Genomic DNA, 72,089 nt, shown 5'->3' on the forward strand with positions numbered 1-72,089 from the left:
TAAAAATTATTCTAGTCCACTGTGGCAGGGTGCTACAGCTACCATTTCCGAATTATTTCAGAACAGAAACAGTCGATTTACTGTTGGTTCCTTTTTCCGCTTTATATGGTTTTATGACGAATGGATTACACAACAAGCTCTTTTACACAATCTGATGATTGTGTGTCAGTAGGGTGATAATCTCGGTCATCACTGACTGTCATACCGTTTCTGGACTGTACGGCCTTCGAGCGGGAACTTTTTGATCGGCCCTTATGCCGATTACGTGTAGTAGTATGCCTTTTTTTACGTGCTGTTTTCTAGAATGGCGCTACTCACAATTGTTTGCAACGTTAGTTGTCGATTAAAGCCTGTGGGACCCAACAAATTTGCATATGTTTAATGCTGTTGTCACTAAAACGTAGTGCATTGTTAACGGCAGTTATACAAAGCAGTCCTTTTTACACGGTTTATGTGCCAAGATACTTCGCTGACGAACAAACGGTTTACAGATGCACTACATATTACAATCGCAACAATTAGGCTGTAGCAGAAAATCACCGACACATGCGAGCTGTTGAAACTTGACCACGCTGGATAGGCGCTTTCTTGGCCATTGAACCATAACAATCTCGCATAATACAAAACATGTGTTGTCAGTAATGTGTGATAATGATTTGGACGTGGACACATGTGTGCAGCAACTGTGGTAGATTTTTGACTTGAAGTGGTTCAAATGGCCCAGAGCACTATGGGACTCAACTGCTGAGGTCATTAGTCCCCTATAACTTAGAACTAGTTAAACCTAACTAACCTAAGGACATCACAAACATCCATGCCCGAGGCAGGATTCGAACCTGCGACCGTAGCGGTCTCGCGGTTCCAGACTGCAGCGCCTTTAACCGCACGGCCACTTTGGCCGGCTTTGACTTGAACTTTAAGAAAGTATGTTTCTGTGAGATAGGAGACACACGCTTAATAAATGGTCTAAAGAAGTGTGAGGAAATAAATGATTCAGTAACGCTGAGCGGAGACCTAGACTTTATCTATAAATGTGGCCTTGCTCCTATGTTAAGCTAGGAATCAAATTTAAGTTTTACTTAGGAGCCTCCTTACCGTGTCGAGGGAACTCCTCAACAGGAGCACCTTCAGTACCGCAAAAAGATTCACGAACACTCTTGGTTATATCAATACTGAAGAGCCAATGCTGTTAACCGCAATGACTGCAGTTTATTGACTGTGGAAACGGGGTAATTATAAGGTATTTATTGTTTACCCGAAAAAATGAAGTTCCACAATTTTCCAAGTACATGACTGCAGTGCTGCATCAAAATCCCGGAGCCACAATATCGTTGTACAGCCGAAAGAAAGTGATGCTGTCCATTGACGAAATGGAATATTGTGAAATAAATCGTTTTCTGTTGTTGGAGGGTGACAGCTTTAGAAGTCGTACTGAGTATTTATATCTATACGACGAGAATGCAATATCACAAGACACATATTTCAGATGGAACAGACGCTTACAGTGTAGTCAGCCTGAATGACGAAGGACAGGGAATAGCAAGAGAAATGGAGGCATGTTATTCCAAGCTAATCGTACTGTAATCGAGAAAATACGGGAAAAAGTGAAATTGGGTCATGGTTCAGTTTTCATCATCTTGTACTAGATTTTGAAGGCGACGAATTTAATGGCAGAAAAGAGAGTCAGTATAGGGGTCGGCAGTCAACATGGATCGTTTTTCATTAATGCATGCAGATTACGCATTCCAGCAGACTGCCACCATCTGATCGAAACACAAGTACCTATCTTAGCACTCAACCGTCCCAAGTACAACTGCATCGTGAGAATGCACATGCATTGAGGTGACAAAAGTCATGGTTATAGATTATTCTCGTAGAAGGCACACCAATACCCAGTATACTACCGAAGTCGTCTGAAGAGGTTATGGGTGGCTATCATTACGCAGCGTCGCACTAAGTCCAAGAGGTAGCTCCACAACAACGCATGTTCACGGGACACAGTGAGTAACGCTCCTCCTTTTGCCTCTTTTCCAGATATCCTATGACTTCTTGTTGTTGAGAAGAGCCTGTTGGATAGAGGGCACTTCCAAAATGACAATGAATGTAATTTCAAACTGTGACGTTCCACTAATGATAAAAATGCAGTCTTCCAGAACCTTTGTAAAAATAAAGTTTTAACAAAATGTCAGTTTGGTTTCAAGATAGGTGTTTCAACGGAAAATTCTATATATACTTTCACTAGTGAAATATTAAATGCTCTGGGTAACCGGAAGTCGCCCGTTGGGATTTTTTTGTGATCTCTCAAAGGCTTTCGATCGTGTAAATCATAGAATACTTCTAGATAAGCTCCAATACTGTGGTATGAATGGGACAGGGCTCAAATGGTTTAGATCATACCTAACTGGAAGAGTACAGAAAGTTGAAATAAGCAGTTCACATAATGTGCATAAAGCTGGTGATTTCTCAAACTGGGGAACAATCAAGCATGGGGTGCTGCAAGGTTCGATCCCGGGTCCTCTTCTGTTCTTAATATATATTAATGACTTGCCATTATATATTCACGAAGATGCAAAGCTGTACTTTTTCCTGATGATACAAGTATAGCTATCACACCCAACAGACGAGAATTAACTGGTGAAATGGTAAACTATGTGTATCAGAAAATTATTAAGTGGTCCCTGCAAATGGGCTCTCATTAAACTTTGACAAAACACAGTACATACAGTTCCACACAGTAAATGGAATGACACCATTAATAAATATAGACCGATTAGAAATCGGTAGCTAAGGTAGAATATTCAAAATTTCTTGGTGTATGCATTGATGAGGGGTTGAACTTGAAAAAAAAAACACACTGAAGTTCTGCTGAAACGTTTGAGTTCAGCTACATATGCTATTAGGGTCATTGCAAATTTTGGTGATATACATCTCACCAAATTAGCTTGCCACGCCTATTTTCATTCTCTGCTTTCGTATGGCATCATATTCCGGGGTAACTCATCATTGAGTATAAGTTTTCATTGCACAAAAGCGCGTAATCAGAATAATTGCTGGAGCTCATCCAAGATCATCCTGCAGACATTTAATGAGCTGGAGATCTTCACTGTAGCCTCACAATATATGTATATTCAGTAATGAAATTTGTTATTAACAATCCGAACAAAATTCAAACGTAACAGCAGTGTACATGCTACAACACTAGGAGAAAAATTGATCTTCACTACTCAAGGTTAAATCCAACTTTGGCTCAGAAGGGGGTAAATTATACTGCCGCAAGTCTTTGGTCACTTACCTAATAGCATCAAAAGTCTGACAGATAGCCATATAGCATTTAAAAGGAAATTAAAAGAATTTCCTAATGGCAACTCCTTCTACTCATTAGATGAATTTTTGGATATAGCAAGTGGGTGATTTCCCCAACACCCACAAAAGAAATAATTAAAAATATTAAGTGCCATGTAATATTTTGTGTAATGTAAAATCTTGTATAGACACATTTTATTAACCTGACACGTTCCACATCATTACGAAGTGTCGTATTCTTGATCTATGGAACAAGTACTAATCTAATCTAATCAAGTAAACCGGCAAGCAATTCACCGTTGGGAATAGTATGTCCCACTGGAGGGTGATGTGTAGAGAAAGACTAATATCAGGTTACATGGTAACCGCTTCAGTTTTACGAGGTGATAATTGCTATCTCTGAAATGTGTGGTTTTACTGTTACGCTGTTGTCTCCTGAGCAGAAGCTGCAAATTTGATGATTCTGTATGTGTATCGAACGAACTGTAACTACGTCGTGATGTCGTCGATAGGATCAACTGAGCGAGAGCGCTAATTAGCAGTTCCCGAGCGCCGCGGGTTGCGCGCCTGACAGGCAGCAGGCGTTGCCTAGGCGCGCACCGCGGCCTCCGCACATGATGTGCTCCCGTGGGAAATCTCAGCGCAGCCCCGGCGTTCGATCGTAATTACCCTGCTGCAGGTGCGACGCTAGGCCCTTTCTGCACAATCTCTCACATCTCAGGAGGTTACAGAGGTCGCTACAGGCATTTTAATGGGAGATCTTAAGGGAATTTTAAATTACGCAAAGATTCAACTAGAACCGCCCAGTGCGTTAGCACGCAGCAATTGCGATTCGACGAGGTGAGAAAGAGGTGGCAATAAGAAGACCATCCAGCACCCTCTAACAGTAATGTTGCCATATCGCAGATAAGCCATAGAATCGAGCAATAGTAAGGAAAAACGAGGAGATTCCTGCAGTTGCGATGCTAGTCCCGCATGCAACGTGCAGAGGAACCAACACCTCCCGTATGAGTCTCCGCCCTATTGCTTGGACAGGGTGCCAAGTGGCGTATTGGTATTCCTGTGCAGTTGTACACTTTTATTGTATATAATTGAATTTTTAAAGTTTTACCAGGTGAGCTCAGAACAGAAAAGACTAGCTCTGGTACGGTGTGCCAACCGAAATGTCAACAAGATGTACGGCCGAGGTAACAGGCATCAGGGCATGAAACGAGAATTGTCACATAACCACCGGATGAGAAACGTAGAGAAACGCTGAGACGAAAAGTCGCAGTCCTGTCTAAAGAGTTAGTGTGAAATAGCACTTGAGCGTCTGAGCTCCACAGTGCCACTGGGAATTCGGTCGTTGAATAAGTATTCAATTACCGTATTGAGACAAGAAGCCCTAACGAGACCGATAAACAGGGTCAAATGCGTTGATACTGCCAGGGCCACTGCGTCTCGCCGGCTAGGCCCTTTAAATAACAAGGTTTTTTGGACCATAAGAAACAGCCAATTGTGCTGCCATTCTGTCCGTGATACTACAACGAAAGAGAATTACAGTCTATTGGGATTCAGTGTAGAATCACGGCAGGCTGATCGATGATGGTCTGCTTGCCAAGCTGATACATATCACGGCCACGATATGCCATTGCTGTACACTGGGGCATCGCAGATGAGAGGACTGGTATGCAGGCAGCCCTGCTCTGCAATCTGTCATCTCCACACCGACCAGGCGTGGCGCGTCCTCGCAGGACCGTGGCCGTCTCGTGGACATCTGCTACAGTCTTGGTCGATCTATGGGGGATGACCAGTGCCTAGTCGGACTGTCAACGAGAGCGCCGAGAGGGAGCCACACTGTATTGCAGAACATTTGGGCAAGTGACGCTTTTGGTCGCCCCAGACGGAGCGTCAGTACTTCTTCACTTGAGATGCTTACGCCCAGCCATCGACCGCCGCCCTATAGTATATAACTATGTAATCTCAACATGAAAAATAAATGTTGATGCAGATGTCATTGTGACACTCATGCCTGAGGGGATAAACTGAACCACTCACCACCACTACGTTCCCAGCCTGCTACCCAGATCGCAACAGTTGTGTCAGAGTTGGCTGTAACCTCAGTCCTTCGCTGCAATTGAAGCTACGTCTACAGCATTGAATGCCATCTAGCACTACCAGCACGATGTGTTGTGGTGAGTGAATTCTTTTCTTTGTTGATGATCGTTGGAGTTTATATGTGTACATGTGTGGGTAATGTCAAGTTACAGAGAGATCAGTTGCACCCTTAAGCTCTGATTTGTTAAGCCACAATTGCCTGTGGCCTGTGTCTTTGTCACTGTTTAGAACATGTGTTAGGGAAACTTAACACGAGTTCGTTGTTGATATTGTTATCAATAAAAGAAATAAAGTCTGTAATATAAAGTTTGTAAATTTCGGTCTCTATCACATAAATTGTACAATACGCAATTACTGGTTTCTGGCTGGCCGCTGTGGCCGAGTGGTTCTAGGCGCTTCAGTCTGGAACCGCCCGCCTGCTACGGTCGCCGGTTCGAATCCTGCCCGGGGCAAGCATGTGTGTGATGTCCTTAGGTTAGTTAGGTTTAAGTAGTTTCTAAGTCTAGGGGACTGATGACCTCAGATGTTAAGTCCCATAGTAACTTAGAACCATTTGAACCGTCTGAACTGGTTTCTGCCACTGCCACCTTCAAGTGTGTTAAAACAGAAAAACAGAGGTGTAATAACCATCTGAGTTAGTTGAAGTAGTAACCACAACAGCCCTCATGATACATCAGTAGAATAAAAATACTAACGTGTGTAACAGCCATGCATACCAGCTTTACATAAAAATTTCTGATGTAATTATCAGCATCGACACAAGTATCCATATATCTAGGTAGAGAGTGAGTGCAGATAATGGCCTGGGTGCCTCCGGTATTGATATGGACAACTCAGGACAGTAGAGGAGACTAATGTAGTAGGTCCACCCAAAAAGTGCATCTGACAATAAATCGTGAACTGACATATGTTTCAATAAAATCCACACTTAAAATGCATATAAAATGAGTAAAGAGAATAATAGGAAGCTCTTAGCCGGACAAAGTAAACAATAAATAATTGGGTAAAAATTGGAATATAGAATTGGAAAGTAACATCACATCGAAACCTTTCATCATGAATCACATGTATGCAAGCTGGAGTCAAACGAAAATCGAACACCCACCACATCACGCCCATGGAATGGTTCTATTCAAAAGTAGTCACCACAGTTGATAAGGCATTTACCCCACTGGGAGACAAGACGATTAATTCCTGTCTCGCAGAACGCAGTATGCAATTAATACATCCACATCAGGACCCAATACCACAATTCTTCGTTCGACTGAAATCGACATCCATACATGTATCTCTTCTGGTCGCCAAAGGTGTGAAACCTACGCGTTGAAAGATCAGGGTTGTAAGGAAGATACTGAAGTGCTTCCCAACCAAAGTGCTGTCGCGTAGTCTTCGCCCGGTTAACAGTGTGGAAGCGGTCGGTGTCGTGCAACAGGATGGTTGTGTCCGACGGCATTCCTGGGCTTTTTTACATTATGGCTCGTCGCGGTTTCTTCATAGGGCTACGCATTGATTTTGGATCCACTCGACGAGCAGAGGGGCCCTGAATTCGAAGAAGAAGGTTATCCTGATCCTACATCTTACGTAGTGCCAGCATTTCACTCCGAGGGCAAACGGCAAAGTCAACAGTGGAGAAATTCCATATCTCTCACGCCGAAAAGATCCAAAGTTGTTCACACAATTTCTGGTAAAGTTGAAGCTTGAAAGTAACTGGTGTAGGCATGCGTATTCAATTACAGAGACGTTCAAACAGGCAGAATACAGCGCTGCGGTTGGCAACGCCTATATAAGACCAGAAGTGTCTGGCGCAGTTGTTAGATCTGTTACTGCAGCGAAAATGGCAGATTATCAAGATTTTTAAGTGAGTATCGACGTAGTGTTATAGTCGGTGTACTGGCTATGGGACACAGAATCTCCGAGGTGCCCATTTCACAAGTGTACCGTGAATATCAGGAATCCAGTAAAACATCAAATCTCCGACATCACTGCGGCCGGAAAGAGATCCTGCAAGAATTCCACCAACGACGACTGAAGAGAATCTTTCCACGTGACAGAAGTGCAACCTTACTCAAATTGCTGCAAATTTCAATGCTAGTGGATCAACAAGTGACAGAATGCGAACAACTCAACGAAACATCATCGATTTGCGCTTTCGGCGCCAAAGGTGAACTCGTGTAACCTTTACGCCTCGCCCGAGCCCTTCAACACCGACATTGGACTGTTGATGACTGGAAACATGTTGCCCGGTCGGACGAGTCTTGTTTCAAATTGTATTCAGGGGGTGGACGTGCGGAAGTATGGAGACAACATGATGAATCCATTAACTTTGCATATCAGCAGGAGACTATTCAAACTGGTGGAGGCTCTGTAATTGTGTGGGACCTGTGCATTTGTAGTGATATGGGACCCCTGACATGTCTACTTACGACTCTGATAGGTGACACATACGTAGGCATGATGTCTGATTACCTGCATGTAGTCATGTCCATTGTGTATTTCAACGGACATGGGCAATTCCAGCAGGACAATGCGACACCCCACACGTTCAGAATTGCAGGAGAGTGGCTCCACGAACACTCTTATGAGTTTATACCCTTCCGCTGGCCACCGGACTCCCCAGACCTGAACATTATTGAGCATATCTGGGTTCCCTTGCATCGTGCTGTCAGAAGATATTTTCACTCTCTCGTAATCTTACGGATTTATGGACAGCCTTGCAACATTCATTGTATCAGTTCTCTACAGCACTACTTCAGACATTAGTCGAGTCCGTGCCACGTCGTTTTGCGATACTTCTACGGGGGGCCTATATGGTATTAGACATGTGTACCAGTTTCCTGGGCTCTTCAGTGTATTTTCCTGTTTCGGAGGTTAGAAAGAATCTACCGCCAACTCGCCACGGGTTGGTGGCGCACACTACCGGACACCAAGTTGCTGCTACGCGATGCTCCTCAAACTGGTGGGTTTCAGAATACATCGGAATAAGCATCGAGGTTAAACTTGTTCTGTTCATTCAGCAGTAATCTCATTTACCGATTCCTGTGAACGTTTATTTCCGTATCCCAGATTCAATTACTGTCCTTTTTGGGCCTTAGGCAAATATTCCATATTATCCTCTATAATTACTGCTACATTTTTCCTTTACCCAGACGTGTATCTAATGTGCTCTTATTTTTGCTATATGTTCCCTAAGACGAGTCTTGGTTTTCCTTCTCTTATGACCAGTGTAAAACTTATCACTGTTTTTGATGTTGACCTTGTCGATACCAGATTATATCTATTTCTTGGTGTTGTTGCCAACTTCGTGGCGTAGCCGAGAACCAACTGTATCTTTTGTTTGAAATCCTATTTCTACTTTCAATTTTCTGAAGGCTTGTGCAGTGCTGTTGGTGAATGCACCATTGTATGACATACTAACAAACCTCTTGCCCTTTGGATCTATTGGATCCTTCATGTCGCGTACTTTTGACATTTGCTTGTTCTAAAATTTATTACATCGCGGTCCTTATATCCTTTTGCCTGACCACTCGTTTAGTCATATATATATTTTCCCCTGCATCTATGTTGGTAACTGGTAGTTTCAGCATTCTGTTGATCATGGCTGTAAAGTATGCGCATTTATGGTATTTGGGGTGACAGAATTTGCATTTATAATCGTCATGGTAACCTAAATGCATTAACCTTATGTCTTCTATCTTGTTTTAGTTAGTTTAACATCCAAAAACTGGAACTAGAGGAGGAAGGAGGTATGACGTTTGAATCACAGATAATGTGAAGGAACTACTGTGCCGTCAATAACACCTAGTAAAACTGTCATTAGCTCCTTGACAATTTGTATTTTGGCGTTTTCCTGCACGAAATAACTGGAGTTATTTTTTATACGTGTACTGTCTGCTCTTTAGGGAATGACTGAAAGATTAACACCATTTGTTTTTGCTGCGGCTGCCATATACATACGACTATAAAGCTACCGAAATTCCGATATCGCAATCAGACATTGAAATAAATGCAATGGTGATAAGCGAAAGTTTGTTGTGGACTAGGACACCATCCCGGATTTCCAACTTTACACGAGTGGTCACGTTAACTGAACACGTCCGAAAGAACAGACACCACCATGGCGTAAATTGCAAGCCAAAATTTCTTGTGTGGTACTACCTCTTTGTAATACACATACCCATCAATTCTGCCTGCTTTTTTTCTGAAAATACATGTATTTACTTGATTAAAAGCTGACTCAGTTCATTTTGCTACATATTGGCGTTAACCAGGTATGGTTTCCGAGGTGTATCACACATACTGTGCCTAAGTAATAATATTCCCATTCAGATACGTTACCGCTAATCATATGTTTCGCAAAATACATTTCACTTTGATAGCACGGCAATATTTACCATCTGTTACCTTTGTTCTCGTCATTTTTAGTACAATTCGCTTTCCTTTATTCTCTTCAGTGAATTCTCCACTCGCGACGTCTATTTTAGCTTCCCTCTAGCACAAGAAGTCACACCCGAAGATGCAGGTCAACGTCAATCCCTTTACTGCAGAAAATGCATATAAATGCTTCTTTTCCTATAAGTATCTCCACCTGCATCTGGTGTTTTATTATATGCGACTGAGTGACGGAGTGTCAATATCGCGCATCACCTTAAACAATTCAGCACTGGAAATGTCGGTAAATTTTGGGTCTGACTTATCCTTTTGAAGAAATCATAGTTCAACAGATGTTTTTGAGCCTGTAACTACTCGATAGCATGCCCCCCCCCCCCCACCCCACACCATTGCCTTGTCCACAGCTTTTACTACCTCAGAATCAGATTTCTTCCATTTCTGAAGTTAACTAAGAAGCTTCTGCTACATTCCACTGCCTTCGTTATATCACAACATATTCATTATCTCAAATGGCTCTGAGCACTATGGGACTTAACATCTATAGTCATCAGTCCCCTAGAACTTAGAACTACTTAAACCTAACTAACCTAAGGACGTCACACAACACCCAGTCATCACGAGGCAGAAAAAATCCCTGACCCCGCCGGGAAACGAACCCGGGAACCCGGGCGCGGGAAGCGAGAACGCTACCGCACGACCACGAGCTGCGGACTCACTTTCTCAGAGCAGCTATTAAGGGTGCTCTCACTCCATAAAACGACCGGAAAGTGAGAGCATATTGTTACCGATTTCAATTTGTTGAATGCTAAGGACTGGGCTACTATGGCCTGCCATCTCCACTATTCTTACGCATTGATTCTGGCTTAGCCACCGTTGTGCATTCTGATTCGCAGTCTGTGATTGATAGCTATTGTCACTTATACTCATGTTATTACGGTTGTCGGTGGCTCTTGGTGCTGGTCCCACAATGCCATCTATTCCTATGATATCTTCAGTATGATTTACTGTCATACCCAGAACTGAATGAATCTACATTTCCTATTAAGCGTAAGATAATGATTCCCATTCGGTGATGTCCCGTTGTTCGGATTGTGCTCATTTCTTCTGTCAATGGCGTTACCATTACTATTGGGTTGATTATTTCTGTTCTCTTGGTTATACGGAGACGAATGACTTATTCTGTGAAATTCTGTTTTACATCATCATGTATTAGATCTAAGGAATGTAACACACATAAAAAAAATACTTTAAATCATGCTCACGTAACACGTTAGTCTCTCTTTGATATTATTAGACAATCATGTCTTCAACAGCCTAATCACATCTATATTGGTGATTGGCTCATCCCAATGCGTAACTTTGTTAATACATCTTCAAAATGTCAGAGAAAACTCCCTTTTGTTAGGGTTATGCGCTTCTTGACTGTGTAATTCTTTTTTCAGATGCTCTTACAAACAGACGACCACTATTTTGACAAAAATGGTATCTCGAATTCTTCAAATGTATATCAACGCCTGCCGGTCGGAGTGGCCGTGCGGTTCTAGGCGCTACAGTCTGGAACCGAGCGACCACTACGGTCACAGGTTCGAATCTTGCCTCGGGCATGGATGTTTGTGATGTTCTTAGGTTAGTTAGGTTTAATTAGTTCTAAGTTCTAGGCGACTGATGACCTTAGAAGTTAAGTCGCATAGTGCTCAGAGCCATTTGAACCATTTTGAACAGCAACGGCAGCGATCTTTTTTGCCCGTAAAACTGCATCTCCTTAGACATGTGATTGTTTCTTGACTGTATAATTCTCCCGGAATGAGATTTTCACTATGCAGTGGAGTGTGCGCTGTGTTCTTTTCTCAGACGCTATAGCGTCCAGACGCCCACTGTTTTGACAAAACTGTCCTCTTGAAGTGTTCACGTGTATAACAACTGTCGGCCATCTACAGTATATTGCCAATAAAGCTGCATCACCTTGGACATGTCATATGATTAACTGTATTTTCTGTCTTTCAGGCCAAGCTGTCCTGAAGATATTCTTAAATCCCACAATCAGTGCTACAATATGGACTGTAGGTTTATTTGCAGTAAATATTTGGAATGGACTATCCTTGATGAGGCTTCTTTCACCATGATACCTGATACTGAAGGAATTGCCACCATAACGTCAGCTGTTTGGTCAACTAGTGGGCTGCAGAGGTCTGTGTTACACCCATCTGTCGGTTCATATGGGTCAGGAAAGCTGCATGCGTTTCCACACGTATTCATTCTTAGCACATTACTGTCTGTTAGCTTGTTACTTGTCCCCTCTTCTTGTTGCTGTGAAATCCGCTTCGTGACATTGTGTTGCCTGCACGTTTTTCAGATTTCAACTTATCCCATATTTTTCCTAATTCTGGTTCAAGAGCGTCCGCATTTTCACAATAACCAAAAGCGACTTCTGTACTGGCAGGCTGGATCGCAGTTTTAAGTTCAGAATCAACGCGTTCCGATTTCTCGACATCTTTTGTTTCTACCTTCTATCTGCAACATAGCGCGTGTCAACGTTTTCTTTATGTTCTACCTCTGATTGTTGCAAACGATTTGTTAATGCCAGCACGTCATATTTCGTACTTCATTTGCTTAATTACCGACCACATTTTTTTTACGTCTTCATATGCTTTTTCATTTCTACTACTTCGTCTTGAATCTTTCCTAAATCCCATTTCATTTGAATAACTGATACTTAATCACATTATCTCTCATGTTCTGCTTCCTGTCTTTCAAGTTCTCTATTTTATTCTTCTAGTTTCCTCACAAATTGTGCAAAAGGGTCTGGTGCTGCTGAAATGTAGAGAGAGCATCTGCTCTATCTAGCTGTAAATCAACATTCATTGAAACCTCTTCCATTTTTGCATAACATTTACTGAAATTGTCTCCATATCTCTCGTGCGATCAACTCTCAGCTGTTACACTGTCATTTTCATCACTGCCTAAGTGATGAAACTCGGATATGAAATAGCTTCAAAATCTTGAGAATCCATCTTTCTCCCTGGCTTGCCATTACTGAGTGTAAATCACTGTACCTTACCCTATGCACTTCTACAAAGAGTAAAATCACTCTAGTAAAGAGACAGTTAATATTCGCAATATGGAACGTACAGTTAATAGTTGGAAAAAAAGTATCAGCTTGTTTGTCTGAAGCATGTACTAAAAGATCTTACATTCGCTTGTTCACTACACTACACACCATGAGTAATCTGCTGTGTCATCTTTCATGAAATCACACGCGAGTACGTGCATATAGTCCTTACTCATTCCGTATATCCTGTTTATTATTCCTGTTTTATTATAAATTTTTCCAATATTCCGTTTATTTCTTCTCCGTATTGTAATTTACTACTTGCTTTTCTTCTTAGGTGTTTTTGGTTTCAACAAATTTCGTTGGTTACGTGGAAAAGAATGTAAGACAAAATTAGTACAGGTACCTGAAATGGATATATATGTACTTCCTCATGTATCAGCTGTATTGGGTACATTTTATATATTTACTCGGATCCCACGTTGTTGGGTGCCATTTATAGAATCCCTCCCGATGTTTAGCCTTTATTTCGTGAATGGATTTAATTTACCTTAAAATATCAGTACTGAATCGGGAGAGAGCTGTAAGTAGGAACTGGAAAACTATTCTTCCCTTTAGCTACAATATCTCTGAATTTCATTTAATCACTTCTCTCATTAATTATTGGAAGCAAATATTATGATGATTGGAAATTTCTATCGTTGATTTTTCTGTAGCTAGTTCTATATAGGCCAAAGATGTTGCTTTACTGATATTTTAAAATATTGCAAATTGGAATTGCTACTTTCATTCACAGGGAGTGACCGTTTATTTATGTTGTTGTTGTTGTGGTCTTCAGTCCTGAGACTGGTTTGATGCTGCTCTCCAAGCTGCTCTATCCTGTGCAAGCTTATTTATCTCCCAGTACCTACTGCAACCTACATCCTTTTGAATCTGCTTAGTGTATTCTCCCTCTACGATTTTTACCCTCCTCGCTGCCCTCCAATACTAAATTGGTGATACCGTGATGCCTCAGGACATGTCCTACCAACCAATCCCTCCTTCTAGTCACGTTGTGCCACATACTTCTCTTCTCCCCAATCCTATTCAATACCTCCTCATTAGTTATGTGATCTACCCATCTAATCTTCAGCATTCTTCTGTAGCACCGCATTTCGAAAACTTCTATTCTCTTCTTGTCTAAACTATTTATCGTCCATGTTTCACTTACATACATGGCTACACTCCATACGAACACTTTTAGAAATGAGTTCCTGACGCTTAAATATATACTCGATGTTAACAAATTTCTCTTCTCCAGAAACGCTTTCCTTGCCATTGCCAGTCTACATGTTATATTCTCTCTGCTTCGACCATCATCAGCTATTTTGATCCCCAAATAGCAGAATTCCTTTACTACTTTAAGTGTCTCATTTCCTAATCTAATTCCCTCAGCATCACTCGACTTAATTCGACTACATTCCACTATCCTCGTTGTGCTTTTGTTGATGTTCATCTTATATCCTTCTTTCAAGACACTATCCATTCCGTTCAACTGCTCTTCCAAGTCCTTTGCTGACTCTGACATATGTTTAAGGAAATTTGGGCAGATTTGACCGCTCGGTTAGAGGCGCCATGTCAAGGATTGCACGGCCCCTCCTGCCAGAGGTTCGAGTCCTCCCTTTTGGCATGGGTGTGTGTGTTGCTCTTAGCATAAATTAGTTTAAGTAGTAAGTAAGTCTAAGGACCAATGACCTCAGCAGTTTGGTCCCGTAGGAATTCACACACACTTGAACATTTTGAAGGAAATTTTAATTGGCTGCGTAACAGCGGTGTGTAAGCATTTTTTCGCTCTGAATGCTCGACAACAACGATGCTATTATTAGCAGGTGCTATTGTGCTGAAAAGCTGAAAAGACTTGCATATTTGACATGGAGAAAGTGAACATTTAACACAGATCTTGACACAGCATTTCGTATACGATGCGACTACTTCGATCACTGATAGAGAAAGAGCAGTCGTTGTATAGTCTTAAAGGAAAGGAGACAACAGATCATAAATTAAAAATACTCCTCCACAGAGATTAATGGAAACAGTTTATTCCATGGTTGCTTATTAATGTTCTTTTGTTTACTGAAAATCACCTTTTCCACTATTTCTGTTGCATAGGAAGATTAAATAGTGAGTCGTCCTCATTTATTCTACTGATTGTTCCATATTTAATGTTCTTTAATACGGGGACGCTGTATCATATTTTTAAACGTAATATAGAGTTCTGATAACGATTGACTCAATTACAGAAACTGCCAAGAGGCCGCGAGAGGTGCAGTGTGTGTGAGTCGACAGTCGACGTTTGCGGCTGTGCCTACAGAACCGCGGGCTCCTTGTCCTGCAGCCCGTCGGCGACACGGGCCTTCCATTTGCGGCGCCGCTAATGTGGCCGCCGGGCCAGCGGATACCGCAGGGGGTGAACCGTTACAGCCACGGCCGCTCAAATCGCAACCCCCCCAGTGGGAAACGCCCCACTGCCACTGCTGCTGCCGACCGAGGCGTAATTTGCGTTAACGAGGCCGCTATTTTTCTTCTAGCTAGCCTTTCACAGGCCGAATGTACGAAGAACAAGTGTTGCGAAATATACCCTGAATACGTCATTGCACCTCCATCGTTACGTACGCTGTGGGGTCTTACTGTTTTCTTTAGTAATGGGATGAGAAAGACCTTTGGCCGGCCTTAGTGGCCGAGCGGTTCTAGGCGCTACAGCCTGGAACCGCGCGACCGCTACGGTCGCAGGTTCGAGTCCTGCCTCGGGCATGGATGTATGTGATGTGTTTAAGTTAGTTAGGTTTATGGGACTGATGACCTCAGATGTTAAGTCCCATAGTGCTCAGAGCCATTTCAACCATTTTTTTAGAAGGACCTTTGAGTTATCTTATTAAATTTTGCACGTCCTTAAATTTGTAGTTGTGAATGTCTCTAGGATGTTTATTCGTACAAAAATAAAAAATGTAATCCTTCGTTCTGTATACCTCAGAATCACGCAGGGAACGGTGAAAAGAAAGTAACTTGCTGTTTAGGCCGCTAGAAATTGGAAAACGTGTCGTTTGGAGGTACCATTCGGTTTTATGATTCACGACAATACAAACAACCTTAGCCCCAGAACGTTTCTTCTCTACATCTACATACACACTCCGCAATGCACCATACGGTGCGTGGCGGAGGGTATCTCGTACCACAACTAGTATCTTCTCTCCCTGTTCCACTCCCAAACAGAACGAGGGAAAAAATGACTGCCTATATCCCTCTGTACGAGCCCTAATCTCTCTTATCTTTGTGGTCTGTCCGCGAAATGTAAGTTGGCGGCAGTAAAATTGTACTGCAGTCAGCCTCAAATGCTGGTTCTCTAAATTTTCTCAGTAGCGATTCACGAAAAGAATGCCTCCATTCCTCTAGAGACACCCACCCGAGTTCCTGAAGCATTTCCGTAACACTTGCGTGATGATCAAGCCTACCAGTAACAAAGGTAGCAGCCCGCCTCTGAATTGCTTCTATGTCCTACCTCAATCCGACCTGATAGGGATCCCAAACGCTCGAGCCGTACTCAAGAATATGTCGTATTAGTGTTTTATAAGTGGTCTCCTTTATAGATGAATCACATCTTCCCAAAATTCTACCAATAAACCGAAGACGACTATCCGCCTTCCCCATAACTGCCATTACGCGCTTGTCCCACTTCATATCGCTCTGCTGTCTGTTACAGGCATAGATTGTATTCGTTCGAGGTGAGTCATCTGAGGTAACCATTCTTTCCGTTGTGTAAGTATTGGTTAGACTATAGAACATCAAATTTCGTTTGTTAATGGGATGAAATAATAAGCATTTGGTACAGCTACGAATGAAAAAGCATGCGCTACCTACGCCTAGCATGGAAACTGGATTTTTCTGGGCCTCATCCCTCGGGTTCTTTTGATGGTAAAACAATTGTGTCAGGTGTTTTGCATATCCCTTGGAGTGAGGACCATTTATATACCCAACACGATGATCGTCTTACTGTAACTATTTTACAGTAATGGCTCATTTTCTGAATATTACACACTTCCTCCAGCATAGGAAAATGGAGGGAATTGGTTGGTTCCTTTTACATTAGACTTAGTTTACGGCGCGCCCTAAGGAGCTTGCGGAGGCACTATTTACTTCATGAGAAAACCCGAAACAAGCTTTTCTCGCCATCTTTCTTTCGCCAGTATAAGATATCTAAATAACTAACAGCCGCAAATTTACAAAATTTTAATGATATGTTCTATGGGAACTTACTTACAAGCGACATCTTACCATTTTCAAAAAATCTTTATCGTATCGGAAAACGCCAAAAAAATATGATTTTTGGATAGAAAAACTGAGTCGTTGATTCCACGACTACTATTTACACCAAATAGCTGTCATTTTTATGATAAATGTCTTACATATCGATCTCAAACAACGTTGGAAATTTTCTAGATATCTTTATCGGTTTCCGAGTTACAGAGGTTCAAATTTATCCTACTATTACGAGTAAAATACGAGAGTAAAATCTGGTGGGAGGCGAAAACGTAGTTTATTGATGTGACATAGCAAATAGCAATATGCTGTTAGGCTTCTCCATTTCCAACAGAACGGTTATGACGGTTATGGGAGCACCATGCTGTGGTCCTGAAGCACATGCAAAATACATTGGACGTAAATATTTTGGGGTGTAAAACTACTTTTGCATTATTTCAATTCCGCATAAGTAAACTATTAAAATTTTACTGATCCCTAAAGTTCTTTTCTTATGACTGACATGCCGTGATGTACTGGGAAAAAGAAAGGAACCAGCAGAAAAATGCTCCTATGACAGCAGAAGATAGCGGATATGCTCCGGTTTAACAGGCTATGATTTCAGTGTGGGGTACTAGCTGTCTCATTCTACCATCCTCATCAGCTTTAAACATATTCTGACATTTTCATCCTGAGAGAGGAGAAGACATTAGCAGTGGGAAAGAGACGGAAAATCTATAAACATTGGAATATAGCAGACAATGGTTTAGGTATAGAGTCAGCGGAGGAAAAAATGGCAGTGGGAGAGAAAGTGAGGTACACAGTGGCAGTGTAACATAGTAGATAGTGACAGAACAGTCTCAGGAAAAGAGTGATGGAGACACTGCGACAGGAATAAAGGGGCGGAGCAAGTGAAAGTGATGGGTTTACGACAATGACGACAAAGGAGAGAGAGAGAGAGAGAGAGAGAGAGAGAGTGTCACTGAGAAGATACAGCAGCAGTGGCAAGGAATGAATGAAATCGTAGCACTAAGCCAGAGCAAGATGGAGACGATAACGGCGAGAGGAGACAATATTAGCTGGACAGAATGATGGAGAATCTGGCTGTGAGTCAGGAAACACTGACACAGATAGATAAAGAGAATGAGGTGAGCCGAATGAAGTAGAAATTGATGTGTCTGAGCCACTTCCAGCCTTGGACTAGTGGTTTTTAGAGCTTGTGGGAGTGAGAGATGAGACGCATGTTGAAAAGAGTTCATATGTTCGCATGACAATAGTTCCACGAAAATTTTCAAACGTGTTGACGAAGGTACAATGAGACTGCAGGTACCCCACTTTGAAGTCAGAGTCTTTTAAACAGGAGCATATACGCCTTCGTTGTGCTCCGTTAAGAGCATCTTTCCGCTTCTGATCCATATGCATATATTTAATATGATACGATTTGTCATTTCTAAAATTTTATTCGTAGTAACACTGTGAGGACATTTAATGGAATGGGTTTAGTAAGAAACGCAGTAATACAACCTGTAAGCCTAATCGTGTCTGATTAAATGTATATTCAGGCTAAATATGGATGCCACGTATGTATTTGAAGATGTGCGACGGTGCTATTCAATGGCAGCTGGAAAGGATGGAAGGAGCGACTACCGTTCATATTCAAAGTGTACAATACGCAATGCCCTATGAAGCACTACGGCACCAAATGCTTCGCGCTAGAGAAAACAAAATAAGACGAAATACAAATTAAAAATTCCCACATATCCCCGGCTACCCCTAAACATTCCAAGCTGCAAAGTCTTCAATGTTTCGAATGGTGTGATGATATTCTCATTATCTTCCAGTAATAATGTTTTTAAATCAAGCAAAATAATGCGTCCGATATTTTCTGTAACCTGAATTTGCTTACGTTAACTCCTCTCTGTCCGAGTAATGTACCTGCCTTACTGATACTTCTAGGACCAATTTAACGATTCCCATTAATGCCAGAGCAGATAGCACGTTAATATGTCCGTATTCTGGTAACAGACCACGTACCGTTTCTATGCGTAAAGTTTCTAAGTGCTAACAGCTTTGCATCATAAGATGAGTAGGTCACCCAGGCTCTCGATTCATATTAATGTCGAAAAAAATAGTCGAAGATCAGCAATAAAACGAGAGAGACTTATTATTCTTATACTTCCGTGTAGCGTCTACTTTGAAGTGGTTTGAGCATAAATGATCAGTCGTTTGCATTGGATACCTAAATAATGCTTTTGTGTTCTATTTAATTGTATCGGTACGGAAGCTATATACGTTACATCCTCTGGTGGCGACAGACGTTTAACTTTCGCTTCTCATTTTTCTTTTCGACCATCGAGAGACTATATACGTAAATTTAGACGTAGGTAGTAAATACTGACTGGATGTTTAAATGTTTTAACATAAAAAGTGATGCTAAATTTCTATTATCGGCATCAGTGGAAACCCATCCATTAACAACAGATCCTATGTACTTTATTTTTCACCTCAAATTAATTTGCATCTTTAAAGACATTTGTAATAACATACTAACCCAGCCGAATAGTATCTGAGCGTCATGAAACAGGCAAGTAGTGGCTTTTGACAATATGCCTAACAGCAGTTTCACATGCGAGGGTATTTTCTTTTGTACTCCTCACTTCTGTGAGCTTTTCTTAACAAATTTTATGTGACGATGATGACTCGGAACCCGTCATAAACAAAGTATTTAGCGATCGAGACATTAGCAAGGAATTACAAGGTTCCAGATAACGTGTTTTTCACTCTTCGATCGCCACTTGAATGTAGATAATATTCACTGATTAACTGATCTTGACTAGGAACGATGTGTATCTATGACCTTTTGACATTGATGCACATTATGATGCGGCTTTAGGCCTCGAAACCTGTTGTGAATCAACAAAATGACAATTTTATCAGCTGTCACCAGCGTTCCTCTTAACATCATGCCCTTCAACAGATGCGGATGGCCATAATAAAAGACACTTTGTCACATGGATTTGTTTGTAATGGACTTGTTTGTAACCTTTTGTGGTATTCTTTCCAATCCAAAATGTTTCTTCGCCTACAGAGGTTGGTCGTCCTAGGCAAAATAGAAGTTAACACGCGATTTGTCAGGCAAGGATTGTTATGTGGGAAGAGCAAAGTCTACGGGAAAGCCCAGGTATCTCGATCCAGCAGCAGAGGAAAAAACAATGATTGTCAATCAGAGACTCGAGCTCAGTTTATTATCCTCCTCATATATTTATTTCCACTGATTAGGCCTACACATCCGATTAATTTCTTTAGTTTTACACCAAGGATTTCTGCTGTTTTCCACCACTTCACCCCTGGTGTCGCAGAAAAGCGAACGCTCTTAATTCGTGTGGTAGTGAGCGTGATAATGAAAATAGGATTATCTCACTTCGAAGCACCGTAGTTAAGGAGGATGCCAGCTGATCACGCAGTGTTCAATAGAAGTACATATGAAAATCTTGTTCTGCTGTGAACTGCAGTTAGTTTAATGTACGCTGAAATGGTTTCTACATTAAAAAAAAAGAACGGAGGTACCCATGCACTTTACGCTCTTACGACGGGTGAGAATGACATGATACATCACCCTGACGAAGCGCAAGATGAAGGACTCCATCATTTCAAGCATTTATCTATTAGGGTGAAAAACGTTAGAACAGGAACATTGCTCCGTATTTCAAAAGTACGTTATCGATTCGGTTAGGTCAGATGCAAAGCAGAGGTGAAAGATCGTGCAGTAACGAATGCGCATAGTTCCAATTTTTATAAACACTGCCTTTGTGCGCTTGCTGCCTCATACATTATTCTCTTTGAGAACTGTGAATAAAATAACTTCAATGAACAGAAGCTCGCATCAATATTTGATATCCCTCGTGTCATAGGAGGGAAAGAACGGCGAACATTTTTACGTGTTCCTAAACTGCGGAACAATTCTTTCTCTACAGTTTTCGCTCCGGCATTGTGAGTTTTGTGCTACGGAAGTAGATTTTAAGATCGACATGGCAGATAAATGTACACATAATTTTTCTTAGAAGAATTTAGTTCCCTCGTTTTATTCATGTCACTGCAAAGAAAATCGTAATAGAAATTATGTATTTGCGTTTTTAATATCTCTTATTAACGTAGATTTACTTTCTTTTCGATGTATTTCACAATTTTTGTCGAATTTGCTTTCAAAAAACGGATAAGCAAATGAAATTCAGGCTAAAAGTTCGTGCGCGCTATAATAAATATCATAGAATATATTTTGCCTTAAAATGTACTTTCACCTACGACTAGAAGATTCCTTTTATTTACAGACGTATTTTCCAGTGAGAACAGTAGTGCTATTCGCGTTAGTTTTGTGGTATGTTGCTGGGCATACACCAAAAGTCAACTTGTTACCGAAGATACATTTCTTTACTAAATACTTTCCTTCTAGAGTATACACGGGAGGGCATGCTGAATACCTCCGAATTTCTTATGTGTAAACTCGTACAACTTTTTAAACACCACAAACGTTATTAACATTCTACATCTTTATTGTTCATGTCGCCATATTTATTTTCTCAACCTAATCACCCTGGCGACGAATGTATTTCTTCTGGCGAGAGGCTGGTACCGTCGCTGTAGAACGTTTAAATTTGTTGATCCAGCCACAACGTCGCCTCTGCTCACAATGTTTCATCTCTACCATAATTAAGTCCTAGAAGTGTTTCTTAAGTTTTGGAAACAGACGAAAATCGGATTGGGTCAAGTTGTGACTATATAGAGGATGACACTTGACAGTGGTCCCAAGCCATCGAACTGTCGCAAATGTGCAGCGCTCGTGTGTGGTATGGCAGTCTCATGCTGAAGGAGGCGATGTTTAGAGTGTGGATGAACTCTTTGAATTCGAAACTCGATTACAGCAAGCATTCCTCAGTGACCGACAGAGTTGCGTTACACGCCGCCATGTTAGACGCTACAACTCGGAGCCCTCTAGCGACAGATGGGTGCAAATATGTACACATGACGAATAAAATATGCAACGTTAATAACGTTCGTTTCATTTCAAAAGTTGTAAGAGTGTTCACAAAGAATATTCAGAGGCATAACATGTAAGCATTCCCTCGTAAATATGTATCTGGATGTCGTGTGATTTATACAGCAAGAAAATTGTAGTTAGTGCATTAAGTCTAGTGTCCAGCACGATGTTGCAATATTTTCATTTTTTTGCGTGATTTTACTCAATGTATGGAAACTAATCTTGTACCTAGAACACTAAATAACCGTTCCCGCTTTTTGGCTCATTTACAGATACAAAGTGGTTATTCGATGTGAAATGCTTACTGAACAGCCAAAAAAGGATATTTGTAGAGCGAAGGTCTCCCATAAGGTATCGACCGTTGGGCAAAACTGAATCATCTTGAGGGGTGACATTGTCGAGGGCTAACACCAAATTTCTTGGTCATTGTTGATTCTTTTGGGGTGATAATTTACAGTTGATTACTATGTTCCTGGCCCTGATATCGTCTGTCTAGCAATACATATTCCATAAAATATAAGACCTTGACGAATTTCGTTTAGTGGACATTAGGTTGTAGTGCAAGACAATCTGGTGGCATCGCTATGAGATACCCAGTCAGCGCAATTGTGGCGAAATTGAGTATCGAATACTGTGGAAAAATATCCCTTCGGACGTCCAAGAAGAAACACTATCACTGGTTTCCATACTTTGATGGTACTTTTACTGTACGGCCCTCGGAGGAACAGACTTCTCATAAATTTTAAATTTACTAAATGATATTAGTTTTGTGGTAAGGGTCAGTGCGGGCGAAGAGAAACTATCGAATTCCGTTGTGGATGTGCAAGTACTTAGAAAACATGATGGAACTTTTGGACGCAAAGACTATCGGGAGTCCACTCACACTAAAACTACCTTCACAAAAATACTTATCGCTACCCACAGAGAAAACAGAAGTGATTCAAACGTTGGTGGGCTTTTATGAAAGATTCTATAAACCACTGTTCATGGAGTAAGAGCTCAATGATTTAAGAATTACTTCAGGAGAAACGGCTACTCTAAAAATGATGTAAATATACTACAACCTACAAGATGTAGAGCCTCCTGTGAAAAAGGACCACCTAAACCGAAAGTTTGCCTCCCATTCGTAGAAACAGTCACAGACAGCGTGAACAGTGAACCAAGAGGTCACGGCATTATCAGAGTGTTTAAATCTACAAGAAAGGAAGGTGAAAGTTTAAACACTGTAAAGGAAGTTCTCTTAACTAATCGACAGTAACAGATCATGCCCTGGAACCTGCAGAACACCAAATTCGTTTCTCAAATACTGTGGCCTTATCAAGATCCATTCATTAGCATCCCGATGTGTAGAGAGAGGCCATAGAAATACAGAAGCACAAAAACAGCTTTATCAGAAAAGAAGAAGGTTTGACGTTAGACAAGTGGTACGCCTGAGTGACGAAGCAAACATCCCTATTCACACAAGTTGCATCCCACACATCTGCGCGACTTATCCATCTTAAACAGCAGCCGGCCGGAGTGGCCGTGCGGTTCTGGGCGCTACAGTCTGGAACCGAGCGACCGCTACGGTCGCAGGTTCGAATCCTGCCTCGGGCATGGATGTGTGTGATGTCCTTAGGTTATTTAGGTTTAATTAGTTCTAAGTTCTAGGCGACTGATGACCCGAGAAGTTAAGTCGCATAGTGCTCAGAGTCATTCTTAAACAGCAGGTTGAGGTTGTCACAATCCGACTATTGCGTGGATGCGTATTATCAATTCGGTTTGACGAGCTTATTTAAGAATGAAAAGTGCTCTCAGTATCTTTAACTCCTCTGGCGATTTTTTCAGCATTAGAACACGGAACTTTAGGCACAGAATTATATCTTGGGCTACGACGTAATTCCAACAAAATACAGGTGGTAGCCTTTAAATCGGCTGCTGTCCATTAGTATACGTCGGACCAGCATATCGCCACTATCAGTGATTGCAGACCGAGTGGCGCCACACGGCAGGTCTAGAGAGACTTCCTAGCACTCGCCTAGTTGTACAGCCGACTTTGCTAGCGATGGTTCACTGACAAAATACGCTCTCATTTGCTGAGACGATAGTTAGCATAGCCTTCAGCTACGTCATTTGCTACGACCTAGCAAGGCGCCATTACCAGTTACTATTGATGCTGTAAAACATGTACCGTCAAGAGCGATGTTCACCAATTATGGATTAAAGTTAAGTATTCCACAGCTACGTCCTTTTTTGCTAGTCTCATTTCCTTGACCTGTTCCAGACCTCACGCCAGCCTGCGTGAGCTAAAACGCGTGCCTGTCGGCTTCCTCTCATAGTGGGTTGGCTTTCTTGCCAATCCACAACAGTATGACCACTAAGAATCACTGGTGTGCTGTCACATGCCATTGACGTTGGATTCCAGCTAGTGATAAAAATTTAACTAACAGTATATTGGTGCAAGGGAAGGAGAGATGGTGACGTATCGTTAGTGATCACTAGTCACTACGCCACAATCCTGGGTTAAGTTTCTAACCACTTCATAGAGTCTCATGTAGCACGGGCCTGTAACACTATTGATGGCGATCATTTCGACGAATGGGAAGATCGACGAGTTTTGTTGGTGGTATTTGAGAAGACAGTCCTATATGGCAACACCAGGCTTATTGGAAACCAAGGCAGAATATACTGCAGTGTATTCCAGATGAAGTGTTTCCTCCCTCCCCATTCTGTGAAATACTAAATGTTGTCTGAAAGGCGATAATGTTGAATTAATTAAATGACGTTATCGCACGGGGTTTGTGCTGCGGAAAGAAGGTATATAAGCTGAGTACAAAGTGATGAATGAGCATATTATACTTTTTCTCTCCCACTATCGATTGTCGTAGTAAACCGGGTACTGTGTTAGATTGGTATTGAAGATAGACGATGTCATTGTTTGGGGAACAATGACCGAATCACTTTCAGCATAGCTTAAACTAAATATACTGAAAGATGTTTCAAATGACCCTTGATGTACCGCAGGGCCGCTATGTATCATGTTCAAAGAGAAATTAATGCCTGAATACCATAGGTGTTCGTACATTTCATTTCCCAACAATTCGTCGCTGTCTCTTCTGTATCCAGCGTTGAATATTCTAAAATATAGTTAATAAATACATATACTTGTCAGATTTCTTACTTACTTACAGCCAGTCAAAATTGCTTACCCGAGCAGATACTTCTAAATTAAATAAGCTCTGCAGCGCTGAAGCAGGAAAACAAGATAAAAGTGAGTCAACGCTCAGAAAAGAAATGAAGTAACTTTATATTTCCTTATTTTAGTTTACGAATGCCGTATATCTCTGAAGATCTGGAACGTTCTGATTTGAAATACAGATCACTGGTATGTCTCAAAGGATATTTGCATTTTGCATTTTGCAATACTGACTCATACCAAACTTATGTTTACATAATCAAAACAAAGAGGAGCACATACGTAATAGCGATGGGCTCTAATCTTGATACCAATCAGAAAAAATGTATATTTCCTAGAGAAACATCTCATTGCTCCCTCGATGGCTTCATGGTATTCTACCACGAAAATATACTTCAAGGCTTCGATCACACTTTGGTAATATTCTGTTGGTAAGAAGTCTATAAACGCGCAATTCTCTTAAATCTAGTATCTAATACCAACTATGAGAACCATACTAGATATTTACATTTATGTCAGTTCCCGAGAAATAGTTGAAAAAAAAGAAGTCCTACAGGGTTTTGTGCAAGGAATTTAAGTATGGTGTTTTACAAATACTTTGGATTTGAACTACTTAAAGAAATTACAGTTAGTTCATATGTAACAAATAGTGATACTAGTTAGACTAGTGTTTCCCTATTTTTACTTATAATTTGCACAAGGCATCTTCCAGTTTATTAGTGATTTGATTTTCATTTCAAATTGATTGATTATCACTGATAGAGATTCTTCTCAACGACACAAATTGATTTCTGTACGTAAGGGGTTTTCAACAATCGTTTCCTTTTATTGTTTTGCTAGTGTGAGTTACAATGTAGGTACTCTCGCGTTTTGTTGGTTGATGAAAGATTAAAATTTTCACTCGACACAGTACTACGTAGAATCGATGGCTTCACGCTGTGTATGATGGTGAATGAATTGTAAAATTTTAACTTTGTACTGCTTTATGTCTTCATAGCATGGGTGATGGTGAATAGATTGTAAGATTTTGACTCAATACATTGTTACGTAGACTCTATGTCTTCATGTTGTCGTTGATCCGCGAACGACTTTCAAAATTTGATTCGACACAGTACTATGTAGAGTCGATATCTTCATGGTGTGAGTGACCGGCTTGGGGACGTGGTGCGCTGGCCTCCAGGGGTAACTAACCTCAGCCAAGCTCCCCAAAAATACCAGCCTACATGTAGCAGGCGGCGTAAACAACTGGCGACTGTGCGTAAGTACGGTCAGAGCTGCGAGAGAGTTGTCAACTCCCTCCTTAAGAACGCAACAGTTGTCATGGAAAAGACGAGAAGGCAGCATCTTTGTTAAGACAGGAACTCGACACACTGCCAACCTCATGAGACCGGAACAAATTGTCTAACTTATTAACATAACTTTCGCTTAAGTAACGCAGTCACGGTGCTTAATCAACCTGACAGTTTTTACGTTGGTAGTGTATTCTCTGGCTTTACAAAGTTCTTATATTTAAAAATCAACGTTTTTGTTACTATTGGCACAGTTTTTAGTTCATTGGTACGTTATTGGTAATAATAATTTTACCGGTCGCACTAGAGACGTGTCTTTTCATGGCACTTTGCCATATTCCATTCACAACAATATTTTATTGAAAAATTTAACACACACACAGCACTACACGTCAACAATTGGGTCCGTAAGAGGGCGTAATGTAGCCAGCTGCCACATTGAAACGCGACTCGTTTCCGCAACCGCTACACAGTTTTTTCGTAAGTGTGTTTTTTTAAAAGTGTCCATTTAGTTCCTGCATATTCACACGACGTTTACTGTTGGTTAGATTTGTTACACGCGTCCGCTCGATTTGCAGCTGAACTGAGGTGGGTGCACTCATCTGTTTCACTCGCATGTCCTTGCACTCTCGCGAGACAGATTCCTTTGTACTACTGATGTATCTTGTCCATTTAATTCACCAAGAGCCCTGAGCTGAAATACACTTGGAAGTCTGTTCACTTGACATTCTCCTTGCAAGAGGTGTTTTACCTTATTTCTTTAGTCCCCGGATCGTGATAATTATTTTCAAATAAGTTGTGCAGATTATATATGCTTTGTTTACAAAGTATTTTGATAATTGGAAGAACGGTGTCTTTCCTCAATAATGTTGCTTATGTTCTTGGTATCCAGTTTTGTCATCTATCGATCATGACTCGTTGGCTTGACCAACAGAAGTAAGATTTTATAAAATGTTAGGACAGCATCATTCCTTGATCCGTACATAGCGAGCTATAGGTGTGAAAAGCGTTTCGAAATGTGATAGAAAAAGTAACAATCACGCATACATGAGTGACACATGCTTCAGTGCACGAGAGAAAAATTTGTGATCTATAGTGTTCTTAAACACTTACCAAATAATTCATGACTCACTTTGCATTTTTGTGCCACTGGGTGATACATACAAATATTAATTATTGAATTAAGATACAAATAAAACAGTAAGTTATTCACTTAAATTCACATAAATGTATATAAGGATTGTGAAACATCATAATCTCTGATAATTAAAAATCTATTTCTAATAGTGTGCGACATAAACGAAGGTACCACAGTGTTCAGATTTTAAGCAACTTTGTTTTCAATGTACAAGACTATATGCTTCTTGCACAATGATTTTCGTCTTTTATTAGTGCTTAGCACTATGTCCTTCTTTGGCACGTAAATCAAAAACCATAACACAAATGGCTTCCAGCTTTTACACAACCATATAGCAGTGCCTGTGTTATTCCGATTTACGACGCAATGTTCCTCTTCCGAAGGAACAGACATTGCTACGACTACAGCCGTCGTAAAATACATGAAATGCCTTCGCAGTTTGAGTCCCGCTCCGGCACAAGTTTGCACTGTCGTCATTCCGTTATACAGCTGATGATAGTCGATATTCGCAACTGCGAATACATTTCATGCATTTACACATAGTCAGTTCCTTCCTGAATATGCATTTTGTTGCATGAAGATAAGGCACAGCAGTGTCTTTATGAGTTTGAGAATTATTTCTCCTCCCAAGAAGATCGAGGTTCTTTGTTACTAAATTCTATTTAGATAGTTACAAAACATGAAATTCACAAGAGGAAGTGCTTCATTGATCAGTTATTATACATGATTTTTATATAACTAGGAGAGTCCTAGTCTGAAATACATTTTCATATTGATTATCTGATCCTTAGGAATAATCATCAAATAATCATTGGCATATACATAAAGACAAAATATAAATAACGTAAATTCTTTAGACGGTCAATTTTGGTAACATATTCGCTCATGCTTTAATTGCTTGGAGTGCATTTACTCCCTCATTCATGAAATAATTCTTACTGGTTCATTATGCATTTAAAAACACTAAGTTACCGGACAAATTGTCACTAAATAACAAATTATTATGTCAGGAGAGGGTTCTCCTACCGAATATACATTTTCAGAACTTTCTGGGACAGAGGCCTTTAATTTTTGTGTGTTTCTGGAAGCTGGCAGGAAGCAGCCTTTGTGAGGGGCAGTATACATTAGCTGACACCTCTTGTTCTTTCGTTTTAAAGGAAATGGCTCGGGATGAATTTTTAACACAACGATTTCGCGTGCTGGAACTGTCTGTATTCAGCCTACCTTCTTGTCATATGCATTTTTTTCTTTGCCTAGCGTTAGCGTTTTGTGACAGAAGTGCTAGAAGAGTTGGTTCCTTCCAGCTGACACCATTCCTATGTGCAAGGGGAAGTGGATCCATTCCCACGTTTCTCTCCTACTTTCCTAGAATTATCTCATTAATGGTACATCCGGTGAAGATGTACAAGTCTGCTCAAAAGGCAAATCGAATTCTACTTACTTGGTCTGATAGTTAAACGTGTATGTTTGAATAAACTTCTTAAACTCTCTGAAAGTCCGGTCAGTCGGATGTGTTTCCGGTTGAAATCGCAATATCTGAATCTGCATTTGTCTTTTCATCTTGCAAAATGTTCGAAATGTTTTTACAGTACAGTTAGAAGTACTATCAGATAATAATGCATTTGATTTTCTAAATCGAAGGAAGTAATAATCTTTCAGTCTTTTCACTACAGGCGCTGAATTTATGGATTTTGTGATATACAGTCTGACATGTTTCGACAATAAATCATGGACTGCCACAAGGCATTCTACATCTCGTTCAGCTGCTGTTGATGGACCTGTGACATCAATGCATGCTATTTCTCCTACTCTGGTTGCGAGGATTGGTTGCAACGGTATTTTTCTAGATAGGTTTATCGTTTCCACTTTCTGACACCTGAGGCAAGTCTGTAATGCACAGTGTATGCATCTGGGAATTTTATGGAGATAACAGTAATGTGTGATCTTTCATTTGCACCTCTCTATTCCAGAATGCCACCACTCCATATACATGTACCACATCAGGTAATCGTGATATGCATTTGGCATGCATACACAGCACAGTTCGCACTCAGAGTTATTCTGACGGAATAATACGTGGGTTGAAACTCAAATAGTGGCAACTAGTTATTCAAAACCGATACAAAAGAGTTACGTTTGCACCTGGTACTGTCCTTGAAAGTAGTCACCACCGCTGTGCAGAAGCCGTTGCTAGCGATGTGGAAGGCGTAGTATACCGTTACCAGAGCCTGTTCTACTTAAATTCCAACTCTCGTACATTACTGAACAACTTGTTAAATTTCACTAGCCTGTGAGGAGGTTAATGTAGCAAAAACACCTACATCTCTCTCCATTTAGGATATGGATCTTGCAATGTCTACATATTTCTATGCATCTCAAGGCAATAACGACAATGTACAGTTCCTTCATGAGCAACACTTCATGATACGTGCTCAACAGGCTCTTTGAAATCAGCTAACCATAGGGGCAACAGGTAAAGTGCAGCCGTTGAAACATAAAATTTTGAAATCATGTTCCTATAGGAATAAATATCACCCAATTAATCGTGGTTGGAGTAATTTGCAAGTTAGAATAAAGTGCTTAGTGGCCATCAAAACTCTGATATGTCGACCGTAAATGTAATAATTAAATGTCTTGAATTAACCGACTTCAGCGAGAGCTTGTAATTCTGTCACTTAGTACGATCCTTTGCATTCGGAAATAATTTTGCTGTCAAAACTGATAATACGGACCATAATCTTGTCGTCGTCCTGTATTGTTAGAAACTCGTGGGCACCAAGCACAGAACAGGAGGCATACTACATCTGAACACATTAAGGCTTGTTTAATTTTATTGAGTGCTTCCTGGTAAAGAGCTGTCCGAAACAAGGCAGCGTTTTTCCTTAACAATTTCAGTAACTCTTGACTGTTTAGTAGCTGATTAGGGACAAACGTTCTAAGAAATTGAATATATCACCAGAAACGCTTTTAATTGCTTTTTACTGTCGGCGAAGGGAATTTTCGATAGCTTTCATTCTGTCTGCTTCACGGATACGAGGTAACCTAAGAATTTTATTTGACGTTTTGCAAATTTAGGCTCATCGAAGTTGTCTGTAACTGCAGAATATAAAAATGTCCGTAATATTCTCGCCATTAACTCAATATGTTGCCTCGAACTAGGCAAGGCAGTTAGGAAGTGATCTGCATGAGCTTTTCCAGCAAGTCCGGCCCATGGACAGTGTCAAGTGCGGTAATAACCATGCCTTAACTGACATTTAACCCAGGAAGCATATAAATACTTTTTTTGTAAATAAAACTGCCTTTTCCTGCTGCTAGTTACTTGATTTATCCCATACACGTTTCGCCTTCTCTTGTTCTAGGGCATCATCAGTGGGATCTATAACGATACAGTTTTGTTAGTTGTAGATTATCAAACAGTTCACTTCGTGATTTTTTGTAAAAAAAAATAATTAATTACGATTTGCTTATCTGCGTTTCCTCACATCTGGTCTGGAGGTCGCATTACCAGTTTTATCACTGCCGTATTATCACATCTTTTTGTACTCACCTCCCACACACTGTTCACCATGTTTCTCACTCTTTTTTGTGGTGGACTATTGTTCTTTTGTCACTCGATACAGCTATTTCATCGTACACTGCTTTTCACAGCGTAAATATTGCGACTCCATTACGTGTTTCATCTTCTTTGGTATGTTTACCTATTTGTTGCCAACCTAACGAAGTATATGTTCGATACTAACTTCTATTAGTGTTGTTTGTACCCTGTGTGTGTGTGTGTGTGTGTGTGTGTGTGTGTGTGTGTGTGTGTGTGTGTGTGTATGAGTGAGAGGAGAGGGGAGGGATGGAGCTAATATTTTTTTTTTTTTTTTTTTGGGGGGGGGGGGGTACTAGCTGTTAGCGAGTGGCTGAATACTTTGGTGACAGCTGTTTTGACTTTTCGTTTCAATATTCTGTGGACGGGTTCATGGATGAGTGAATGTTAAGGTGTTCTGTTCTATTATTATTACATTGGACAGTATTATTATACCAATACTCTTTTCGAACGTTATTCTATTATTTTATCTATTAGTGTAAATAATGAATTGCTTGGCATGTGTACTTGGTCATTCAACAGAATTTACCCATCTGCTTTGGTTTTACATATGTCGTAACTTTCTTGCGTGGTCAGGAGGTGTTTTTTATTGTTGATTCTAATTATTTTCATGTCATCTTCTCTAGTGGTTGGTTTGTCGTCATTTTCTCTTAGGTGGTCTGCAAATTTGGAGTGGTTTGTCCCTTATTTCCAAGCTCTCATGTGATCTTTGTATCCGATATCAAATGTTCTGTTTGCCCTAAGTACGTGCCTTCACAAGTGTTGCACTGTAGCTGATATATACCTGCTTTCTGGTATGTCTCTGTTTTTTGTTAATTTTGGGGTGTATTTTGTATAGAACTGTCTGTTGTGAATATTATGTTTATTCCCCGTCTTTTGAAAATGTTGGTGATTTTATGGGTGAGTTTGTATTTGTATGTCATTGTGTGCCATCTTGTGTTTCCTTTCATCTTCTTCTGATTATCGTGTGTTGTTGTTATGGGACTGCGTGTTTCTGTTTGGCTCTGTTGTGTTGTTGTCTGTGGTTTGGAGCTTTCTGCTTCTATTTTACTCGATAAAATCAACGCAGTGACCTTCCTGAAATATTTCGATAGAAGTACTTATCAAAAGAATGATCAGACGTCGTCTGACCTTAGAAATTTTGCTCTGCTAAATTTATGAAGTTGAACTTCGTGCACTTCTGGCCTAGTTCTGATGAATACGACGATTTTAACTTTACAAATTCTTCTGCTTTTGAAACAGCTAACAGCAGGCTGCTATGTGGTGATAATGTTTCTACTACGCTCCTAGCTTGCATTTTGCGAATCTCATGTTTCACAGCCTCTCTCTTGTCCCGTAGTATAGAATTTGTTTATTGACAGAAAGTATTGTTGGGAACCACATTCATGTGATATACGTATACGTTAATTACTCCAGGCTTAAAGGAGAGTACTTGAAGATATAAGAATAAGAGTTTTGCCAGTTCAGCCTTCTTCGACAGTGCATTCAGTTACCTGAGCCCTAATTTCTATTTTGCTGTAGTAACTGACACAGGTTCCTGATGGTGGTCCGGAAGGTCACTCTCCGTCCACCGCACCTTACCACTTACTACTTTCAGTTCAACATTATGGCATTAACTGCCATGACGTCTTTTAGTACGAACTAAATCTATAAATAATTGTTTTTCTTCCTAACATGTCACACTTTAGAACGCAAATTTCACATTCCCCTGTAAGTGTATTCCATGCCTAGCAAGCACAGCACAGACAACTCCTTCACTACGAGAAACGTGCTTTCTGTGGCTTTGTTTTCGAATTCTTCCACCACCTGTACCTGATGTTCTGCTCTCTGTGTACTGGTGCCATTAGTCCGGACACTATGCAATTCCGTTTTGGGATCATTGGAATCTTAGTCTTTCCATCAATCCTTTTCATGAAATGGATAGCTAAAACATTCTCCTTAGCCCCCGTATCCTCCGACAGTACCATGGACTGTGGCGTGAACTTAGCTCCCATACTGTTCTTATCGTATATCTGATTCGTCGTTGTAATGTAACATGTTAACTGATTCGTTATAACAAGTGCTTCCATCCCATCCCGCAGTGACTACCATGGAGCGCGACTAAACCACCTTCAGTCGGGCGTCTCATTGAAGGTCGAGTGCCGACCTCAAGTACCCACATTGGTCCACGCTGGAGCTGAGAACAAGCGACATGTCGTCCTGAATTTATCACCGACTAATCTGGGTTGTCATCCACGTTTTGTAATGTGCCTGGCCTGGTCCTATATGAAGTATGCTAGAGGCAAGACACAAGCAACACCTTGTCTGCGCAATAGCAATGGATCTAAGACAGTGCTTCCAAAGCAGAGTTACTAAACACAGCGTTCCGAAATGCCTTCACGAAGGAAGGCGTAGCAAATATTCCAGAATTCGAATGAAGAACGACTGCCAACGCAGAAGTAAATATCCTTGGAGTAGTGAAGCGACTTACATCACATAATAAAAGCAAGTCTTCTGGTCCAGACTGTATGCCAATCAGGTTCCCATCAGAGTATGCTGATGCAATAGCTTCATACTTAACAATCATATACATCCGTTAACTCAAAGAAAGAAACGTACTGCCGGCCGGTGTGGCCGAGCGGTTGTAGGCGCTTCAGTTTGGAACCACGCGACCGCTACGGTCGCAGGTTCGAATCCTGCCTCGGGCATGGATGTGTGTGATGTCCTTAGATTAGTTAGGTTTCACTAGTTCTAGGTTCTAGGGGACTGATGACCTCAGAAGTTAAGTCCCATAGTGCTCAGAGCCATTTGAACCAAAGATGCATATTAGCCAAAGACTTGAAAGTTGGTGAAAGGTAGTAGGAGTAAACCACTAAATTACAGTCCCGTATCATTAATGTCGATAAATAGCAGGATTTTGAAACATATATTGTGTTCGAACATTATGCATTACCTCGAAGAAAAGGGTCCATTGATATACAGTCAACATGGATTTATAAATCATCGTTCTTATGAAACACAACCAGCTCTTTAATCGAATGAAGTGTTGAGTGCTACTGAAAAGATATTTCAGATTGATTTCGCGTTTCTGGATTTCCGGAAGGCTTTTGACACTGTACCACGCAAGCGGATTGTAGTGAAATAGCGTGCATATGGAATTACGTCTCAGTTACGTGAGTAGATACGTGATTTCCTATCAGAGAGGTCACAATTCGTGGTAATTGACTGAATGTCATCAGGAAAGACAGACATGATTTCTGGCGTTCACCAAGGTAGCGATATAGGCCCTTTGCTGTTCTTTATCTATATACCCGATTTGGGGGACAATCTGAGCATCCATCTGAGGTTGCTTGCAGATGAGTTGTCGTTTATCGACTAATAAAATCATCAGAAGATCAAAACAAGTTGCAAAATGATTTAGAAAAGATATTTGTATGGTGCGCAATTTGGCAATTGACCCTAAATAACGAAAAGTGTAAGGTCACCCACATGAGTGCTATAAGGAATTCGTGAGAAATCCATACATGAGCAGAATCTAACAGAATAAATCAACTCTGCAGCGCAGAAAGTGGAAGACAAGATAGAAGTGAGTCAACCCTCAAAAAACAAACGAAATAACTTAAGACTTTCTTGTTTCAGCAAAGAATTCATTATGTCTTTGGATATCTCGAAAGGTCTGATTTGAAATGAAGATGATATTATCTTTCATATGATATTGGTGTTTTACAGTATCGACTCAAATATTTATTTTTTTACTTAATTAAAGGTGGAAGGTGGACTTACGCACTAAAGCTAAGCTCAACTCTTAATATAATAAGGGAAAATTTACACTGATGTGGAAATATTACATATATAGATTGCGGTAGTATCGTGTACACAAGCTATTAAAGGGCAGTGCATTGGGGGAGCTGGAATTTGTGCTCAGATGATTCATGTGAAAAGGTTTCGATGTCATTATGGCCACACGACGAGGATTAACAGTGTTTGAAAGTGGAATTGTAGTTGGAGGTAGATACATAGGACATTCCATTCCCGAAATGGTTAGGAAATTCAGTATCCCGAGTTCAAGAATGTCAAGAGCGTGTCGAGAATATCTAATATCTGGGAGTACTTGTCATCACGAACAACGCAGTGGCCGACTGCCTTCACTTGACGAGAGCAGTGATGTGAGCGTAGAGTTGTCATTGCTAACAGACATGTAAGACTGCGTAAAATGATAACACAAATCAGCCTGGGACGTACGACCAAGGTTAGGACAGCGTGACGCAATCTGGCCTTTATGGGCTATGTCAGTAGATGACCGATGAGAACGACTTTTATAACAGAACGACATCGCCTGCAATGTCTCTTCTGGGCTCGTGACCAGTGAGTTGGACGCTGGACAACTGGAAAATCGTGGCCTGGTCACGTTGAGTCCTGATTTCAGTTGGTAAGGGCTTGTGGTAGGGTTCGTGTGCGGTGCAGTCCCCACGAAGCTGTGGACCCTTGTCGTTAGTAAGGCACAGCGAAAGCTGGTGGTCCTTGCATCCTCTGGTCCATCTGAGCCGGTCATTAGGTAGAAATGGTTATTTCGTCTACATTGGGACGAATAGCAGCCGTCATTTCCAACCAACGATGGAAATTTTATGGATCACTATGGTCCATGTCACTGGGCCACAGTTGTTTGTGGTTGGGTTGAAGAACATTCTGAATACTTCGAATGAATGATCTGACTACCTTGATAGCCTGAGTTGAATCCTATCGATCACTTATGGGAGTCAATAGAGAGATCAGATTGGGCCCAAAATCCTGCACCAGGAACGATTTTGCAACTATGGGCGGCTATAGAGGCAACACGGCTCAATATTTCTGCAGGTGAATTCCAAATACGAGGGGCGTTTTAAAAGTCCGTGCAAGAATGAAAACTACTTACGTTTTTGGGGTGAAGCTTTTGTATTTTTCGACATAGTCTCCTTTTAGACTTATACACTTCGTCCAACGCTGTTCTAATTTGTTGATCCCTTCCGAATAATAGAAATTGTCCAAGTCTGCAAAATAGCTATTAGTTGCTGCAACCACCTCCTCGTTTGAATAAAATCTTTGTCCCGCGAGCCATTTCTTCAAATTGGGGAAGAAATAGTAGTCCGAGGGTGCCAAGTCTGGAGAATAGGGCGGATGTGAAACGAGTTGGAATCCTATTTCGAATAATTTTGCGACCGCAACTGCTGAGGCGTGTGCTGGTGTATTGTCGTGATGGGAAAGGACTTTTGCGGTCCAATCGCCGGCGTTTTTCTTGCAGCTCGGTTTTCAAACGGTCCAATAACGATGAACCCATCCTGCGGATAGCTTTCTTACGTCCAAATGTTTATGCAAAATATTATGTACCCGCTCATTCGAGATGCCCACTACACTAGCAGTCTCACGCACCTAAACTCTTCTGTAATAGTTCTACCCTTTTCCAGATAGTCGATGAGGATTATCTCTTACGAATCCCAAAAGACAGTCGCCATAACCTTTCCGGCAGAAGGAATGGTCCTAGCCTTTTTTGGTGCAGGTTCTCCCTTGGTAACCCATTGTTTAGATTGTTGTTTGATCTCAGGAATATAGTAATGTATCCATGTTTCACTCACAGAGACGAAACAACGCTTAAAGTCCTGAGGATGCTTCCTGAACAGTTGCAAACCATCCTTGCAACACCTCACACGATTACGCTTTTGGTCAAGTGTGAGCAGTCGCGGAACCCTTCTTGCGGATAGCTTTCTCATGTCCAAATGTTTATTCAGAATATTATGTACTCGTTCATTCGATGACCACAGCATTAGCATTCTCACGCACGTTAACTCTACTGTCACCCATCACGATATCATGAATTTTATCAATGATTTCTCGAGTCGTAACCTCCACAGGGCGTCCAGAACGTCCAGCATCACTTGTGCCCATATGGCCACTCCGAAAATTTTGAAACCATTTATAAACTGTTATAATCGAAGGTGCAAAGTCCCCGTATGTTTATCAAGCTTCTCTTTAGTCTTCTGAGGCGTTTTGCTTTTCATAAAGTAATGTTTAATCACCACACTAAATTCATTTTCGTCCATTTTTTGACAATTACTCGACTTCCTTGGTTCACACGAATTCCAAACACAAAGAAATAGACCAATATGGCTGAAACTTGGTGTGCATTGTTTCCAAACTAAACATGATCTCGATACGCACTGGTGGTGCCATCTCTCGGACTTTACACGGACTTTTCAAACGACCCTCGTATTTATTGAGTCCAAGCTAAGGCGAGTTACTGCACAAAGCCGGGGGAAAAGAAGTCAGACACGATATTAGGAGGTGTCGGATGATTTTGGCCACCTCATTGTACGTTTTCTAGAGAAACATCTCAAGAGAACTTTGTTGGTAAACAGCGTTAGGAAACGTAGTCAGCTGACCAAAATTTTGAAGAAATTTGCGTTGACGAATGAATGCTGGATTGTGACTGCTTCGGGCGTGCTGTCTCAGAATTTTTTCATAGACCTATGTTTAAATTTTGATCACAGTAGAGCTCTTTGCGGGAAAATAAGGAATCTGTTCTTAACTATATACAGTTATGCTCACTGTCTTCATTTATTTAAAACGAACAGTTAATAAATGCATATTTTATGATCTTTCTGCTGGACTAGACGAGCCTTTCGCTTCTTCTTACCAAAATATGATGACGAGGGAATATTTTCCCGCTTTCCGACAACGGGTTGTCCGATATCCTATTCATGTAGGAACCCGCATAAGGCCAGCGAGCTTACTGTCGACCTCTTCTCTGCCGCTTGAAGAATTTAATGTCTACCGAGCAAGTAGGCATCCTGCGAAGCAGGGATGTGTTCCCTGCAGTGGCAGGCGCGCCGCCAGACAGCTAAGATGCACGTTGCGAGTGGCAGGTGGCAGGTGACAGTTGGTAGCGGCAAAGAAAGCAGTAACCGGGGCGTCGCTCCGCTTAAGGTGCTGCGAGATATATGTGTGCGGCTCCGCCTCGAACATTGCCTTTTCGCCCCGCCCCGCCCCAGGGCGCTGCAATCCCCGAGTCGCTGCGCGGCGGGGCGCGGTGCGCTGCGGTGTGCACGCTCACGTACGCCGGCCGCCATAATCCCCGCCTCGGCGCGGCCCTCGGGACTGCGCGGTGCCCCAGGCTCTCACAGACGGCTGGGATTACACAGCTGCACCTGCGTCCGCCGCCGCTCCTGGTGCCGTCTTCTGGACGCGACTTGAGCCGTCGCCGTCAAGGAAAGCTATCCTACTGTACTGGCACAGCCATGCTATCACCGAGGTCGTAAGCTGTGGTGAGCGTCATGAAAAGGAGAGAGAAGCAGGAAAAATCTGCTTTTATCTGAAGGATTTGGAAGCTGCGACCACGAGTCTCTTTCAGTGTTTCAATCGACCTTTAAGAAGACATTTCTGAGAATTTATGTTTGGAACACTGGATTTAATGAAAGTGGCTCAGGGACTGTGGGGAAACAAGAAAAGCAGAGCATCAAAGGTTTTGAGATGTTCTTTTGTAAAAAGTTGTTAAAATTAGGTGCGCTTACAAGAAACTAGGAGATCACAATCAGCACCATCTCCATCCAAGTGGTTGGTGTTGTGATCACCTCATCTAGTCTCCGTTATCCATTGATCATCCATCCGTCTCCTATGAGGTCAACTTAATCCTTTCTTTCCACTTCACCGATAATTCATTATCATTTTTCGAAATCTGTTTTCCGTCATTCTGTCAACAAGATCCATCCATTTCGTTGTATTCTCTTCTGTCTTATCATTAACTGAAAAAAAATTAAATCTAATCTTATTGTTTTATTCCTTATTCTGTCCTCTTACATATGTCTTCTGCATCTATACGTAATTTTTTTAACGATTCATGGTGCAGAACCGTATACAAGGGTAGGTACAGCCATAACTAAATAAAGCACTCCACCTTCAGGCCACGAGTAGCCTACAGGGACCATCCGACGGCCGTGTAATCCTCAGTAGAGGATGCGGATAGGAGGGGTGTGGGGTCAGCACACCGCCCTCCCGGTCGTTATGATGGCATTCTTGACCGAAGCCGCTATTCGGTCGAGTAGCTTCCTAATTGGCATCACGAGGCTGAGTGCACCCCTAAAAATGGCAACAGGGCATGGCGGCCTGGATGGTCACCCATATAAGTGCCGACCAGGCCCGACAGCGCTTAACTTCAGTGTTCGCACGGGAACCGGTGTATCCACTGCAGCAAGGCCGTTGTCCAGACGTAACTAAATAGCATCTCTTTTCCCTTTTTTCTTTCTAAAGTTTTTACAGTTGTTGCACTGATAGCTTGACATTTATTAACCCTCTTCTCAATGTCTTTTTCATAATTAAAATTAATAAAATATGCTAGAAAACTGAAGTGGGACACTTGTGCCAAAATCTTCTCTTTTATTATTATTTTCGATCTCACCGGATTCTTTCATTTGAAAGCCCTTATCTTTTTCTTATTGCCAGGCAAAGTAGTAATATACTGAGTTTCGGCTGGATCAATACAATGCTTTCTTTAAATTATCTCCTGTTTATAGTATAATTATCCAGCCAACAGCATATAATAGAATATTAATGGTATACTACATCCTATTTTTATTCCTAAGTGTATTTCACCTTTCTACTTCATAACTAGGTCGTCAATGTATAAATTAAGTTAAATGGGCGATAGACTGCACCCGTCTTAAACACCTCGATTTATTAAAAATTCATCTGTCATTTTCTAACCTTGACCGTATAACTACTTTTGTGTTTACACACAGACCTTTATAGTATTAACCAAATCTTTAGGAAAACATTTCATTTCCAATATTTTCCACAAAACTGGTCTTTTTACCTTATCAAAAGCTTTCTGAAAATCACTGAATGCTAAATGCATTCCTAAGCCAAATTCCCCGCATTCTTCGATAGTTTGTCTTATTAAAAATGTAAGTTTCTCAGTAATTTGCCTGCCTAAAAATGTATTATCATGTCCCTTTCTGAAGCCTGATTGTTCTTATGAGATTATTGCATTAGCTATAGTTTATTCCCTTTGATTAAGAATTTTCCCAGATATTTTATGTTCTGGCATTTAGTAAACCTATTCCTCTATAATTTCCTTTGTCTTTCATATACTGAAGATAACAGGCGACAAAACTAATGTCTGGCAATCACTGTCACGAACGGACAGGAAGGCAGGACGGCTAAAGTACACGCACGGTGTCCGTGACTCTTCCTTTCTTTGCTACTGTTGGCTATTCCCTGCTAGTCGTAGTCAACCGCGTGATAGTACTGGGTCGACAATGAGAATCGTTGATGTAACTTGAAAAACTGCATTGTCTAGTGCAGTTTATATACTATCCGTGGAATTTATATTACAATGTGACCACAGTGACAAGTAAGGGTGTTATAGTTTCCGATGTCAGCACTCTTATATTCGCCAGATATGATGCTACAAACGCTTTTAAGAACATGATCACTGTCTGTCGACCGAAATTGGTTGTTAAATAAACAATTTTACTAGCAGCTCGAGGCAGAACTTATGACATTCATCAAATATGTAAGAGTTATGGGGCACCACCTCATGAAAATATATTGGGAATCACTCGGTTTAAACTGTTCTTATATGACGATTTCCAAGGCTGTGATTAGGTTGGGACATAATTTTTAAACTTGGACTACAAGTGAAATGAACGGAGATGAATTTCATAATACTGCTCCAGAATATACCGCGATTAGCGAGCTTGTAATCAGGGTGGGATCTGATGGAAAAGCTTAAATGGCCGCGAGTGAAATAAAATATCAACTAACTTCCCTGACATAGCACAGGAAATTACGAGCAAGCGATGCGAGCGGCCATCGACATCAAACTAATGATTCGTCGTGTGTAATTCTGATCATTTATCACTGGCTCCTCCATCAATTGCTGCAATGAACGGTAAATTTTCGGACACTCTTAAGGTACATTTATGTGATGCGACAAGAGTTAAGACATCAGGGAGTACCTTTCATGGTACAAGAAGGAGCTGCAGAATGGAAAATCGGAAGAGGAGAATGATGATAGACATTGCTACGAGGTATATATCTAATGAGTAACTGTGGGCTCTGGGTGTAAGTGCTACGCTGAGATGAAGTAATGAAGGAATCGCTGCGGGCGGCATTAAACAACTCTGAAGACTGGAAACCCTTAAAAACTAAGAACATATTTTAACGATTGTGAAGCTCCGTATACAGAGTGAGTCGTGTAAGGCATAATACAAGTTTTATTTTGTGAATTTTTCAGGCGAGTGATAGTATTCCGAGGAAACGTAATTTTGTTGTACGTTTAAGAGTCTTTTCTACTGTATCAAACATCCTAAAATATCTAAAATATTAAGTAAAGCAGGTAAAACTCTCTGTTGCAGTTTAAACACCGTCATGGCTCCGTCGATGTACGGAGATATTCGATTTTAGAAATTTACATAAAATCTGTTCACTGAAGAGTGAGGATGTACAGATATTTAAAATGAAAGGTAAAGATTAAGTTGACTATTTACCCATTAAGAGTTCAGTGGCACTAATTTGTTTCTTTTTCTGTGTCTTTCAGGTGAAGATAAAAACCAACAGCTGTGAATTGTAATGATGTAACATTTGAAGGTAGAGTGCACAACAGCGCGCAGCAGCGGTGGATATTTTTTTCTTTTTGTCTTTTTCAGCAGTGATAATCATCACACTAAGAAGGTTTCTCCCCATGTGTGTTGGTCATGTATGTCCTTCACGAGAATCAGTTCTGCGATATCTTGGATCCCTGTGTAATCGATGCTAAACGTACGGATAGGCATATATCTATAAGCAATGAAGAAACCGTTGAAATGGAGAGAGCTGCAGCCACAAACAACCCAAAGAAATCTGCATGATATTTTCCACAAGAAATTGGTGTCAACAGAGAAACAGGTGGCAACGTCCTGAGAAAAGACCTAGTTTCATAATATACTTCTGTTATTCGACACTTTGAAACCAGCCGACTTCCAAAGTCGTTTGGCGCTATGCAAGTCTGTGATTATATTTAAGCTAGCCAATCGGAATTTTAGGGAGAGGCATATAATGACCGATGAAACACTTCCATTTATCCGGTTAAGCGAATAAACAGAATGCGAGGCTGTGAAAGGGGAGAACACGTGTGGAGTTCATGAACCTCTTTACATAGTGCAAAAGCTACTGTATGCTACCCACTAACAAGATCACCGATAATAGGACCGTATCTATTCAAACAGAAATTATGCTACCTACTAACAAGATCACGGATAATAGGCCCGTATCTTTTCAAACAGAAATGATCTACCTGTAATTTTAATCGCGATCTTTACAGACGAATGCATAGAGAATTTTTTATTCTTGACTTACAGCGCAGGAACCACAATTTTGGGGACAATTTCTCTGAGCATGACGTTCAACAAGCCCCACAAGCTTTGAAACAAGGAAATTATTGTAACAATTTTCCAGTAATGTAATTCCGAGATTTGTTGATACTGAATGGCCTATCCGTTCATCAACCTCAATTTCTGAAGTTTTTTTACGGGGTTATTTTCAACAAAAATCTATTTCAATAAACCCAAGACTTACAGGATCCGAAAGCAGCGACAAGAAGAAATTCAGTTGATATCACATGTAACACAAACAAAAATTATCGTTGAAGCGCGAGTTCATAGCCCAGAATGCATAAGATTTCAAAGAGGGAACCTGAAGATTCTAATTAAAAAAAAAAAAAAAAAAAGAAAAAAAACTAATATTCGCCATTACTTTCTATTTCAGTTTTGTAGTGAAAGTTTATCACGGATAGAATTACAATAAGTATAAACGTGGTCATTAAGTAATTGTTACCTTTTAATTTTTCTACACCCTTTTGATAAGTTATAAGTTTCCATATAGGTTTACAGAAGTCGTAGTCGACCCTGTGTCTGACTTGTATAAAGCTGGGCCGGGAGGGTAGACCTCTTATCTTCTTGCGATAGACCTAGCTTGGCAGGAGAGCCCTACCTGACGGTGTTTACAGCCCAATAGCAGACTGCAGCCTCTTTGGCTTTAATTCTTTTAGATTTGTTGGGAAGTTAAAAAGTGTTATAACTTGTATACTTTTTTAACATCTTTCTAAGGTCGTTAATGAAGTATATCGTTCTGTTAAGATAAACATAGGTGCTTCCATATCTCTGTTGATAAATGAGTAAAGAAGTAACCATGAAACAATACTACGTTTTCCGCTGTGAACTATCATTTACCCAAGACCTCGTTTCCATATCTAGAACATTTTCCGAAATCAGAGAAAAGTTTTTCTGATGCAACTTAGTTTGTATTTGGGGTTCACTAAGGCAAACCAATGGTGATCACAGCTTCAAACCATCCTACCCCCTGTATCACAACAGAAACGTTGTCTAATTTCCTGATTGGACTTTGGTTTATATAGAAGAACGAACCTACACAATATTAAGCGTGATGTGGTATTTTTATTTTTTCAAAGTCATCGGAAGTCGTAGTTGATTGATAATGTGTTTCATGTTTCCTGTCTAATTCAAATTGTTGTTAATTTCAGAGTAGGTACTACATCGAAAATGTTAACATCCGCAGACTGATAAAATTGTGATTCATGTACAATAGCGGGAGGAAACTAAACCTCACCGGCTCATATGGTATGTTTTGTTGCTTCACGGATTACAAATTCGAGTCAAATTTACAAAGAACTTGGTGGTGTGAGCACACTTAATATTGCGGCGTTGTACCTCCACTGGCCTGGATCTACCCACTGATTGTATTGGGAAAGATGTCATAAAGCCGTTACATCCCCTCCTGAGCCAAACTGTCGCCCAACTTTTGAAACCGGTCCTTGATATCATGGATACTGGTGCTGAAACGTTATTGATGTCCGAGTTTGTCCCTCAGAAGTTCTATACCGCACAGATCTGGCGATCGGGCCACGGGTGTACCTCGACTTCATACAGACAGATCATACACTGACGAGCCAACGAAACTGGTATATCTGTAGGGCCTCCGCGAGCACACGGAAGTGCCGCAACATGACGTGGCATGGACTCGACTAATGTCTGAAGTAATGCTGGAGGGAAATGACTCCATGAAACTTGCAGGGCTGTCCATAAATCCCTAAGAGTACGAGAGGCGGAGATCGCTTCTGAACAGCACGTTGCAAGGCTTCCCAGATATGCTCAATAATGTTCGTGTCTTGGGAGTTAGGAGGCCAGCGGAAGTGTTTAAATGCAGAAGCGTGTTCCTGTAGCCACTCTGTAGCAATTCTGGACGTGTGGGATGTCGCATTGTCCTGCTGGAATCGCCCAAGTCCGTCGGAAGGCACAATGGACACAAATGGACTCAGGTGATCAGACAGGATGCTTAAGTACGTGGCACCTGTCAGAGTCGTATCTAGACTATCAGGGCTCCCATATCACTCCAACTGCACATGCCTCACACCACTACAGAGCCTCCACCAGCTCGAACAGTTCCCTGCTAACATGCAGGGTGCGTTGATTCATGAAGTTGTCTCCATACCTGTACACGTCCGTCCACTTGATACAAGTTAAAAACAGACTCGTCCGACCAGGCAACATATTTCTAGTCATCTGCAGTCCAATGTCGGTGTTCACGGTCCCAGGTGAGACGTAAAGCTTTGTGTCGTGGAGTCATCAAGGGTGCAAGAGGGAGCCTGCGGCTTCGAAAGACCATATCGATGATGTTTCGTTGAATGGTTCGAACCCTGAAACTTGTTGATGGCCCAGCATTGAAATCTGCAGCAATTTGCGGAAGGGTTGCACTTCTGTCACGTTGAACGATTCTCTTCCGTCGTCGTTAGTCCCTTTCTTGCAGGATGATGTTCCGGCCGCAGATTTGATGTTATACCGGATTCCTGATATTTACGGTATAGTCGTGAAATGGTCGTAGGGGAAAATCGCTACGTCGGAGATACTGCGCCCCATCGCTCTCGCGCCGACTACACCACCACCTCCAAACTCATTTATATCTTGATAACCTGCCGTTGTAGCAGCAGCAACCGATCTAAGAACTGCATCAGACACTTGTTGTCTTATATAGGCGTTGCTGACCGCAGCGCCGTAGTTTGTCTGTTTACATATGTCTGTATTTGAATACGCATGCCTGTAACAGTCTCTTTGGTGCTTCAGCGCAGTTCCATGTGAAACACCATTGTCATGGTGGAAAATGGCAGCACGATAATGTCGCGTGGACAGCAACGCAAGAGGACGCTGGATACACGTGAAGTACCGTTGTGTCATTAGAGCTGCCTCTGTCACTACCAGTCGAGACTTGAAGCCGTACCATGACGATAGGAGTAACACCGTGGTGCCTTTCCAAACAATTGGAGGAATGGGACAGCTTCCACGTTGCCACCACACAAGACGACGACGATCACACAGGGCAGTTCAGAACGCGATTCACCGCTGTCCACAATGCGTACGCCATTCGTGAGTAGTCCGGTCACTGCTACTCCCTGCTGGTGCAGAGTGTCACACTATGTAGCAGGTAGGCCACTACTTGTCGGATGGCAGACGGAGATGCGAAGGAGATTCGATGTGAGCAATACATTGGTTATTCGTCTTGGTGATCAGACGAGATCGACTGGAGACTTGACGATGAGCATGCCTACCGTAACTTCCCCATTCAGTCCAAAATCTGTTCTCTGTCACCTCTGGATATTGTACGAATCGAACATCTGGTCAAATGGAACCCTCAGGGAGGCACCTTTTAAACTCTGTTATGTGCTTATACCTCTGGCTCTCTAGAGTACGCTACATCTCCGTATGGTTCACAGGAAATCTGACCCTATTCATGCCACTTATATTACCATAAGAGGCCTGGTGTCGTCTCTAAACGCGAGCAACACCAGTGACCTCTTCTGAATACACTGCCTATTACAAAGAATTAGAGCTCTAAACCCGCCGACTGCGTGTTCGTGTACGGTTACACTGACATTCGAGCAGGTCCGCTGGGTGTTTCACACTTTTTTCGTTAGGCGGTGTATTTCAAGCTCTTGTTTCCATACTCCCATGCTCCGTAGCTGAAGAAGAGCAAGTTATATCGGCCACAAGAAGCTGCACAAGTCACAGGTGCAATCACAAATGTTCTTAAAACCTCTCGTCCTCATTGTATCGATACCCCTAAGGCGAGGCTTTTTTTAAAGTTCCTACCACGTCCTTAGATATGACATCTTTGAATATTCTAGCTGTTGTTAAAGATGAATAGGACATAAATAAAATGCAGTGTAAGGTATTATGATCCATGAGCAGATTTTGATAAGTTGTTCTTACCTCCAATCCATATCAATTCTTCTCGTAATTAAAAATTTGTACCGCTTAATTATTTCTTTTGTTTAAAATACTATGCTGCTGTTAAAAGCCTAGAGGAACGCCGGACTATTATGTCGCTGTCCTAGTTTTGTAGAATGGACGAGATCAGCTGCTGATACAGATGGCCTTAATCTGCATCGAGTCCTCTCCACTTGCGCTGAGCGTAAACTGGTGAATAGGATTCCGACACAGAGCGTAACGCGCCGTATTGTCGCTTCCCCATTCACGTCGCTACCGCATTCCGGTCCATTGTCTACCACATCGAGCGAGAGGTGTCCCACACTACTCGTGCATTCAGCGTACAGGTAAGTGGAGTCTAATAGCGTCTGGGAAAGGACACTTTACCACTCAACCACGCAAATATTCATACTGTAATGCTTTATCCCTGTGGTGTGCAATCGTATATTTATTTGAACCGTGGCAGAGATTCTAAATTATAAGTTAGAAATTTTTTACTTGCTCGCAGATTTAGAAGAAAACCAGCTGACCTGGGTTTCGTGTCAAATCACAATGTCTCATGTTACTTTTATTTTATTTTCTCATTTTTCACATTGTAACCTACTAGTTTCGTAGTTAACGAGCATAAGATCAATATTTGGAAGAAGTAGAATTAGATACAAAAAATGAAATATAATCGCTGATTCTGGAAACCACGTATACTCGAAATTGTATAACAGGTTTGATGGTTTAATGTACTGTTTTCGTATCAGGACAAAGTGCCAGCAGAAACTGCATTTTGCGGTGTATTCTTCAATAGCTGCAAAAAAAAGGAAAGGATTCTCAAGACCTAGCCGTATTAATGACCTTTAAGGCACATATGCGACTATTTGTATTCTACTTTGTCATGTATTACTTTATTGCCGTAAAATGGCGTTCAGGTAGCGCCTAATAAATTTTATTTCTCTAACAAATGTTATCCATCATGAATTTTGAACCATTATCTGAGCAACATAACGTTATTCAGACAATAAAAGAAGCAGTCACAGTTTTTACTGCTAACACAAAAGTTTTCACAGATTTCTACTTACTGCGGCCATGTATACACCCAAACTGCCCAAGTCATCTACGTTTTCCTATACTTGTTCTCGCTAAATGGGAAGACTAATTTAACCATAGTTGAAGGTTTTATAATCGGACGAATTACTGAAAGCTGAAATTGGCACTAGGCCTGTTATGCAGTCTACAAATTTGGTGCAGATCCTTTAGAGATGACAAAATTTTGGACGGAAACTATCATTTCACGTATTTATTCACGATCGCGATTTCAGTCTTTTATGCCATTCTCAAGTGGCAGCTCACTAAGAAGTGCGCCAGTGTACGATCATTCATTTTTGAAGAAATTGTCCTCGTTTACATAACTTATAAACATCTTGCTTGATCTCTCACTCATATTTTCAAGTATTGGTTTCTACACATATTACTCTACCCATTATTTCCTGTGACATGCATCTGATTCTCAGAAATTTCCGAGAAGTTTGTAAAATTTGAGTTCGTCGAAACTAAGGTTGACTAATCGTATGAACGGGTCGCGATTTTCCTTTAATCTTACTTCCTTCCATTTCCTATATATATGGGGAACCACAGCTGTGTATTCTGTTGAAAGACAACTTAATGTCTTCACTTCGGCTGACTCACTTCATTATAACTTGCACAGTTGGTGAATTTCTACGTTACAGGCCATTATAACTGTCATACAAAAAACAGTAAGTTTATGTTTGGCTAATTGACACAAAAAAGCATTTTACAAATAACCGGTGGTAACATGTGATATCAGCGGATTATTAAACAGTGGACGTAATACACACATCAAAAAATGTTTTGCATCTCCTCGGTTCCGAGAGTTCCGGAACATGTACAGATAATTGGAAGAGAAGCCAAGATAAAAATCATTTCCGCCTTTTTTATTGCTCATAAAAACCACACATTGCATGTTGTACTACCATATAGCGAGACCTTAAAAGGTGGTGGTCCAAATTGCTGTAAACGCCGGTACCTGTAATACCCTGTAGCACGTCCTCTTGCATTGATGCATGCCTGTATTCGCCGTGGCATACCATCCACAAGTTCATCAAGGCACTGTTGGTCCAGATTGTCCCACTTCACAACGGCGATTCGGCGTAGATCCCTAAGAGTGGTTGGTGGGTCACGTCGTCCATAAACAGCCCTTTTCGATCTATCTAATGATTGAGTCTAAGTCTTAATTAATTTCGTTCGAAAAATTTGCAGTGTAGACATAACCGCCAACGATACCTGCCCTCACGTGACAGCCCGTTCGGGTCGTTACACATTGTCGTTCGCCGAGCGCTGCAAACTGTGAGCTGCGCGACTTGCACTTGCTGTTGGATGAAGCGTGAGTTAGAACGCTTTCACCTAACTATTGTAGGACATAGGCCTTGTAAAATTGGTTAATACGTGAAACTAAGTTCGTGCGTTATTATGTAAATATATGATATAAAATAAACAGATAACTCTATACTTCAGCAACGTTAGGCTAATTATAGATGAATTTGATTTCCTATTTTATGTATAAGTAAGAAGTAATTATAACTTCACTAGCTGTTTTGAGGTGTAGCTGCCGGATACGCTTGACGGAAGAGATGACGTCAGACAGAAGAGCCTTTATACCCAGCAATAATGAAAGTATACTCTTCAAGAAAGGATAGTTTCTGTGAACTTCTTCCTTTTCTCTTATTTCTTTATTTACTTAATGTTCCCCAGAGTGACAACGCTTCGATCAAAATATTACTACTTATCTTAAGCTTAAAGGTGCAATTCAGGTTATCTTTTTTTGCTTTTCAAAGATTTTTGTATCGGGGTTTTTGAATTTCTAATTTAAGTTTTATTTACCTGTCATTCCCAGGCTATAGCAAACAACTTTTGTCACTAACTGTAATTATATCTTCATGTTGTTATTTGTTTCGTAGTTTATTATGTTTATATGACTTTCGTCAGAGCCGTGTATAGCCATTAAGGCTATGAATGCAAGCCATCTTCAGTTTTAGAACGTTTTGGTTTCTACCTAAGATAAACCTCATATGTAATGTCCAAATTGCAATAAAGAATGTATTTCTCCTTTTCTTAAATTTCACTTCACGCTGCAGACACATTTGCTTCTTTGACAAACTGTTTATCACCTACTAGTTCATCACAACTTCGATTTCTAATTAGCATATAATAACATAGATATAGTATGTGTATGTATATGAAACAATTATCGATCCCTGAGTATACTTAAATTGCTGCATCTTTGTTGTATCTGTTTCCCATGTCGACAGAAATGGTAGTTTTCATTCAAGAATGAAAGCGAGCGCATGAAGCCGCTGATAACATGTCATTACTTTCGATTATTCTTATTGCAACCAGTAAAAGTTCTGTTTATAATTTTGGCAAATTTCTCTCTGGGAACTGTTATGCCCGCTGTTTGAAAATATTCAGTCATTGACTAAGTGCAGCGGCATTAAGAGTTCCAAAATATTCTGAGTTCTTAACTCGCAGTTACGGAAATTTTTCCAAGTCAAAAGTAAAACACTGAAGCCCGAGCAGCTCTGCGACCACACGACAGCTTCAGAGCTCCTTACCGGTTCAACTGCACACAGATAAAATATCGCTAAGTCTTGCTTACTTATTAAAACCTTGATCACATGCCACTACGTTAGTCAGTAGAGTGCTATTCAACATTGTTACCAATCGTGGAATTAGATATATCATGACATTTACACAATTTAAACATGTAAAATAAATACTTTTGGTTTAATTTATGATTTAATTTAACAACGATGACTGTAAGTTTAGTCTTAGCGATCTGCTTCATTTACTTTCTTTGCGATATTCGGAGATGCATCTTACGCAGTTCATAATATCTTTATGGATCTTACACTCCAGCCCTTCTTTTTCTTCTGCCTATATTTCACATCGTTGCAGGGCCGGTATGGTTGTTAATGTATTTAGCAGGGGTTGCCGGAAGCTCTTCCCGTGAGACGGAATATGTATACTTCCACTGTCTGCGTATAATGTTATTCATGTATAAGGGAGTAACATTATTTTCTAAATGTCTGTGAATCGTTTATCTGTGGTGACTTGGGTAACAGCCCAGTATTCACCTAGTGGTTTTTAGGAAACGGCCAAAAACCATCTCCAGACAGGAGCAAATTTAATACGGGGCCGAAGCATCTCCCTGTCGGCCCGCATCTCGTGGTCGTGCGGTAGAGTTCTCGCTTCCCACGCCCGGGTTCCCGGATTCGATTCCCGGCGGGGTCTGGGATTTTCTCTGCCTCGTGATGGCTGGGTGTTGTGTGATGTCCTTAGGTTAGTTAGGTTTAAGTAGCTCTAAGTTCTAGGGGACTGATGACCATAGATGTTAAGTCCCGTAGTGCTCAGAGCCATCTCCCTATCGCAGAAGCGGCGCTTCAATTGACTCGGCTGTCCAAACGTGTTCAGTGGTATGTCAGTCAAATTAAAATATTTCCGTTATAAAATTATCGAAATATGCGCAAAATATTCATGTGGATTGATGGGATAATAGGACAGGACTCTAATTCTGGCAAAAAGCTTGGACACATCTTGATTGAGGAACCTTTTTCTACGTTACTCAGTACACAGTTTGTAGTTATTTTCTTACTTGTTTTACAACAACACACCCATGTTCAATCCACAAAGCAAGTTAGCGGCGTACCATATGAATATACCCTATGTGATCAAACGAATCCTGACACCTGGGTGAAAATGACTTACAAGTTCGCAGTGCCCCCCATCGCTAATGGTGGAATTCAATAGGGTGTTGGCCCATCCTTGGTCTTGATGACCTCTTCCACTCTCCCAGGCATACGTTCAATCAGGTGCTAGAATTTTTCTTGTGGAATGGCAGCCCATTCTTCACGGTGTGCTACACTGAGGAGAGGTACCGATATCGGTCAGTGAGGCGTGGTACTAAGTCGGCGTTCCAAAACATTCCAAAGGCGTTCTGTAGGTTCAAGTCAGAATTCGGTGCAGGCCCGTCCATTACAGGGATGTTATTTTAGTGTAAGCACTCCGCCACAGGCCTTGCATTCTGAACAGGTGCTCGATCGTATTGAAAGATGTAATCGCCATCCCCCCATTGCTGTTCAACAGTGGGATGCACGAAGGTGCTTGAAACATCAATGTAGGCCTGTGCTGTGAGAGTGTCACTCAAAACTAGAAGGCGTTCAAGCCTCCTCCATGAAATGCACGACAACACCGTAACACCAGCTACGCCCAATTTTACTGTCGGCATTACACACGCTGGCAGATGACGTTCACCGGGCATTCGCCATACCCACACCCTGCTATGGGATCGCCACATTGGGTACCGTGATTCATCACTTCACAAACCTTTTTCCACTGTTCAGTCGTCCACTGGTCAATTGTCTAACGCTCCTTACACCAAGCAACGTGTCGTTTGGCATTTACCGGCGTGATGTGTGGCCTATGAGTAGCCGCTCGACCATGAAATCCAAGTTTTCTCACCTCCCGCCCAACTGTCGTAGTACTTGCAGTGGATCCTGATGCAGCTTGGAATTACTGTGCAATGGTCTGGATAGATATCTGCCTATTACACATTACGACCCTCTTCAACTGTCGGCGGACTCAGTCAGCCGACGAGGTCGACCTGTAAGTCTTTATGCTGTATGTGTCCCTTCACGTTTCCACTTCATTATTACATCGGAAACAGTGGACCTAAGGATGTTTAGGAGCGTGTAAATCTAGCGTAAAGACGTATGACACAAGTGACACCCAATCAGCTGACACTTTCGAACTCCATGAGTTCCGTGAAGCGTCCCCTTCTGCTCTCTCACAATATCCAGTGACTACAGAGATCACTTATATTGAGTACCCGGCAGTAGGTGGTAGGACAATGCATCTAATATGAAAAAGGTAAGTATTTGTGGTTGTCCGTATACTTTTGATCACATAGGGTAGTGTGTGTCTGCATCACTATTTAGAAATTTTTACAAAGATTTAGTAACTGTGTTAATAATAGTTTCATAAACATGCTGATAGGCTCGACTCACTATCGGTAGTCAGACGCTGTCTCTCGATGTTACGTAGTAAGCCCTTAAGCCGTTTTGGTATTTTCAGTGAATATATTCAGTTTTCAGTAGGGAGAAGACAGTCTACGTCGCAAACACAGCATACATTTTATGGACGCGTTTCGCCTTTTGGAAGCAACTTCAGAATTTATGCAGGGGTAAAATACTGAAGAACAGATTAGGGTTATGTTCCCATCTAGCAAGATAAGGTACTCCAAACTTTTTTAAAATGCTATAAAGTGTTTAGATTGAAAGTGGACTTACGTATAGGATCTGCGGGTAACGCGAATAGTTGTCGAAATTTTTGTACGTATCTGAAATTCAAAAGTAAAAGAATTTAAAAAGCCTAGCAACGACGTGTAAAATCGCAAATTAGTAGTGGGACCGTGAAAGTGGCGACGATCTGTATCTTCGATGCCTAGATAGGACCACACTTCATAATTTGGCCCAAATATCGGTGAACAAAGTGCAGTGGCTGTATACATGACAGCAAGTGCACACAGTACGTGCCACTGGCAGGCAGGCGGCTACCGACCAGAGGATGGATGCTCTGCTATGTGGCGTTTACTTGTCGGAAAGTACAGCAAATAATAATAAAGTGAAACATGTAGCTACAGTTAACGTTCACGCAAATTAAAAACAGATTTAAAGTGGGCGATAAAAGTAATTCAGATGTAAAACCAATTACTTAAGAGATGAAGCATTTGATGGCGTCAAACTAAGGACAAGAGTTCCATAAGAAATACATGGATATAACATCTACATCTACATGGATTCAGTCAAAAACAAAGTGCCTGGTAGAGGGTTCATCGAACCACCTTCATAATTCTCTATTATTCCAATCTCGTACAGTGCGCGGGAAGAATGAACACCTATATCTTTCCTTACTTTATCGTGGTGATCGTTTATCCCTATGTAGGTCGGTGTCAACAAAATATTTTCGCATTCGAAGGAGAAAGTTGGCGATTGGAATTTCGTGAGAAGATTACGTCACAAAGAAAGAACGCCTTTCTTTTAATGATTTCCAGCCCAAATCCTGTATCATTTCTGTGACACTCACTCCCATATTTCGCTATAATACAAAAAGTGCTGCCTTTCTCTGAACTTTTTCGATGTGCTCCGTCAGTCGTATCTGCTTAGGATCCCACACGGCCCAGCAACATTCCAAAAGAGGACGGAGAAACGTAGTGTAGGCAGTCTCCTTAGTAGGTCTGTTACATTTTCTAAGTGTCCCGCCAATAAAACGCAGTCTTTGTTTAGCCTTCCCCACAACATTTCCTATGTGTTCCTTCCAATTTAAGTTGTTCGTAATTTTAATACCTAGGTATTTAGTTGAATTTCCGGTTTTAGATTAGAATGATTTATCGTGTAACCGAAGTTTAACGAGTTCCTTTTAGCACTCAAGAGGATGACCTCACACTTTTCGTTATTTAGGATCAACTGGCACTTTTCGCACCATTCAGATATCTTTTCTAAATCGTTTTGTATTTTGTTTTGATCTTCTGATGCGTTTATTAGTCTATAAACGACAGCGTCATCGGCAAACAACCGAAGACGACTGCTCAGATTTCCTCCAAAATCATTTATATAGATAAGGAACAACAAATAACCTATAACACTACCTTGGCGATCGCCAGAAAACCCTTCAGTTTTACTCGATGACTTTCCGTTAATTACTACGAACTGTTACCTCTCTGACAGTAAATCCCAACTCCAGTCACATAACTGAGACGATATTCCATAAGCACGCAATTTCACTACGAGCCGCTTCTGTCGTGCACTGTCAAAAGCCTTCCAGAAACCCAGAAATACGGAATGGATCTGAAATCGCTTGTCAGTAGCACTCTTCATGTGAATAAAGAGCTAGTTATTTACAGACTGATCAAACACACAAAAAATTACCATAATAAATGTATATTTCGTCTGTTCGTAAACAACCTGTTGTGTCTATGTACTTCTTAAGGACACAGCTGGAGGTAAGGATCGTCGCGCCTTTTACTGTTCCGTTGCCACTTTGCAATTAGGCTCTTCGTTACTAGTATAAGGCAACATTCTTTTTCTTAAATTCTTTCACTTTTGAATTTTTGGTGCACAGCAGCCATTCGACTACTTATGACCACCGCGTTTCCCGCAGTTACTATACCTAAGTCCCCCTTTAATGCTTTTATAGTACTTAAAAGAAATCCACCTTCTTATGCTAGATAGAAGCATATCCCTAATCGGCTTTTATGTATTTTTTCCATGTAGGGATTCTGAAGATGCCTCAAAAAGCGAATCTCGTCAGTTAAGAATATACTGCATCTGCAGTTGAGACTGTTTCTTGTTACTGAATATAAAGCGCGGTTCTTGCACCATGGTCATAGAGTGGGACGATTTACGAATATATTAGTTATTTATTGTGTGCGTTGTCAGTCTCCATCTTACTTGCTCAGCGGGCATGCTGCTTTCCGCATACCGCATTCCATATGCCGCTTGAGTTTCTTCGCCCTGTAGGTTTCCAAGTCACCGGATCTTTCTTACCCGCCGCCCAGCACCTAGGCTGGACTAATCCTTGCGACGAACGGCCGGCTGCTCTGTCTGGCATCCAGCCTGACTCACCAGAATCGGCCGCACTACAGCTACTTGCCAGCCACATACTGCTCAGCCATGTGCTCAGCTTTCATGTAATCCTTAACGGACTTGTCACTCGTAATTCCACAAAACTACATATCTGTATAAGCGCATAAAATGGTAACACACGCAGCGTCGTAATTTTCGTACAGTGCTTTGTAAACCTATTATACTGGTAGCGGAATACTAGTGTTTCACGAGACAGATTATGTCTTTTCCGCAGCGAGCTCCGCGCCACTTTGGCTGAGCCCTCGGAATTCCTGCACGCCTCGCAGCGGCGTTGGCGGCAGCTTCATATTTGGGCGGGACGCGCCACGCCTGTTAAGCGACGCGCCGGGCCGGGGCAGCGTGCGTGCGCCATTAGCGCCACCTGCAAAAGCCTCGGCCCGCCCTGCCGACCGCCGGCTCCTGTGACTGTCTGGCGTATGCGGCGCACGGACGGGCTGCCGAGCGCCGCCAAAAATGAAATGGGACGAACGGACTGCGGCCCCTCGGACGTCAACCGTAGGCCCTCGTCCGCGGTGGTCCACTTTGCGTGTCAGGTGTCGTTTGGCGGGCCGCACCGGCCGACAGTGTTGGACGAGACCGCCATTTCCTGGGCGCTCTTTTGCCGTAAAAGCTTCCAGCAGTCCCGTGCAGTGTTTCAGCGGAGAGCTGACAAAGTGAACGGGCACCACGTTGGAAGCATCGTTGTGTGTGGACCGTGTTACACTTCTGCATAAATTCGAACATATATCAGAGGAAAAGCTCGCCGATGTTTCCTTTCACATGTACATAACAGAAGGCAGACGATTATTCTCCTTTATTACCCAAAAGGGTACAACTTCGAATCTTAGTGGGAGAAAAAAAGAGCACTCCGTCTTCAGGCCACAACTGGCCCATCGGACCGCCGTGTCATCCTCAGTTGAGGATGCGGATAGGAGGGGCGTGTGGTCAGCACACCGCTCTCCCGGTCGTTATCATGGTTTAATTCGACCGGAGCCGATACTGTTCGGTCGAGTAGCTCCTCAATTGGCATCACGAGGCTGAGTGCAACCCGAAAAATGGCAGCAGCTCATGGCGGCTGGATGGTCACCCATCCAAATGCCGGCCACGTCCGACAGCCCTTAACTTCGGTGACCTCACGGGAACCGGTGTACCCACTGCAGCAAGGCCGTTGCCTTAGGGGGAGGGAAGTAGGGTGAAATGGGTCATGCAGTTAGTTTTGATAACGTATGGAAACTATAAGAAATATGATGAACAGATTTTGAAATGAGACCAAAGGTTAGTCATATATGACATATGTACACTGAAAAGCCAAAGAACCTGGTACACCTGTCTAATAGTGTGTAAGGCCCCCGCGAGTACGTAGAAATGCCGCAACACGACCTGGCATGGACTAAACTAATATAAGATGTAGTGCAGGAGAAAAACTTGAATCCTGCAGGTCCATAAATCCGCAAGAGTACGAGGGAGGTGGAGATCTCTTCGGAACAGCATCCCATATATGCTCAATAATATTCATTTTTGGGCAGTTTGGTGGTCAGCGGAAGTGTTTGAACTCAGAAGAGTGTTCCTGGAGTTACTCTGTACCAGTTCAGGACTATGGTCCATAAGAATGCACAATTTACATAAATGGATGCAGGTGATGAGACGCGACCCTCCCGTTCATGTTACCCGTCAGAATCGTATATAGACGTATCAGGGGTCCCATATCACTCCAACTGCACACGCCACACACCATTACAGAGCCTCCACCAGCTTGGACAGTTGCCTGCTGACATGCAGGTTCACTGGATTGATGAGACCGTCTGCTTACCAGTAAACGTCCATCCGCTCGACAAAATCTGAAACGAGACTTGCCCGACCAGGCAACATGTTTCCAGTTATTAACAGCACAATGTCGGTGTTGACGGGCCCAGGCGAGGCGTATGACTTTGCGTCGTGCAGTCGTCAATGGTACACTAGTAGGGCTTCGGCTCCGAAAGCCCATACCGATGATGTTTCGTTGAATGGTTCGCTTGCTGACACTTGTTGGTTGCCCAACATTGAAATCTGCAGCAATTTCAGGAAGGTTACACTTCTGTCACTTTGAATCTTCGTTCAAGTGGGTCTGAGCACTGCGGGACTTAACTTATGAGATCATCAGTCCCCTAGAACTTAGAACTACTTGAACCTAACTAACCTAAGGACATCACACACATCCATGCCCGAGGCAGGATTCTAACCTGCGACCGTAGCGGTCAAGCGGTTCCAGACTGTAGCGCCTAGAACTGCTCGGCCACCACGGCCGGCTTTAATCCTCGTTGTTTCCGTTCTTGTCCGACCTTTTTCCGGCCGCAGCGACGTCGGAGATTTCATGTTTTACGGTCTTCCTGATATTCATGGTACATTCGTCAAAAGGTCGTACGAGAAAATTCGCAATTCCTTGTAACCTGGGAGACGCTGCGTCCTATCGCTCGTGCGCGGACTATGACGCCACGTTCGAACTCACTTAAATCATGATATCCTGCTATTGCAATAGTAACCTATTTAACAACTGCACCAGGCACTTGTTGTCTTAAATAGGCATTGCGCACCGCAGCGCCGTATCCTGGCTGTCTACACATATCTGTATTTGAATAGACTTGCCTGTACCAGTTTCTTTGGAGCTCCAGTGTATATCGATGTTTGATGGCGTATGAACCGATGATGCGTGCTGTTAATGCACCATGTTAGTTCTCTGTTTCAAACCGTACTTATAATCAAGGCAATGTAACTGTGTTATACACTGAGGAGACAAAAGTCATGTGATAGCGATATGCATATACACAGACTGCAGCAGTATTGCGTACACTAGTTACAAAATGGAAGAGCATTGCCGGAGCTTTCATTTCTATCAAGATGATACACGTGAAACGGTATCCGACGTCATTAGGGTCGCACGGCGGTAATTGACAAAGTTGGAATTAGGAATTTCAGTTGTAGCTTCACGCATGGCACATTCCATTTCGGAAGTCGTTAGAGAATTAAATATTCCGAGATTCACAGTGACAAGAGTGCGCCGAGAATACCAATTTCAGGCAATACCCCCTCACCACGGACAACACTGTGGCCGGCGGCAGTCATTTAACGACCGAGAGCAGCAGCGTTTCAGTAGAGTTGCCAGTGCTAATAAACAAGCAACACTGCGTGAAAAATCTCATAAATCAAGCTGGGACGTAGGAGGAACGTATCCTTTACGACAGCGCGGCGAAATTCGGCGCTAATTGGATATGGTAGGAGAAGAGAGGTGTAAGTTCAAAATGGTTCAAGTGGCTCTAAGCACTATGGGACATAACATCTGAGGTCATCAGTCCCCAGAGTTGTAAATGCCTTCGCTAACAACACGACATCATTTGCAGCGCCTCTCCTTCAATTGTGACCATAGAGACCAACGGAAAATCGTCGCCTGGTCAGATGAGGCTCAATTTCTGCTGGGAAGAGCTGATGATAGGGTCCGGGTGTGCCACAGACTAAGCCATAGATCCAAATCGTCAACAAGGCATTGTGCGAGATGTTGGTGGATATACACAATTGTGAACTATATTTACATAGAATGGACTTGATGCACTGATTCAACTGTACCAACCATTAACTGTAAATGTTTATGTTCGGCTACTTGGAGACCATTTACAGCAAGCAAACAAGGAATTTTTATGGATGAAAATGCACCAAGTCACCGGACCACAGTTGTTCGCGACTGGTTTGAAGAACATTATGGACTACTCGAGCGAATGATATGGCCATCCAGATCGCCAGATATGAATCCCATTGAACAGATATGAGAAATAATCGAGCGGTCAATTCGTTCTCAAAATCCTGCACCAGCAACGCTTCCGCAATCATGGACGCTCTGCAAGCAGCATGGCCCATTGTTTCCTCAGAGCACTTACGACTGAGTCCGTCACACGTCGAGCTGCTGCACTGCGGCCGGGCGAAACGAGGTCCGTCGCGATATTAGCTGGTATGCCATGACTTTTGTCAGCTCAATGTTTACGTCACACTATCTATAGTTAAAGAGTTGAGTATGTAGAATTGTGTATTACTACACACGAGCGTTTCCGTGACATTAGGAGGTATCCGATGACATTTGTCACCTCGGTGTATACGTCACAATATCTCTACTTAAAGAGTTCTGAGTGCAGATGTGTGTATTACCACAAATAAGCGTTTCCACAACCGATTGATTTAAGGAACCAAATGGTTCGCGGTTTCTTCGAGATATTTTCCCTGCGGTAGGGACTCTTTCACTGGTAGGTTTAGCCCTTGTTAGAGGAAATGAGGACCTGCTTGAATAAGTAGTCAATAGTATCATCAGGATTCATGTACTGACATTACTGGCCTGAGAGGCTGGTGACATTCTGATCACGTGTCCCACTATCATACAGTTGTAGATCATTCCACGTAGTGCCTTGTACGGAGAGAGCTGCCAGTCGTAACAGGCCTAAGGCATAATTCGTGTATACTGTTTACTTTTTACTACACATGTACACATTTCATACCCTACCCCAAAGCAGATTCAACGTACTCCACTTTCCTGCCCATAATATTCGTCCCGATATTTATCCATCAATCAGCTTCAACTCTTGCCCACTTGTCTCTTCGTATCAGGGCCCTCTCTTCCCCTTCTGTGCGCCATCTTTTCCCATCCCCTCAACTTATGGTTCTACGGCCCTGCCGACCCACCGAAGTACTCCTCCCGCTACGACCACCTTCGTACATCTCCATAGCTACTACCCAGCGGATTCCTGTAGCCGCACAATCAACCCTACAGAACGCCTGACGTTCCCCTTCCCCAATACCATTTTCCGTGGGCAGTTATTTCAACATTTTAGTGAACGTGCAGTACTCCATTTTAATCAACCATTCGTTATTCTACTACCGTGTTTTAAGAATGTAATTTATATCTGTAACTTTTAGTCTGTCACTTTAATAAAAAAAAAAGAATCCTCCATTCTTATGGAGCGACTAGGAAGAAGTAACAACAAAAAAATAGTTGACCTCATTTGTTTCACGTTATGACGCATTCATGAGGTGCATGGGCTGTAATTGAAGAAGTGTCATGATGATCTCTCCATTGCCAAAAGACTCCGGAATAGTCCCCCATCGTCTCTGCGGGAGGGGACTGGAAAGGGGGAGGTTACCTTGGGAAAAACGATTGAATATTTAACGGAAGGATAACGTCGTATGAGTCCAGGCATGGAATGTCAGAGCTTTAAAGTGGTAGGGAAACTAGAAAATCGGGAAAGGGAAATGCAAAGGCTCTATCTAGATGTAGTAGGGGTCAATGAAGTGAAGTGGAAAGGAGACAAGGATTTCTGCTCAGACTGGTATAGGGTAATGTCAACAGCAGTGGTATAACGGGAGTAGGGCTCGTTATGAATAGGAAGGTAGGGCAGAGAGTGTGTTACTGAGAACAGTTCAGTGATAGGATTGATTTTATCAGAATCGACTGCAGATCAACACCGACAACGATAGTTCAGGCATACATGCCGACGTCGCAAGCTGAAAATGAAGAGACAGAGAAAGTGTATGAGGATATTGAAAGGGTAATAAAGTAAGAAAAGGGATATGAAAATCTAATAGTCATGCAGTTGAAGGGGGAAAGAGTAAAACAAAAGGTTACAGGAGAATATGGGATGGGACAAGGCATGAGAGAGCAGAAAGACTAATTGAGTTCTGTAACAAGTTTCAGCTAGTAATAGCGATTACTCCGTGCAAGAATCACAAGAGGAATAGGTATACCAGGAAATGGCCGTTTGACACGGGCAGATATCAGTTAGATTACATCATGGTGAGATGCACTAGAGGATGATCAGTTTGGCTTTAGGAAAGGTAAAGGCACGACAGAGGCATTTCTGACGTTGAGGTTAATAATGAAAGCAAGATTAAAGGAAAAACAAGACACATTGACAGGATTTGTCGACCTGGAAAAACCGATCGACAATGTAAAATGGTTCAAGGTGTTCGAAATTCAAAGAAAAATAGGGGTAGGCTATAATGAGAGATGGGTCATATACAATATGTACAAAAGGCAAGAGGGGATTTTGAGAGTGGACGACCAAGAACGAACTGTTCGTCTTAAAAAGGGTGTAAGAAATGAAATTAGCCTTTCGTCCCTATTGTTCAGTCTGTACATCGAGGAAGCAATGATGGAAATTAAAAGGTGCAGCAGTGGAATTAAAATTCAAGGTGAAAGGAAATCAATATACGATTCGTTGACGACATGGCTATCCTGAGTGAAAGTAAAGAAGAATTACATCATCTGCTGAACGGAATGAACAGTCTAATGAATACAGAGTATGGGTTGAGAGTAAATCGAATAAAGACGAAGCTAATGTGAAGTAGTAGAAATGAGAACAGCGAGAAGCTTGATATCGGGATTGATTTTCACGAAGTAGATAAAGTTAAGGAATTTTGCTACCTAGGCACTGAAATAACCAGTGACGGACCGAGCAAGGAGGACATCAAAAGCTGACTAGCAATGGCCAAAAGGGCATTCCTGTCCAAGAGAAGTCTACTAACATCAAATATCGGCCTTAATTTGAGGAAAATATTTCTGAGAATGTACGTCTGGAGAACAGCATTGTATGGTAGTGAAACATGGACTGTGGGAAAACTGGAACAGAAGAGAATTGAAGCATTTGAGATGTGGTGCTACAGACGAATGTGGAAAATTCGGTGGACTGATAAGGTAAGGAATGACGATGTCTGCGCAGAATCGGAGAGGAAAGGAACATTTGGAAAACATTGATAGGGAGAAGGGGTGGGATGATAGGACATTTGTTAAGACATGAGGGAATGACTTCCATTGTACATGATAATGGCCTATTGTGAAAATAAGGGTCTTTGTCAAAAGTGTCTCCTGTAGAAATAAAGAATACTGTAACGAAAATTAATGCACGAGTTGTCGTAAGTATTACATTAAGAGATGTAAGTATTTCAAACTAGAGATCTCTTTGTTTTGACTCCTAATTAATGCTTCTTCTTCTTAAGTATCGTTGCGTGATATGGAATCTATACCATATAGGACTGATGGAAGAAAATCATCTACATCGTCAGTTCGTAAAGCCCGACAGGTTGTAGGGAAGCAGCCTACTCACGCTGTAGTAAATTCACATCAGTTTCCATTGTGTGCCAGCCAGTCTGCTGTAACTAGCTCTGACGTCGTAAATGTTGCGCAACACCTTAAAAATCAAGCAATTGACCTAAAACTTTTCTAGCATGTCAGGAATTATACTAAATTAATGTGTGTTAAATATCAGTTCGATAACTTCAGCCATTTTCGAAATTCGGACATTTTTCTGAAAAAAATCATTGGCGCAACAGAAAAGAGCTAGAGACTTCAAAATTTATATTTAGATTCATCTTTCATAATGATTTAATAAAAACAGTGCTTTGGATTTCACAAATTAAGATTTTAGTAGAAATTCATGATTTTCTGGTTTTTGTCTCAAAACTGAAGGAAGCAAGATAGATTAAGTAGGCTAATAAATAAGGCTAGGATGTTTAGATTTAAATTGGTTGGAGGTCCACTATGACTATGAAGATGTGAAAAGTTTCTTTTGAATACCTATAAAATTATAGCGATAGCGGATCTCAAAAGGGCCAGTTCAGAGCTCATCTACTGCGTGCAGTGTAATTAAATTAATTCTCTCGCCCAAAATATTTAACTTAGCCACGTCAAAATTTTATTATCAATACTTACCTGCGTGCTGAATGCACGTTTATATTAAGAGCTTGATCGGCCATCAGCAAAAGAAACTATAAATTATTATGTAACTTGAAGTGGTGCATTACTAGCCCAGCGGCTAGTCGGGAGAGCCGATTTGATCAGGCGTTCCCTTAGCCGTCCGCACCGCGGCTTTATATATAAGAACACTGCGCGAGGAAGCAAGGCTCCAGTTCTCTCCAGATGCTGAATAACACGCCATCTGTGTTGGGAGTCGCGTCGCATCGGTATCACTGCTACAAACAGACTCGGGAGCCGTATTAAGTTACTAGAGATACGCGGAACCATGAAATCATTTCAAGTGAAAGGTTAATTCTGGGATGATTTTCATTATCTAGCTTCAGTTTGCGTATTGTCGTATTTCCACGTGCCGTCGCGGGACAGACATTCTACCAATTATTTAGGGTGGCGTTTGATGAATTACTCTCATCAAATTATGGCGAGCATTCTTTTTAACATTTAATTCAGACATTTATAGTTGCATCAGCGCATTAGACTCTGAACTGCTCTGTTAGTTAGGTTGTAGGGATACTTGTGTTTTATCAGTGAATTTCAGAATATATACTCAACCATTTTGGAAAATCATTTTTGATTAGAAATCCCGGACAATCTCCTAATTCCTCAGAGCTATAAGCTGCAGCTATAATGGTATTCTCAGATGAAGTGGGCACTAGGAACTCTAATTACAGGCTTCACGTTTTGTTAAATCACTTTCTGGGTGCTAAAAAGTAAATAGAGAGCCAGTGTTGAGAACGGCGAAAGACAGCATTAACAACATTCTAAAAGCCTGAAACTGATTCAACATTCAAACATTTGTATTGCAAGCATTTACACAGCAATTATATATTTTTACAAATTAACCGCCGCCCCACATATGGTGCATCGGCCGGGAAATCAACTAAGTGAAAGTGATTTTTTTAACTATTCGGATTCGCGAGTGAAATGTGACACGCAACTGAGTATAGAACAGTGAATGTGTTACGTGTGCATGTGGACGACGCAATTGGATTAACAACACATCTGGATTGACGGAGCTGGCACTGAGTCTAGCGGTGCTGCCGGCATCGCGATAAGCCAGTCTCGCCGCAGCGCAGTCGTCCGCTGGAGCAGCCGGCGCAGCGCCTGCAATTGCGGGCCACGCAAACACCCAACAGCCGTCGGAGAGCCGTCTGCAGTTCAACGTGCCACGTCGCATCAGGAATCCTGGTACGCCGCGCCGGGAACGCCATACGTCGTGCAGAAGGAACTAAGTTAAGTGAAAAGCTGTTAAAAATTTTACTAACCTGCACTAAAAGACTGTTGGCGATGGAACCGCCAAAGGAAACTGAGGTTAAACTTATATCAGAACCTATGTCTGTTGAGGGAACTGTAAATCCAGACAACGGTTCAAGTATAAATATGCATGAAAGTAGTAATGTTAAAGTGAAATATGAAGTATTGTCTCCTGACAGTAGTGTGGGAAGGGGCAATGATTCAATAATAGAGACCCCTGTAGTAAAGCAGAAAGTAGAAATTGTAAATTTATTGGATGATAGTTTCTCTGATGAATTAAAAATGAAACAGTCATCAGAGATGGTAGAGTTTAAGAAGGAGCAGTTAGGTATTACTAATCAATCAGAAGTTTCATTTAGTTTTTATGATTCTGGTGTTGGAGCTAGTTTTTCGTCACCTGAGTGTGATAAAAAGCCAGCTAATGAGTAACCCAAAGATGCTGGGGCTGTTGATCTACATGTTATATTACAAGCAATAGCTGCCAGTCAAACAAATTTTAATATGCGGTTTGAGGCAATGGACAATAAATTAGAATCCAATAATGCTGAATTAAAGTCTGAAATAAGTGAACAGGTCAAAAGTAGTAATGCTGAATTAAAGTCTGAAATAACTGAGGTCAAAAGCAGTCATGCAAAAATGTCAGCTAGAATGAATGCTGAATTAAAGAATGAAATTGTGGCCAGCCAAATAAATGTTAATAAACGATTGGAGGTAATGGACGATACCTTCAAGGCTGGTTGCAATAAGTTGAAAGAGGATCTAGAGAGTTTGAATTGTAAAATTGATTACAATCATGAGGATATTAAGAAAAAGGTTGCTCGACAATTTTCTGAAATGTATAAGACAATAAAATCCGAAGTCGCTGAGGTTCTCAAAGACTTCCAAATGGAAGATGCGAAGCTGGAGCACAAGTTAACAGAAAAGATCGAGGCGGAATCTGAACTGTGCTCAGATAGGTTTAAAGATGTTAATATAAAAGTAAACATATATCAAGTAGAAGTAGAAGCAATAAAAACTGACACTACTCATATTGTACAAAGAGTAGATAATGTTGAAATGAAAGTAGAAAATATCAGTACTAACATTGCTAACATTGAGAGTAAAGTAGCTTCAGTAACTTCTGGTAATGGTAGTATACAACAAGTTGTAGCTGCAAACGCCGCTTTTATCGGGTGTCGGCAGTTCTTGCGGTTTGATCCAGATAAAAATATCCACCCCCTAGATTTCTGGAACGATTTTGAAGATGTGATTCCACCAACTTGGTCTGAACGAGAGAAAATCTCATTTATTAGAAGCCATTTAGCAGGTGACGCCATGCGTTGGTCAGCTGATGTTATGTTAAAGTGTAAAACATTAGCGGAATTTAAAACAGCTTTTATTAATGAGTATTGGTCTAGCAATAAGCAAAATGAAGTGTTGAGAGAATTTTGGAGTGGAAAACGCTTCAATGCAGGCAAGGAATCTATTAAAGAGTTTGCTAGGTCATGGATTTCACGTTTATCACATTTGGACGAAAAGCTGAAACCTGAAAAGATAATACTGGGTCTTGAAGCCAAACTGCCATGGTATTGGCAAACTAGAATTATATCTGCCCCTAGAGACAATCTGGATCGTTTCACTGAATATCTGGAACGTGTAGAACGTGTTGCTGCCAATGAGGAGCTAGCACGTAATAACAGAAATGCTAATAACAATAGTAGTAATTTTAGGAACGAGCAAAATGGCAATGTAAACATCAGAACAGTAGGTGTTCGCCATCCTAAGAGAGGTAGAAATTGGGGAAATAATTATCAGAACCAACAATGGCGTCCAAGGGATAATAATTTTGTTCCAAACAGAAATATGCATGTAAACAACAGTACGGAAAGTAATGCTATGCCAGTTAACTACAATGAAAATAAAGGAAACAGCAGTAGGCCGAGGCAGGAAAACTAGTTCCCGTCTATGAGGACACTGGCGCTCGCCAGGCGGTTACTTTTCCTAAGCCAGTAGTTAAGGGAATTGGTAAGACAGATCAGAATACTCAAACTGAACATGTGGATAAAGAGTCGGTAACATCTAAGGATACAACAGAAATATTAGATCACTCACAGTATTTGATAGATACCGTGTTAGAGACGCTTTCTAGGTGGGAAGAGAAAGAGAAGGGAGGAGCTACAAAATACTGAATTGACAGGTGAAGAAGCAGAAGAAATTCATGCTTATATTTACGATGAGGATGATGTGCTCTTATCTAAAGTGCCTGTGCAGGATGTTGATAATGTACTAATAGATTTAGGACAGGAAATAAGTGAGAATGTAGAGGGTAGCCTGTTGGGGGTCGATGAACCCAGTAGCTGTGACCAGATGTCACTTGAGAAGGAAACCGACGATAATGGTGAAAGTTGTTTAGCTGTAACTAGTGTTATGCCCGGTCTGGAGGCGCAGAATCGCTCAGACTACAGTAATTTGGGTCATGTTCAGCAAGCTAAATGTAATGAAGTCGTGCGGTGTTTCGATTTAAAATTAATAGACCGACTGGAAAAGGCAGCTGAAAATGTAATTCAGGAAACCCCTACACACTGTGACCTAAATATAATGAAGACAGATGTTGATCACTTTAGTTGGAGACAAATCCAAAAGGAACTATTAGATGAATTTGAGGAACCACCTGTACAACCTAGAATAAGCCACCCTATAATAATAGTGAATATGTTGGGTATCAATGTACGTTGTCTCTTAGACAGTGGAAGTGAGGTGAGTGCAATATCTCGGTCCTTTGATGCATTACCTGGTAAAGACAAGCTTACAGTAATGAGGGTATCAGGACTAAGAATAATTGGTGCTACTGGCAAGGTGTCAAAAACGATAAAGCAAGAAGCTTTGCTGCCCTTTAACATTAATGGTAATTTAATTGATCATCCATGTTTAACTGTAAACAATCTTAGTATTGCGGTTTTAATTGGCATAGATTTCTTGTCAAAATATCAGAGTGTTGTTGACTTTGAAAGAAGCCAGTTAAAAATGGTTTTGCCAATAACCGGTACCTTTTAGTGATAAACATGTAGTAACTGATCATGAAACTTGGGAGCTGCCTATACGAGTTCTGAAAAATAGGAGGTATTGGGACGAGGATGTTAATCTTGGTACAAGTAAGCTAAACACAGAAGAAGAAGAAGAAGAAGCAATTATTTTAGACAAGATAGAAGCTAAATTGCAGGAAATCGATAAAATTTCCGCCAATCAGAAGGAAGAACTGAGACAGGTTCTAAAAAGGCATCATAAAGTATTTTCAGATCGACGTGGCGTGGTCAAAGGTTATGAATGAATGCTGTAGGGAGGAGGTTGTTCTGTAACCTCTACACAGTGTGGCAGCTGTGCAGTCCCAGCTGTGTGAGATCTTCTTACCCTTTCAGGTCTCACTCATTCTTCCTCTTTTCTGTCCTCAAAAATTTCGACCTCTTCTTTCATACTAAAATTTTCCGTTATGTCTATCAAGCCAGCATTAAGCTAATGAATGCTGTAGGGAGGAGGTTGTTCTGTAACCTCTACACAGTGTGGCAGCTGTGCAGTCCCAGCTGTGTGAGATCTTCTTTCCTTTTCAGGTCTCACTCATTCTTCATCTTTTCTATCCACCAAAGTTTTGACCCCTTCTTTCTAATATAAAAATTTTCCGTCATGGCTATCAAGCCATGAGTTCTGTAACCATTCTATCCACCGATTAGTGAAGAAAAATACCTAATGTGACAAACCTAATAGCGACAAACAATAGGGAAGTATGACGTAATTAAGATACAAATGTATTTGAGTAACAATTATGTATAGTACCCTGGTAATATAGTAAGTACAAAGTGTTGTTTTATTGGAAATGGTCCACCAACAGTAATTTAAAAAGATATAAGAATTCATGTACAAGCAGGATCTGAAGTGGTAGTGAAACCTAGTGTATGCATTAGAGCTAACTAATAAATAGTAAAAGAGATTGCTTAGTGTTAGGAAAAAATATGCAGATAAGTTGTAAGATTAAACTCACCTGGTGTAGCAAGGAAAGGCAGTGTAATAGAATTGAGCAGTGTTTGTGGTTGAGACGTGAAGGACACGTCCCTGAAGTATTTATAAGATTGGAGCTGGCCATTATTTTAGTGTAGTGTGTGACAGGATACACCTACACGTATTGAGGTTATGAGTTGGAGGCGTGAATGCGACCATAAGTACCCTTATGTTAGATGAGACAGAGCAGCTCAAGGTGTCCTATAGGTTTAAGGAATTTAGCATTACGCTCGTCCATAACTACTTGATGCACTTTAGTGGTAGGTCTGAGAGAGACTACCTGAGGTTTCAGCGTCCGATCGAGTGGAAATGGATTGCCACGTGAGCAAACTAATCAGCTGCAATACACTATGAATATGAAATAAATGTGCTATCCTATGCTTTAAATGTTAATACAGTGAGTGTTAAATAAGTTCATACACTAGCAAAGTAAATAAGTAACATAATGGCAGACGTGAAACATTAATTTTAGCTCAGCATAAATACACTTCAAAGTAAGTAAGTACCTAATTGCAGATGTGGAACTGACAACAGCAGAGGACCAATAAGTGGATTTAGTAGTCAACTAAACGTAGTGTGTTTTGAACACTCACAACTGTACTATTACCAAAAGTTACTCACATGTACAAAGAAGCTGAGAAAACAACCACTAATCATACTCATACTATCTCTAAGAATAAGGTAATCAAAGATGAGTCAGTTAAGTGCTTAAAATACAAATGTATCAGGAATGTACCGAGCGTTGGTTCAGTGTTCCGGCCCAGAAATAATAAATTCAGATTAAATATGATTTATGATTGTATGCCTTAGGAGCATAAATTTTCTCTAGTACATGACTAACGGCGTTTGGAGCCATTTGTTTACCGATTTTATGACAATTAAGTAACCACAAGAGTAAAATTGAAAAAGTTCTGTTAACTTTGTTCCAGCAAAATATTGAAGGATAAAATGTATATATCCCCATTTCATTGTGACCAACCCATAGATATTAAGTGAACAGAGTCTGAGGCACTCTTTTTGTTTGTTCTACAGGACAAACCAGATAATGGCAGCCTGGTAGCTGCGTGAAAGCGTGGAGTGACTTGGACACAACTCACAGTGACCCCTCCCCTTTCCCCATGTAATTTAGAGTGATGGAGAAGGACGCACACCATAGCAACTTCCCCTCCTCTACCCTTGTGAATGGAAGTGTAGGACGCCAGCCAAAGCGGCTACAACCACGTGTGTAAAAATTATTTGTGAACTTTTCTTTCAGGTTTAGAAAAGACTGCTAAGAGATTATCATCTGTTTATGTATCATGTTATTTTCTTTGAATTTGTGTATGTAAAAATGTATTTAATATATTTAATGGATCTAAGATTTTTATAATTTTTCAATTTGTATGTGTTTGTTTGTCTAAGGCAATATGTATGCCAAAATATTTCATTGACTTTGCTTAATATTTTGAGTAATGACATTGTTTAAAAGGCAGTGAACATGCCCACAATTTAAATAATTAATGTAGGTAATCAGTTTTCTTTAATGTTTCTACATGTTTATATTTCAATTTTGATTTTTCATAGGGAGTTAAACTGTACTCTTGCTTCCCTTTTTGTAATTAAATTTTTTTTCATTCATTAACATTCATAAACAAAAAATTTAAGTAGAGGGTGACGTAGGGAAGCAGCCTACTCACGCTGTAGTAAATTCACATCAGTTTCCATTGTGTGCCAGCCAGTCTGCTGTAACTAGCTCTGACGTCATAAATGTTGCGCAATACCTTAAAAATCAAGCAAATGACCTAAAACTTTTCTAGCATGTCAGGAATTATACTAAATTAATGTGTGTTAAATATCAGTTCGATAACTTCAGCCATTTTCGAAATTCGGACATTTTTCTGAAAAAAATCATTGGCGCAATAGAAAAGAGCTAGAGACTTCAAAATTTATATTTAGATTCATCTTTCATAATGATTTAATAAAAACAGTACTTTGGATTTCACAAATTAAGATTATAGTGGAAATTCATGATTTCTGGTTTTCGTCTCAAAACTGAAGGAAGCAAGATAGATTAAGTAGGCTAATAAATAAGGCTAGGATGTTTAGATTTAAATAGGTTGGAGGTCTGCTATGACTATGAAGATGTGAAAAGTTTCTTTTGAATACCTATAAAATTATAGCGATAGCGGATCTCAAAAGGGCCAGTTCAGAGCTCATCTACTGCGTGCAGTGTAATTAAATTAATTCTCTCGCCCAAAATATTTAACTTAGCCACGTCAAAATTTTATTATCAATACTTACCTGCGTGCTGAATGCACATTTAAATTAAGAGCTTCATCGGCCATCAGCAAAAGAAGCTATAAATTATTATGTAACTTGAAGTGGTACGTTACTAGCCCAGCGGCTAGTCGGGAGAGCCGATTTGATCAGGCGTTCCCTTAGCCGTCCACACCGCGGCTTTATATATAAGAACGCTGCGCGAGGAAGCAAGGCCCCAGTTCTCTCCAGATGCTGAATAACACGCCATCTGTGTCGGGAGTCGCGTCGCATCGGTATCACTGCTACAAACAGACTCGGGAGCCGTATTAAGTTACTAGAGATACGCGGAACCATGAAATCATTTCAAGTGAAGGGTTAATTCTGGGATGATTTTCATTATCTAGCTTCAGTTTGCGTATTGTCGTATTTCCACGTGCCGTCGCGGGACAGACATTCTACCAATTATTTAGCGTGGCGTTTGATGAATTACTGTCATCAAATTATGGCGAGCATTCTTTTTAACATTTAATTCAGACATTTATAGTTGCATCAGCGCATTAGACTCTGAACTCCTCTGTTAGTTAGGTTGTAGGGATACTTGTGTTTTTTATCAGTGAATTTCAGAATATATACTCAACTATTTTGGAAAATCATTTTTGATTAGAAATCCCGGACAATCCCCTAATTCCTCAGAGCTATAAGCTGCAGCTATAATGGTATTCTCAGATGAAGTGGGCACTAGGAACTCTAATTACAGGCTTCACGTTTTGTTAAATCACTTTCTGGGTGCTAAAAAGTAAATAGAGAGCCAGTGTTGAGAACGGCGAAAGACAGCATTAACAACATTCTAAAAGCCTGAAACTGATTCAACATTCAAACATTTGTATTGCAAGCATTTATACAGCAATTATATATTTTTACAAATTAACCGCCACCCCACAAGGTGATATTGGGAGAACCTTGGAAGTCGTGTTTTCGCTGCCGTCTGATAGAACTATCAAATTCTACTGGAAAATATGAGGGTGGTCGATTCAGCTAAATATATAACTACTACATTTGCAAACATTCTGAAACGAAATCACGCACTGAAAATGATGAGAAAGGGAACTAAAGAGTACGTTTTATTATGAGAACAACAAATCAGCTAAAGAGAATGTCTACACTATACTTTCCCGTCCTTTTGTTAAGTTACTTAAAATCCGTCTTGATTGCAAATTTTTTTTATTCATATGACCGGTTTCGGTTCATTCAGAATGAACCGAAACCGGTCATATGAATAAAAAAAAATTGCAATCAAGACGGATTTCAAGTAACTTTATAAAATCACTGATTGCTGTTATCCCATAAGACATTATGTCTGTTTTTGCAAACTTTTCTTAAGTATTGCTGAGTAATATGAAGTTCTCACCATGTAGGGTTGATGGAGGGGATCGAAAGTATTCAATGAAGAGTAGCTCGTTTGGTATTTTAACGAAATAGGGGAGAGTGTCTCATGTGTATGAAAAGGTAGTTGTGGT

The sequence above is a fragment of the Schistocerca piceifrons genome, chromosome 3 (genome assembly GCF_021461385.2).
Source record: "Schistocerca piceifrons isolate TAMUIC-IGC-003096 chromosome 3, iqSchPice1.1, whole genome shotgun sequence".
Classification (NCBI taxonomy): Eukaryota; Metazoa; Arthropoda; class Insecta; order Orthoptera; family Acrididae; genus Schistocerca; species Schistocerca piceifrons.